Source organism: Pelodiscus sinensis, unplaced genomic scaffold (genome assembly GCF_049634645.1).
Source record: "Pelodiscus sinensis isolate JC-2024 unplaced genomic scaffold, ASM4963464v1 ctg44, whole genome shotgun sequence".
NCBI classification, from domain to species: domain Eukaryota; kingdom Metazoa; phylum Chordata; order Testudines; family Trionychidae; genus Pelodiscus; species Pelodiscus sinensis.
This window is the reverse complement of record NW_027465914.1, coordinates 1130737-1201745: the sequence shown is the minus strand read 5'-3', so window position 1 is coordinate 1201745 and position 71009 is coordinate 1130737. Positions and strand designations below refer to the sequence as shown.

Genomic DNA, 71009 nt, shown 5'->3' with positions numbered 1-71009 from the left:
AAAGAATAAATGGACACAAATCAGATATTAGGAATGGCAAGATACGAAACCCTGTAGGGTTTTTTCAATCTCCCTGAACACACAATTGCAGATCTAAAGGTAGCCATCCTGCAGCAAAAATAATTCAAGACCAGACTTCAAAGAGAAACTTCTGAGCTACAGTTCATCTTCAAGTTGGACACAATCATCTCAGGATTAAACAAAGACTGTGAATGGCTAGCTAACTACAAAAGCAGCTTCTCCTCTCTTGGTATTCACACCTCCAGATAAGCTACTAGAAGTGGGCCTCATACTCCCTGATTGGATCCACCTCGTCATGTCTAGCCTGATTCTGGCCTGCATATTTATACCTCCCTCTGGAAATTTCCACAACATGCATCTGACGAAGTGGGTCTTTGCCCATGAAAGCTTATGCTCCGACACTTCAGTTAGTCTATAAGGTGCCACAGGATTCCTCACCACTTTTGCAGATTCAGACTAACACGGCTACCCCTCTGATACTCATGCACTTTACTAGCAGACAATATTGGAAGGTGGCAAGATGATAGGGAACAGCCAGCGTGGATTTGTAAAGAACAACTCATGTCAAACCAATTTGAAAGCTTTCTTTGATAGGATGAGTCTTGTGGATAAGAGAGAAGTGGTAGATGTGGTATACCTAGACTTTAGTAAGGCATTTGATATGGTCTCGCATGATATTCTTATCAATAAATTAGGCAAATACAACTTAGATGGGGCTACTATAAGGTGGGTACATAACTGGCTGGATAACCGTACTCAGAGAGTAGTTATTAATGGTTCACAATCCTGCTGGAAAGGCATAACAAGTGGGGTTCCACAGGGATCTGTATTGGTGCCGGCTCTCTTCAATACCTTCATCAACGATTTAGATATTGGCATAGAAAGTACGCTTATTAAGTTTGCAGATGATTCCAAGCTGGGAGGGGTTGCGACTGCTCTAGAGGATAGGGTCATAATTCAAAATGATCTGGACAAATTGGAGAAATGGTCTGAGGTAAACAGGATGAAGTTTAATAAAGACAAATGCAAAGTGTTCCACTTAGGAAGGAACAATCAGTTTCACGCATACAGAATGGGAAGCGACTGTCTAGGAAGGAGTACGGCAGAAGGGTATCTAGGGGTTATAGTGGACCACAAGCTGAACATGAGCCAGCAGTGTGATGCTGTTGCAAAGAAAGGAAACATGATTCTGGGATGCATGAACAGATGTGGTGTGAGCAATACACGAGAAGTCATTCTTCCACTCTACTCTGCACTGTTTAGGCCTCAGTTGGAGTATTGTGTCCAGTTCTCGGCACCGCATTTCAAAAAGGATGTGGAGAAATTAGAGAGGGTCCAGAGAAGAGCAACAAGAATGATGAAAGGTCTAGAGAACATGACCTATGAGGGAAGGCTGAAAGAATTGGGTTTGTTTAGTTTGGAAAAGAGAAGATTGAGGGGGGACATGATAGCAGTTTTCAGGTATCTAAAAGGGTGTCCTAAGGAGGAGGAAGAAAACTTGTTCATCTTGGCCTCTGAGGATAAAACAAGAAGCAATGGGCTTAAACTGCAGCAAGGGAGGTTTAGATTGGACATTAGGAAAAAGTTCCTAACTGTCAGGGTAGTCAAACACTGGAATAAATTGCCCAGGGAGGTTGTGGAATCTCCATCTGTGGAGATATTTAAGAGTAGGTTAGATAAATGTGTATCAGGGATGGTCTAGATAGTATTTGGTCCTGCCATGAGGGCAGGGGACTGGACTCGATGACCTCTCGAGGTCCCTTCCAGTCCTAGTAATCTATGATTCTATATAAAGTATGCTGAATGGATGTAATATTATTACAGTTGCTCAAACCAGTGAGCAAACACATTGCTTCATTCTGAACAAACTGCATGTACCAAAGCTGTTCATCTGAAAGCCACGTGAAGATATTAGACTGTGCAGCCAGAAGTACGTGTCTATTTTGCAAGGTCATGAACCATAGATTAAATAAATGCTGCATTGGAAAATCATGCAAGTGAAAAGCAATGACATATAACTGGTGTTTTGGTTGCCATGGTTGAGAATGGTCAAAATTGACACCAAAAACTTCTAGCCTAACTACCCCTCATTGCTGTGAGACTAAAGTATGGATCTGAAGGACACTGATAGTTGTTCCTGACATATTTTTTCCACCAATCCTAATCAATTTTCAGTTGACCTCAAACACACCTGCTAGCTCAGCAGCAAGGCTGTGTTCCCCTGAATATTTGTTGTCCTTCTCAATTTGTTCTTACTAGAAAGCTTGAGCTAAAGGAAGGTGTAAATTTGACTCTGACCCATAGGAGAAAATGTGGTATTAATCAGTTCCTCCTGAGGAGGTCCTTTTACAGGCCTTCTCAGCCCCTTTTGGTCAAGTAGTTTCTTAGCCCTACTTATTATTTTTTCTAGTGTGCCTTTGTTCAAATGTTTCATATGTATAATTATTCTTCACAGTCCATCTCACAGCACTATATGGAACGTTTTACTGCAATCTACATACTGTGATACATTAGCAGCATTCCAGTTCACCACTCAGGGCAAGATTGTACCTACTCCAACACAGCTGCATAGGGGAAAGGTAAAGATTTCTGCACGCTCACTAAGTGTTAGAACAGGAATGGGCAACCAGGAATGAGGGATGGGTCACAGGAGTGGCCCTCCTTCACCTCAGTGGTCTGCAGCAGCCTATGGCCCACTGGGGCTCCACCTCTGGCCCTGTGGACCCCCTGTATTTGTCCATCGCCCCCCCCCCATGCACCTCTCTCAAACACTGGGGTACCAGAGCCCTGCACTTACCTGCTCCTCACCATCCCTCCCAGCACTTTTGGCCTGTGTCTAGACTGGCATGATTTTGCACAAAATCTTGCCGCCTCTCTACACTGGCCACGAGTATTTGCGCAAGAACACTGACTTTGTAATGTACAAAATCAGTGGTTCTTGTGCAAATACTCTGATGCTCCCACTCAGGGATAAGCCCTCTTGTGGAAGTATTCTTGCACAGGAGGGCCAGTGTAGACAGGTAACATCCATTTCTTGCATAAGAAAGCCCGATGGCTAAAATGACCATCTGAGCTTTCTTGTGCAAGAGAGCGTCTACACTGGCATAGATGCTTTTGCACAAAAGCAAATCTTTTGCGCAAAGGCACATGCCAGTATAGATGTTTTCTTGCACAAATACTTTTAATGGAAAAACTTTTCTGTTGAAAGTATTGTGCAAAATCATACCAGTCTAGACGCAGCCTTGGAGTATGCAAACTGCCTGATTCGTGCTTCATCCCCTCGCCTACTCCCCCCCATTTACCAGAACTAGAATGCTGTGAACAGCTGATTCGTGATATTCCATATCTGGGAGAGAGGGGTAGGAGCGGGGATGGAACATGAATCAGATGATTCACATGCTCCAAAAGTGCTGGGAAGGAAGTGCAGGGCTCTGGTGCCCTGGTGCATCAGAGGTGTGTAGAGAAGGGCGGGGGGGGGGAAGGGGGAGGGGCAGCCAGGAGGTTTGTGGGCTGCATGTGGAGCCCAGTAGATCCACTGCGTTAGAGTTACTAGGGTCTTAGTCCCAACTGCTGAGGGAAGCTCAAGAATTGCACTCCAGATGTTTTCCAATAGATACTTCAGTTGGAAAATGGCAGGAACTGGGCAAAGTTTTAGCCCCAAATCTTCCCTTAAACTAGTCTCTGGAGTTGGCTAGCTATAGTGTGTGTGTGTTTGGGAGGGCAGTAAGTAACACCTTGAAAAGGGCTGTTAGCAAGCCCCTTTGTCCCCGTGCACCTTGGATGCCCCCATACTCTAGTTTTTGCATAAAATACACCAGCTAGTTTTCAATCAGTAACTACGCTGAAGAATGATTACTGTTCCAAGGATATTTTTATGTTACAAATAGAGACCTTGGCATAGGCCTATTCATGATAATGTCTTTATTAATTATATGATATTCCAAACTGATAGTCTCTTCTCCCAAAGCTATAGTGAGGAAAAAGAAAGATGGAAAAAGACTTTTCAAAGAGCGCTGGGTGAGGAGTCTGCAGGGATTAGAGGCAAAAGAGATGCAGCAACAGAAGTGAGTAGATAGTATTATACACACACATATGTAACAGTCCTAACACTCATGAACATTCGTGGGAGGAAGGCATGTAAGTAATAGACCCATTGTCATTCTCTATAAACAAATGGGTATTTTTTAAATAATACTGGATGATACCTTCAGCTGGTTTGAATTTACTTAGCTCTGTAGAGAGCTACTACAGTAGATGGGTTGCATGGGACTATTATATTGCCATACTAATTTCAACCCCCAATATTTGATATTAATTTTAACTAGCCTTTTTCATATTTACTTTTTAAATGTTCTGAAATCCTCCAATTTTCTGTTGAAAAAAACCTGCAAAATGCAAGAACTGTGTTCCCAGTTAAGAAAAATTCTTAATTTTCATCATTGTTTATGGTAAATGTTAATCCTCCTTGAACACACAGAGAAAAATAAACTATTCTTCTATCCATAAATGAATTGAAGACCTTCTACATATCACATATATAGTAGGGAAGCTCCAACACCAAAATATCAATTAAGTTCAGCTTAATGTTAGAGTACACGTAATGCAAGCAAGTGACCGGTTCACATTGAGAATAGCCTGATACTGCTCTTAGCCAAAGTACTTGCTCCATCAGCTTAAGTGGTAACGGCCAACATTTTAGAGCAGAAGGTTTTGTGTTTAATAACCATTATAAAGGTCCAATGAATAAGCAACCCCTTGTCAATAGAAGAAACCTAGCCATAAAAGTAACTAAACATTTAAAATGTCTTATCTTCAGAATGTAATTTCCAAATATAAATTTGCTTATGTAAAAATTATGAAACCAAGAGTGCAGAGTTAAAAACATGATAAACAGTATTTATACTAAGACAGATAACAATAACAATGAAAGCGCATCCAATAGGTTTTTACACTTTCAAAATCGGGACTCTCTGGTCCGGCAACATCCATGGTCCGGCAGAGCCGCAGATGTTGCTGGACCAGAGAGTCCCAGAGGCAAAGAGCTGAAGCCAGCCAGGAGAATGCAGGGCTGGGAAGCTCTGGCTGGGCCAGCAGTGGCTGGGCCAGGTGGTGCCTGGGGAGCCCTGGTCCGGCCAGAGAACCCCCGGCCTCAGCAGGACCATGTGGTGAACAGGGAGCCCCCGCCCCGGGCAGGGAACCCCTGGTGTCAGCCAGGCCAAGCAGCAAATAGGGAGTCCCTGCCCCGTCTGGGGAACCCCTTGCAGCAGCAGGGCCAGGCGGCAGCACAGGCAGCCCCAGGGAAGCCAGGTCGGAGCAGGACTGGCCCCCGCAGCGGAGCTGGTGGCAGCCAGGCAGCACCAGCCAGGGAATCCCGGGAAACACCCAGTGGCAGCTGGCTGGGCAGCTGGGTGGCCCCAGCCAGAGAACTCCCCGATGTTCCCAGTGCAGTGAGGTTGGGGTGGCCAGGTAGCCCTGGCCAGAGAACCCCCAGCAGCAGCGAGGCAGGCAGCAGTAGGTGAGCCTTGGTCAGGGAGCCCTGGGGAATCCCAAACGGTAGCGAGGCTGTGGCATCTGAACAGGCTGGTGGTATCTAGGTGGCCCCGGCAGCAGAACCTGGGGAACTCCGGGTAGCAGCAAGAAGGAGCCCCAGTTTTGGAAGCCTGGGAGTGGGACAGCCAACATGGGAACACTGACCTCCCCTGGTCTGGCAAGCCGCCTGGTTTGGGACTGCTCAGGTCCTGACAGTGCCGGACCAAGAAGGTCCAACCTGTAGTTGCATGTTACATTTTCAGGAGTTGTGCGTGTGTTCCAGTCAACACCAAACAAACAGACTGGCAGACCACTGTTTCCATTGGACCAGAACAAATTGTGGCAGTATCAAGAAAATGCATCTGGGAGTTATGTCTACTGACTACTGTGAAATCCTTCTTCACAACTCAATAAGAAAATGAGCTAGTGGTATTGCCGCTGGGCTTTTTAGCCTGAAGATACCAGGAGAGGCATTCTAGGGGCAGAATTGGCAGAGCTCTACTTCATCACAGCAACCCTCAACTGACCATTAAGGCCCTCGTATCAGAGGAATAAATTAAAGCTTCATGAGACGTTGTCTAAGGGTATGGCTACATTAGCAACCCTAGTTCGAACTAGGGTGGCTAGTGCAGCCATACCCTAAGTTACATCAAGGCCCATGCCTGCCCTTAGTAATTGGCTCCCTGGTGCTTCCCATCACAAGAAGAAGGTGATCAGAGAGGGTGTGCAGTCCCTAATGGATGAAGGAGGTAACCTAGTGACAGAGGATGTGGGGAAAACTGAAGTACTCAATTCTTTCTTTGCCTCTGTATTCACGGACAAGGTCGGCTCCTGGACTTCTGTGCTAAGTGACGCAAGATGGGAAGAAGATGGACAGCCCTTGGTGGGTAAAGAACAGGTTAGGAACTATTTAGAAAAGCTAAACGTACACAAATCCATGGGTCCAGACTTAATGCACCCGAGGGTACTGAGGGAGTTGGCAAATGTCATTGAGGAGCCTTTGGCCATTATCTTTGAAAAGTCGTGGAGATCGGGAGAAATCCCAGATGACTGGAAAAAGGCAAATGTAGTGCCCATCTTCAAAAAAGGGAAGAAGGACGATCCAGAGAACTATAGGCCGGTCAGTCTTACCTCGGTTCCCGGAAAAATCATGGAAGGGATCCTAAAGGAATCCATTTTGAGACACTTGGATGAGAGGAAAGTGATCAGGAATAGTCAGCATGGATTCACAAAGGGCAAGTCGTGCCTGACCAATCTGATTAGCTTCTATGATGAGGTAACTGGCTCGGTGGACATGGGAAAGTCAGTGGATGTTATATACCTTGACTTTAGCAAGGCTTTTGATACCGTCTCCCACAATATTCTTGCCAGCAAGTTAAGAGAATGTGGATTGGATAAATGGACGGTAAGATGGATAGAAAGATGGCTAGAAGGCCGGGCCCAGCGGGTAGTGATCAACGGTTCGATGTCAGGATGGCGGTCGGTTTCTAGTGGCGTGCCCCAAGGTTCGGTTCTAGGACCAGTTTTGTTCAATATCTTTATTAATGACCTGGATGAGGGGATAGATTGCACCCTCAGCAAGTTTGCAGATGACACTAAGCTGGGGGGAGAAGTAGATACGCTTAAGGGCAGAGATAGGATCCAGAGTGACTTAGACAAATTGGAGGATTGGGCCACTAGAAATCTCATGAGATTCAACAAAGACAAATGTAGAGTCCTGCACTTGGGACGGAAGAATCCCAAGCATAGTTACAGGCTGGGGACCAGCCAGTTAAGTTGTAGTTCTGCAGAAAAGGACCTGGGGGTTACAGTGGATGAGAAGCTAGATATGAGTCAACAGTGTGCCCTTGTAGCCAAGAAGGCTAATGGCATATTAAGATGCATTAAGAGGAGCATTGCCAGCAGATCCAGAGATGTCATTATTCCCCTTTATTCGGCTTTGGTGAGGCCACATCTGGAGTATTGTGTCCAGTTCTGGGCCCCCCACTACAAAAAGGATGCGGAAGCATTGGAGAGGGTCCAGCGGAGGGCAACCAAAATGATTAGGGGGCCGGAGCATATGACCTCCGAGGAGATGCTGAGGGACTTGGGTCTGTTTAGTCTGCAGAAGCGAAGAGTGAGGGGGGATTTGATAGCAGCCTTCAACTTCCTGAAGGGAGGTTCCAAAGAGGCTGGAGAGAGGCTATTCTCAGTAGTGACAGATGGCAGAACAAGGAGCAATGGTCTCAAGCTGTGGTGGGAGAGGTCCAGATTGGATATTAGGAAAAACTATTTTACTAGAAGGGTAGTGAAGCATTGGAATGGGTTACCTAGGGAAGTAGTGGAGTCTCCATCCCTAGAGGTATTTAAGTCTCGGCTTGACAAAGCCCTGGCCGGGTTGATTTAGATGGGATTGGTCCTGCCTACAGCGGGGGGCTGGACTTGACGACCTTCTGGGGTCTCTTCCAGTTCTATGATTCTATAAGGGGATGGTTGGGTGAAATAACATGATCTTGGTAACTAATTGACCATTCATTATCAGTTGGAAATAGGTCAATGGAGGGATGATAGGAGTTGCTATAGGGAACTTTCTGGGTGTCTGGCTGGTGAGTCTTGCCCACATGCTCAGGGTTTAGCTGATCGCCATATTTGGGGTCGGGAAGGAATTTTCCTCCAGGGTAGATTGGCAGAGGCCCTGGAGGTTTTTCGCCTTCCTCTGTAGCATTGGGCACAGATTACAGCTGAAGGACTCTCTGCATGTTGGGTCCTTCAAAGTATTTGAATGCTTCAATATCTTTGATATAGGTGAGAGGATTATTCTAAGAGGGGTGGTTGAGATTCTGTGGCCTGCACTGTGCAGGGGGTCAGACTAGATGATCATAATGGTCCCTTCTGACCTTAAAGTCTATGAGTCTATGAGAATCCTCACCCCTTTCTTACTCATTGGCAGAGGAGACAATCACACCCTCTATATTTATATAGCCCTTAGTGCAATGGGGACCAAATCCTAAGTAGGAACTCTGGCACTATTATACAGACAAATGGAATACAGCTTGAACTTGACACTCTAAGCTTAGAGGCAGCAAAGGCCAAAGGAATCAGTAGCTGATGGATCATCATTTCATGACTACTGCTATAATTCTTCACTAAAGAAAGAGAAATACTGAATTCAGCTCTAGGGAGATTAAGTCTGTGTAATTTCTTATGCCTATGCTAATATGTAGCTCCAAAATTCTAATGGGCAATAAGAAAGAAAGAAAGAAAGACACAGAATATCTATCTGTTTTCAGCAAGCCAAACATTCTGCAAGCTCTCTGCACATGTAAATACAAAATATTGTGATAGAGCCCTTACAAGAAGTTAGTTTCTGCAATCAGCCTTTCCTCTTTTTATTTTAGGAAGCATTTTTTTCTTTCCTGGCCCTAAAAGCCCATACATTTGACAGGGATGAAAGATGTGGTTAGTGCTGTGACATCAGGTCCTTAGGTTGATTGCTAAAATGAAACTTGTATTAGATCATCAAATGCATCTGGTGAGAACTGAAAACTGGAGCACAAGGCCCAGAATACAGAATATCCCCTTTCTGTCATTTTCCCTTTCACTGGTCATTTTGCAAAGTCATTGTTATCACTCAATTCAGAAAACACAAGACTGTTAAAACACAGTCTCTAATCTGTAGTCAGAAAGAGAGGAGGGGAGAGGACAAACCATGGGCCAGAGCAGACAAACAACCGCATACAAAGGAATCCAATGCATCAGGGAAGGGCAGACAAATAAGCAGTGGCAAATTTTTAAAGTGCTTGTACACAAATGCTTGGAGTCTGATTACTAAGATGGGTGAACTAGAGTATCTCGTATTAAATGAGGAGACTGACATAATAGACATCACTGAAACCTGGTGGAATGAGGAAAATCTGTGGGACACAATCATACTGGGATATAAAATAGATAGAAAGGATAGAGCAGGCCGAGTGGGTGGCGGAGTGGTACTGTATGTGAAAGATAATGTAGAATCAAACGAAATAAAAATATTAAGTGAATCAACATGTTCAATAGAATCGCTATGGATAGTAATTCCATGCTCCAATAATAAGAAATTAGCAGTAGGGATATATTACCGACCGCCTGACCAGGACAGCGATACTGACATTGAAATGCTAAGGGAGATTAGAGAGGCTACCAAAATAAAGAACTCTATAATAATGGGAGATTTTAATTACCCCCATATTGACTGGATACATGTCACCTCAGGAAGAGAGGTGGAGATAAAATTTCTCAATGGCTTAAATGACTGCTTCTTGGAGCAGCTGGTGCAGGAACACACAAGGGGAGAGGCAATTCTCAGTTTAGTCCTGAGTGGAGTGCAGGATCAGGTCCAGGATATAACCGTTACCGGACCGCTTGGGAATAGTGACCATAATATAATAACATTCAACATTCCTGTGGTGGAAAGAACACCTCAGCAGTCCAGCATCCTGGCATTTAATTTCAAAAAGGGGAATTACACAAAAATGAGGAGGTTAGTGAAACAGAAATTAAAAGGCACAGAGACTAGAGCCAAATCCCTGAAAGCTGCATGGAAACTTTTTAAAGACACCATAATAGAGGCCCAACTTAAATGTATACCCCAAATTAAAAAACATAGCAAGAGACCTAAAAAAGAGTCACTGCGGCTTAACCACCATGTAAAAGAAGCAGTGAGGGACAAAAAGGTATCTTTTAAGAAGTGGAAGTCCAGTCCTAGTGAGATAAATAGAAGAGAACATAAACACTGTCAAATCAAGTGTAAAAATGTAATAAGAAAAGCAAAAAAAGATTTTGAGGAACAGCTAGCCAAAAACTCAAAAAGAAATAACAAAATGTTTTTTAAGTACATTAGAAGCAGGAAGCCTGCTAAAAAACCTGAGGGTCCCCTACATGATCGAGCTATAAAAGGATCAATCAAGGACGATAAAGTCATTGCGAAGAAACTAAATGATTTCTTTGCTTCAGTCTTTACAGCTGAGGACGTTGGGGAGATTCCTGAATCTGCACTGTCCTTTGTGGGTGATGAATCTGAGGAACTGTCCCGGATTGCAGTGTCTTTAGAGGAGCTTTTGGAACAAATAGAAAAACTTAATGTTAACAAATCTCCGGGACCGGATGCCATTCATCCAAGGGTTCTAAAAGAACTCAAATGGGAAATTGCTGAGCTATTATCTGTGGTTTGTAACCTATCCTTTAAATCGGCTTCCGTACCTAATGTCTGGAAGGTAGCCAACATGACACCAATATTTAAAAAGGGCTCTAGAGGCGATCCTGACAATTACAGACCGGTAAGTCTAACTTCAGTACCGGGCAAATTAGTAGAAACAATAGTAAAGAATAAAATTGAGAAGCATGTAGAAGAACATAATTTGTTGGACAAAAGTCAACATGGCTTCTGTAAAGGGAAATCCTGTCTTACTAATCTGTTAGGGTACGTCTACACTACAACGTTAATTCAAACTAAGCTAATTCGAACTAACGGATCCAGACTAAAAAACTAGTTCGAATTAGCATTTTGCTAATTTGAACTAGCATGTCCACATTAAGTGGACCCTGAACCGGGCTTAAGGATGGCCAGAAGCAGTGCTGGCAGGGCATCAGAGGAGGAATTAGAGTGTGGAGATGCTTTCTCAGGCTAGCCGAGGGCTGTGCTTAAAGGGTCCCTACCCTCACCCCGGACAGACAGTTCTCAGGAGTGCCCCGCTTGCAGAGCAGTCCTGGCTTGGATTGCGTGGACTACCCACACTGGGCACATCACAGCACTCGGCCATCAGACCGGCTGCACTTGCCGCAGGCTGCCATCTGGGGAGAGGGGGCAATTGGGGGGCTGCAGGAGAGCTTCTACCCCCAGAAGCCCGCAGAGCCAGCCCAGTCCTCCCCATCGGGGGCTCGTGCCCCATTCCTCCCTCACCTCCTTCCACTTACCCCTCCCTAGCCCCTCTTCTTGATGTACAAAATAAAGGACACGTGTCTTCCAAAATGGAATCTGTCTTTATTGAACAAAAGTGGGGGAGACCAGGAAAAGGAGGTGGGAGAGGGGAAGAGAGAGGGTGGGAGAGGGGAGGGCAACTACAATGATGAGGGGTTTGGAACAAGTCCCATATGAAAAGAAGCTAAAGAGACTGGGACTTTTCAGCTTAGAAAAGAGGAGAAGGAGGGGGGACAGGATAGAGGTCTCTAAAAGCAGGAGTGGGGTGGAGAGGGTGCATACAGAAAAGTTCTTCATTAGTTCCCATACTAGAAGGACTAGAGGACACCAAAGGAAAGGAATGGGTAGCAGGCTTCAAACTAGTAACACAAAGTTGTTCTTCACAAAGCAGAGTCAACCTGTGGAACTCCTTGCTCCAGGAGGCTGTGAAGGCTAGAACTAGAACAGAGTTTAAAGAGAAGTGAGATAAGTGTCTTTCTGCCTGTTCTCCAAGGCTACAAAAGTGAGCTCTTGTTTGTATGGATGGATGTTTTTAAGTCAGATGTTTATAACTCAGGGATTGCCTGAACACAGCCTGGTGACATCAGGTAACAGTCTGTCATGGATTACATCCATACACACAGTGATGAAAAATATATTCATTACAAATGTAAAGGAAAATTAATGTATAGGAAAACTAGAGTATTGAAATTTCTCTGGTATTTTGCCATTCATTGATCTTTCTAGTCAAACAGGGCTTGTTCCCTAATAGTTATGGAAGAATGCAAATAATGAAGTCACAGGGAAACAAAATGGGCCATGTTGCAAAGGCTGGGGAAAAGCTGGGGATGATCGGCGAATATCCTGCTTCCTGTATTAAACATTAATGCAGAGATCCAAACATAACTAAAGTGCAGTTGTTCCTGGTTTGTGGTCAGGGAAAAATAATGGTGAATCATCTTCAGAACCAACAGATGACATAAAGATGGCCCATGGTGAGTAGATTACAAGCCAGCACAGCCGCGCAGCGCGGTCTGCACATGCGCAGTGTGCCGAACCGCACAGCTGGCGAGCGGGACTCGCTGCCACTTGGTGAGTCCCTGATTATGGGCCTCACTGTAACATTCATTTTCCTCACAGACACAGTACAGGAGCAGAAGCTCAATAGAATGTGTCATATAGCAACATGCCTTACCTTACCTGGTGCCTTCTATGGGTACGTCTAAACTACATGCCTCCGTCGACGGAGGCATGTAGATTAGCCAGATCGGCAGAGGGAAATGAAGCCGCGATTAAAATAATCGCGGCTTCATTTAAATTTAAATGGCTGCCCCGCTCTGCCGATCAGCTGTTTGTCGGCAGATCGGGGCAGTCTAGACGCGCCGCGCCGACAAAGAAGCCTTTGTTAAGTCCGGTGCGGAGGGTGTCGAATTTTAGCATGAATGCCAGTTCAGAGGATTCCCTTTCAAGTGCAGATTTGAATGTCTTCTGAAGTAGGATGCAGGTTAGCAGGTCATTGAGACTGTGTCCTTTCTGGTTGAAATGACAAGAAACTGTTTTCTCTTTGTGATCTTGTCTGATATCTGTTTTGTGGGCATTAATCCTTTGGCGAAGTGTCTGAGATGTTTGTCCAATGTACATAGCAGACGGACACTTTCGGCACATGATAGCATAGATTATATTTCTGGATGCGCAGGAATATGTGTTCTTGATCTTATAACTCACTTGGTTAGGTCCAATAATGGTATCAGCAGAATGAATATGTGGACAAAGCTGGCAACGGGGTTTGTTGCAAGGGAAGGTACCAGGGTTGGTATTAGTGTGGTATGTCCTGTGGTGATTGGTAAGAATCATCTTGAGGTTAGGTGGTTGTCTATAGGAGACTATGGGTCTGTCTCCCAGAGCCTCTTTGAGTATGGTATCCTGTTCCAATATAGGCTGTAGTTTATTGATAATGTGTTGGACAGGTTTAAGCTGGCATTCAAATCTGCACTTGAAAGGGAATCCTCTGAACTGGCATTCATGCTAAAATTCGACACCCTCCGCACCGGACTTAACAAAGACCCCAACTATCTTACACATTACAAAGATAGCTTCCCCAATTATCACCTCTAATACTATTAACTCACAGACATTTCCCCTTCCCCACCTCTAATATCATTAACTCACTGGCATTCACCTTCCTTCCCCCCCCCCCCCCCCACATCCCCCTTCTGTTCTGTAATGTGATTTGTCCTTTTCATGTGTGTTCATTTTCTTAAATTGTATCCTTTGGTATATATGGTTGTGACTGTTTTCTTCCATTATTTGATCTGAGGAAGTGGGTCTGGCCCACGAAAGCTCATCATCTAATAAACCATCTTGTTAGTCTTTAAAGTGCTACATTGTCCTATAAAGACTAAGAAAATGCTTGCAACTTTTAAAATATGCCAGTTACTTGCTGTTTGATGCACAAAGCTATTTTTTAAAAATTCCAGTATGTAATAGGTACTTTCCAGGCAGAAAAGAAAGAATCATCCCTGCTCCAAACAGCTAACAGTCTAAGCTTAGGTTGGTGGACAAATAGACATTGAATTATAGATTCTTTACCATTCCTGCCAATCCTTTTTTGTGTGGCTATTCTTTCTGCTTCCAAATCAAATTTAATACAACAAAAATTGCTTTCCAGAAAAAAAAAATCTTATATAACGCTGGTATGGGTCTGTCACCATGAAATAAAGAGATTAGATGTCCATGTAGATCAGGGTCTTGCCTTGATCTGGCCCCAAGGCTCAGGGTTCCCATCTTCCTTTTTTTTTTTTTTTTTTTTTTTTTTTTGCTTCTCTCTTGTGTGTAGTTCCCAGCTGGCTTTTCTGTGGGTCTGGGAATGGAGATTATAACTGAAATATTCGTACTACTGAACAAAACAATATGGTTGTTCTTTCCAAAATGTACAACTGAGCACAGACCAGTGTAACTTTGAAAATTTACTAGACAGAAGAAAAATGCTGCTTTTAATCATCTTAATGCACATGAACAAGCACAGAAACAATTTCCTTACCTTCTCATTTTCTTAAATTTTCCCCCTTTATTGTTTTAGTCCTAAACATTTTTCATGGCACTAGACTGTATTTTTTGGGGGGGGGGGGGGTGGTTTTTTGGGGTTTTTTTTTGTCCCTTTTGCTGCCTGATTGGTCAGTTTCAGTTCCAAATGAGGTCTGGGGTTTGACTGGTAAGTTTGTAATTCTGGTGTTTGTAACTCTGAGGTTCTACTGTATTTCTAATTGTTAGATAGCTAGAAATGGGCATATCTGCTGAAAGAATGTGAGTTTGAGAAGATAGCTGTCTGAAAGCAGCAGTCCTTTCCCTCCCTGAGAATCCTTTGGTGTACAGTGAAAGTCAGTGTTAAGTTAATTTTTTTCCCCCAACATTACTATGAGGTGGTTTACACTAGAATATTAGATCAGTTTAACTTCTTCAGACAGAGGTGTGAAGAATCCACACTTCTGAGTGGAGTGAGGTGACAGAACTAGCTACTGCCTCATGGGAGGGAGGATCACCTACTTTGGCACGGTAATCCCTTTGGTTGGCATAAGTAGTATCTACACTTACCTGCTACAACGGGTCTCCTGCAGTGGTGCCACTATAGTTTAAATGTAGACAAACGATTTAAAAGTGCCTCCACACTCATCTGTTCTGTCAATCTGTCCAGTCAAAGCAATATTCACTTCCTTACTTCCCAAAATACATTTTTACCATCTTTAACACCAGTTACCACTGCAAAACCAATGCAGATATGGGAGAGTCTAATGTGGCTGCCCTGGCTCATCCACTTCTAATGGAGCAGTTAATTAAGTTTCCTGTGCATGTGCTTAGCTTTTCCTTCCCAGCTCCAATAAAGACAATGAGCTTCTGTGGGTGTAACTGAACACACATATTGAAAACAATGGTATTGAATAAGTGTAGCAGAGTTATCATCAGACCTGCAAAGTCTTTATTACTGGAGACAATGAGCAAACTAGAAAGAACATAACCTGAGTTCCTATTCCAGGATAGAATTTGTATGGATGGCAATTAGGAAATAATATATGTACTCATAATTGGCATAAAACCGACATGAAAAACTTTTATTATTAACAACAGCATCCCAGTAATGCCTAGAGACCCCAGATAAGATCAGAGACTCATTCAAATAGGAATTGTGCAAGTATGGAAACTACACCTCGCCTGAGGAACTTTCAATCTAAATAGATCAGCGGAAGTGAGGGAGAAAAGAAGCAATCTGATCCCTATTTTACAAATGAGGAACTGAGGCAGAGTCATTTAAGTAACTTAGTCTAGGTCACACAGGAACTTTGTAGCAAACACAGGCATCAAACCCGGAAGGCCAGGAACAATGATTTAACCACATGCTCAGACTTCTTAGGTAGATTCACCATACTGAAAAAATGACCCCTCCCACGTCATTTATTTTAAACATAGATTTTGTTCAGTTCCATAAAATCTATGTGGGTTCTTGAAAGTCATGAGCTTCCAAAGGCTACTTCTACACTGTTCGTTTTTTGCAGAAAAGGAAATGCAAGTGAAGTGCTCATTAGCAAATCTTGCACTCTCATTTGCACATTCTCTTCCGATCCTTTTTGTGGAAGAGGTTTTTGAAAAAAAAACAAAAAACCCCACAGTGAATAGGAATAAGGGTTCTTGCGCAAAAGGTTTTTTTTTTTTTCCAAAAAATGTCCCCATTTACACTGCATTTTTTCCATAAAAACCTCTTCCGCATATGCAAATGAGAGCGTAAGATTTGCTAATGCACACTTCATTTGCATTTCCACTTCTGCAAAAAACGAATAGTGTAGACGTAGCCAAAAGGAAGCTTAAAAACCTGTTAAAAAGGGAAGAATCCTACGCACTGGGGTTATAATAGTGGAGATGTTTGCAACAAAGGGAGACAGTTTACATAGAAGCTGAAGTTAACCTATGGAATTCACTCTTGCAAGAAATAAGTCTGATCACAGACTTCTCCCCACTTGCAGCAAGAAATGCAAACTCATTTATTTGACTGAGCTGCTTGTGACAGATGCAATAATCACAAACAACAAAAAACCCATAAGCCAACTAAACATTTTCTCCTAAAAAAAAGAAAGAAACATTTTGCATACCGTGATAAGGATTAGAAAAACAAACAGAGTAATGAATAAGTGGCACCCAGTGTGAAGTTAATGCATGGGAAATCTTGTGGGGGTTGCCTCTGCTGAAATAAACTTGGTTAAGAATAGTTAGAGAGCACAAAAGCAAAAGTGAGTAAAAAAATTAACAGAATAAGTTCTTCATTTCAGCCTATGGAGGAAGTTCTGAAAATGAAGTAGTGCAGCTTCATTTGGCACCTAGTGTGTATAAGACCTGCTCCAAAGCTTACTGAAGACAATGGAAGTTTTTCTGTTTACTTCAGTGAACTTTGGAGCAGGCCTATAAAATGGATGAGCCTCATTTCAGGAAAGATCATAAGCATTCAATGAGTCTACTCTACCATTACTTAATTGTACGGGGTCCTAACTTACCACTTACCAGGCCCAAATATGGAAGGAAGACCAAACTGAAGGACACAAAAATATTATTCATGTAGAACACTTAAAATGTTGTGAGATTACTGTAATCAGCTCTACATCTAATCTCCCTCTTATGACTCTGCATTTGTAATCTTCGTCATCTCCAGCAATAAAAGTGGAAGGACAGAAAATTTGCCATTTGATGGGTATAAAGGCGAGATTGGAAGGTGAATGACAATTTTGCTCCATGTAAAACTTCCAGCAGGCTCAGAATGTAGGAGCAGACTCTGAATATAATCTTCATAAATGGTCAATTTTTCATAAATAAAAATGTGAACTGTAGCTTTTCCTGGTGAATTTAATAAATGCAGATATGAAAAATATATTTGTCAGACTGAATACTCAGACAGCATAGCAAAAAGGATTGAATGTCTTAGCTATCAAAAGTCTTGTAATAACAGATGTACAGTATAATAAAGTTCACAAGTGGGCTAACAGAAACGTTTCTCATGATTTCATGACTTTTTATGGTAATTCTTTCTTCTGAGCATCAGCCAATACACTCGAGTCACTCTTGAACTCTTCATTAAGGACAGGGTCAAGTGTTGCCTAAAATACATGTATTCAGAACTTGTCTCAGTTCTCTCATCCAACACAATGACCAGTGAATATTCAACAGTGAATCACTAGATTCTACTTCACTTTTTCACATAACTGAAGAAGATTAAAAACACTGAATGACAAAATATAGAATGTATTGTATCAGAAATTATACATAGTTCCTAGTTCAATGGGGAAATGCTGATAGGCACTTTTGCCTACAGCACTAAAATTCCCTGCTCAGTCAGTGGGACTATTCAACAAGCATTGTTTCTCATAGAATGATTACTTACCAGCATAAAGACCCTAGGTATGAAGCTTTAGATGGCAAGGTCATGAGCTTTTTTAATATAGTATTAAGATGCTTCATTGTGTGGAAAATAAATATTACAAAATAAATATCACAGAACAGCTTTTAGTCTAACATGCTATCGCTTTCAATAACTTTCATCTCCGAGGTTGAAATTTCCCAATTTGGGGCCAGACTTTCTACTGCCCTAGGTTTCCATTAAGTACAGCAGAGTGAGGGGTGCTAGTGAGCTGGTTGTGGCTCCCTGATTCTCTGGTTCAGCTTTGGCCCTTGCCCCTGTAAGAGAATCCTAGATGCTGCTCTAATTAGTGTGGGCTAGTCATGGGCTTCATTGACCTTGGAATTTTTCTGATTTGTATGAGGAACAAGATCATTTCCCTGAATGACATTTCCTCAGAATGACAGAGCACAAAGTGGCTTACATCTGTCTTTTAAGTATCACCCATTTTCAGCTGTGCCAAAGCACAGCTCAGCCACAGGCATCTTTGTATTAGCTTCAGTCAGAATACAATGGGGCCCTAGGGGCCCTCTTCTGCAGTTAAATACACGCTTAACTTTATGCATGTGAGTAGTTCCATGGTGAAATACAACAGATACCTCTTACGCAGTCACAGTGCCGGATACTGCTGGGAGGAGGGCTATTTCTCCTTGTGCTGCAGCTTAGCTCCATTGTCACTAAGCTGTGCACCCAAAATGCAACAGTACGCTGATATTCGGCTGAAGTACCCTATGAAATAAATTCATCCATTGCTTGCTGTAGCATTCCATGGAGCGCAAATGAGGCCTGCTGCTCACTGAAATCCACCATAACTGAGTATGGCTCCTTACTCTTCCGTAGAAGCATCTGGGATTTTTTTCCACATAGGATAATTCTAGCTCCTTTATTTTATACTAAATAATCCTTTTTAAAGACTGATTCATCAGAGCTCATCAGATTTGAGGTCAAAAAACTTTAAGGGACTCCATAATCTTTCCACATATAGAAGTGGCCAGATTCAGAGCTTAGTTAAATCTGGACAAACCTTACTAGCATCACTAAATTTCCTCTGGATTTTCAGAATTTGTACTAGAATGCTTAAATAGAAACTTTCACACGGGCAGGTATTACAAAGCATGTAGTTTTCAGTGATTTCGCTCGCACGGCACTTACACTTATGTAGTCACGTCCTCTGCAGTCAATCAACACATGTAGACTAAATATCAAGCCAGAAGTGTGTTGCAATGTGCATTAATGGCACCAAGGTAATGTTGGAAAGCTGAGATTGGTCAGCAAGCAAATGTGTTGCCTGAGGTTAAGAAAACTAACATCCCTCTGCCCCTGTGGTTTTTGCACCTGAATCATATGAAAGGGAGATAAAGAGAGTTGACTGCCTGTTCTGTCAGTGTGACATCAGCTGTGCTGTCATCAAAAAGTTAATGTTTCTTCATTTACATTTTGGAATAAAGACACCTTAAAAGCATTACAGCAAATAACAAAACCACAGAGGAAGCCTAAAAATGACTCATGAAACCTGTTACCACACACACACACCAGTCCAGGCCTATATAAGCTTTATAGCTGTGACCATCAGACACAGAAGACCTCAGATTTTCCTTTTTCAGCAGTGACCATCTGATAACACCATGAAATACATCCTTCTCTGCATTGCACCGTTCTTGCCTGGAATTCTTGGTCTCCCAGGTTCGCTTAAACCAGAGCCATGGAACTCCAACAACCAGAAGCGTATAGAGGTATGTCATGAATGGGCTATCTGTCAGGCTGTTCAACTAACCCGCAAATATACTGCTTTTCCATTGTAAGTCTACATCTTAATAATTATATTTCTTTCCAGAGAGCAGGTGACATTGTATTTTATTTCAGTGGTATGTAGTTGTTACAAGTCAGTTGACAAAAAATAGAAGGTATAAAGTAAAATTTTGAAAGCCCCCTATGTGAAATTGCAAAAGTGAATTAGGACCAGGTATTAAAGATATAAAATTACCCAAAGATGAGAGAGAGAGCGAGAGAGAGAGAGAGATCATGGCTATTTTTAGTAAAAGTCAGGAAAAGCTTCCATCAATTTTTCTTTTTTGCCCATGTCCTCTCTGTGACTTTTACAAAAATGTCCATGAAAAAATCTTATCCTTAATATTATTTATAAATGACAGGGTGGTATGATTCTCATGACCACTAAGGGTCTTTTATAATACCAGATGGGTAATATAAAGGGACTTTACAATGAATGTAAATTTACACCCATTTTAAAATGGTGTACAAAATGGTGTACAAAAGGCACTGGTGTAAATGAGAAGTAGGAGCCTAAGTTCTTAGGCCTGAAAAGGTCCAGGCATAAGCAATTACTCAAATCCAGAACTAACTAACCCTTGCACAACACTCTTTTGTGTATTTCATAAAAGACAGAATAGAGCACTGCAGCATTTTGATATGAAGTAAGATTAAGTACAGAGTTCTCAAAGGAGAAAGGTAGTGACAATTTTAACACAAATCCACATTGTTATTTTAGAATCATAGAATACTACAACTGGAAGGGACCCCGAGAGGTCATTGAGTCCAGTCCCCTGCCCTCACGGCAGGGCCCAGTACCATCTAGACCATCCCTGAGAGATGTCTATCTAACCTGCTCTTAAATATCTCCAGAGATGGAGATTCCACAACCTCCCTAGGCAATTTATTCCAGTGTTTAACCACCCTGACAGTTAGGAAGTTTTCCTAATGTCTAACCTAAACTTTCCTTGCTGCAGTTTAAGCCCATTGTGTCTTCTCCTAGGCTACGTCTACACTGGCCCCTTTTCCGAAAGGGGCATGGTAATTTCAGAGATCGTAATAGGGAAATCCGCGGGGGATTTAAATATCCCCCGCGGCATTTAAATCAAAATGTCTGCCGCTTTTTTCCGGCTTTTAGAAAAGCCGGAAAAGAGCGTCTACACTGGCCCCGATCCTCCGGAAAAAGCGCCCTTTTCCGGAGGATCTTATTCCTACTTCGAAGTAGGAATATTTAAATCCCCCGTGGATTTCCCTATTACGATCTCAAAAATTACCATGCCCCTACCGGAAAAGGGGCCAATGTAGACGAGCCCCTAGTGTTCATTTATATTGGAAAAGTGGTCTCATATCTGTCTGAACTGTTTCCCTTTTATGACAGAGTACTGTGATTTTCTAGGGATCTAGTAATTGAAGTATAGTCAAGGATCTGGATCTTATACTTGCCGACAAATTGATTCTTTAAGGTATAAGAGAACACAACTGGAGATGAACCCTGAATCTAAAGTTTCTTTTTATTTTCAGGATTATCTGCACAGGTTCTTTCCATCTATTAATAAAGTAGGTGGTTGGGACTTAGAAGAGAAAATTAAAGAGATGCAGAAATTTTTCCACCTGACTGTAACAGGAAAATTAAATTCACAAACAGAAGAAATGATGGCACGGCCAAGGTGTGGAGTCCCCGGTGTATTAGATTACAGCACATTTCCAGGAACTCCAAGATGGAGGAAGAATGTATTGACTTACAGCTTGGTTATATGCCACTTTTGTGCATTTTGTTTTGTTTTAATGCTGGCATATTATTCCATGCCTTAAATGACAATAATTTCTTTTCTTTTGCTGCTGAAAGGATTCTGAATTATACACCTGATCTGCCTCGTTCTATGGTGGTGAAAGCGATCAAAAAGGCATTTCAGGTGTGGAGTGATGTGACTCCACTGAGATTTCAAAACGTTGCCAGGGGAGAAGCGGATATCCTAATTCGTTTTGCACATGGTGGTGAGGCTACTGCTATGTTTTTAAGAATCCATGAATTACATTTATTTAAAGTTGAAGCTATACTTTAAAAGCTTACATGTTTTCATACCCAAAGGCTGAAGAGAGAACAATTATTTTCATTCTGAGTTCATCCGATCTTTATCATGTCCTGCAGTTTTATATTTGTGTATCAGTTTAACTAATCAACCATCACAAAATCCCTTGGAAGTTCAAACTGTAAAATGAGGAAAATAGTGTCAACGTATATGTGATTGTAAAAGTACTCCTCTGCTAAGATCATTATTCCTATATATGAGCAAACAAGGAGTCTTCACACTTGTGAACGGTTTAAACACCTTGGTCATATGCCTCAAAACATTTTTTTTGCCTCATTAGAGACAAACACAAATACAACAGAGCTTCTTTCCACTGTAGTCCAACGCAAGGGGGACTATTTTGGATTACAGTTTTATTTTAGGCTTCTAAGAAGTCTGAAAGGGGGAGAATGTGTGTGTATACGCACACATGCACATACTTTAGTTCCTCTCTCACTACAACTACAGGGCACCCCTCTTTCACAAAAGCCTATGCAACTGAAGCACCGATTAGCATATTGTCATGCTTCATTTGCATAATTCATTAGTGGCCATTTTTGCGCAAGAGTCTTTGTGCAAAAAAGAGCCATCTACACAGCTCCTTTTTGCACAAAAACACCCTCTTGCGCAAGAGCTATTCTTTCTGAAAAAATTGAGAAGAATGGCTCTTGTGAAAGAGGGTGTTTTTGCCCAAAAAGGAGCTGTGTAGAGGGCTACTTTTTGTGCAAAAGCCTCTTGTGCAAAAATGTCCCCTGATTAATTATGCAAATGAAGCAGGGAAATATGCTAATCTGCACTTTGTTTGCATAGGCTTTTGTGCTAAAGAGATGCAGTGTAGACATACAAGTGTTAGTCCTCCTCTTAAGTGCTGTTTACACTAGATTTTTATTTTGATAAAGCTATGTCCCTCGGTCGGCCGTGTGAAAAATCCTGACCCTTGAGAGTCATCTATACTAGCCAGTGTAGACTAGTGCTAGGTCAAGAGGAGACTTCTCCCATTGACCTAGCTACCCCTTCTTGGGGAGGTGATGTACCTCCACCAAGGAGAGAACTCCTATTACTGTGGGCGCTACTTATGCTGAAGTGCTACAGTGGTGCAGCTGTAGCATTCTGAGTGTAGCCAAACCCTTAAAGATTCATTCCCAAACATCCAATAGTACAATAATGTTGTAGGCAGAAGAGGAGAGTCAACCTTTTCCATCCAACCTCCACTCCAGCTGAAGATCCAGACACCTCAGCCACTCTTACGGGAGATTCTAACAGAAGACACATTAAATTAGTTTACCAAATGAGAGGCTCAGTTTTTCAAAGCAGTGGTTCCCTAAAATCATTCACTTGAAGTAGCACAGGTAGTGCAGGTAGCATAATCTATCCTTATTATTGCCCAATGCTCTCAATTCTAGGACCTTGCCTTCAGATGCTTATAACTTTGCAAAACTTAAGCCAGACATTTTCTCACTTGGTTTCAGCCTCAGGCTGAAATTTTGGAAAGTTTCAGAGAAGATGATTCAGCCATTACTGAGAAAATGCCCTCCATAAGACAGAAGTCCATGGGAAAAAATAGTTTGCAATCATGGAATTAAAAACCGGACCATAATGTGCACACACATGGGAGCTGAGTTCATTGAACAGGCAATCTTAAGTGTGACATTTCCTACCTTTTGAATGTTTGACTTTGCAACCTTAACATTATTTTAGTCTCATTTTAATATATTATTATCTACAATGAATAAAAGCAAATTCTAAACTTCAAGATATGTAACTGTGTTTAAAATGAATCATTGTGTTAATTGATGACATATTAATTTCCTTTCCTATGCAGCACACGGCGACCAATCTCCCTTTGATGGAAGGGGAGGAGTACTGGCTCATGCCTTTGCACCAAGCCCAGGGATAGGAGGAGATGCTCATTTTGATGAAGCTGAGAAATGGTCACAAAATCATATAGGTAAAGTATTTCCTGTGCCCGTCGCAACAAATTCAGCATTTTCTTCCTATAACTGTTTGTCCCTCTCTCTTATATATAATGTAACATACTTACCTTTGCCTGCCAGAGCATATATATAAGGTCTGTATTCTGTGGAGCTCAAATCACTTTACAAAAGTGGGAGAGCAATATTATCCTGGTGTTTTTGTAAGTTAGACACAACTTTAAGTGATTGTCAAAAGTGATCTCCATTAACAAAAGGAGAGTCAGGAATAGATTGCAGGTTTCCTGACTTCCCATTCATGGCCTCTGAAAAATTCTTACTAAAACATGGGAGAGCAGATAAACTTAAATTAAACCTATAGGATTTCATCACAATGAAAAGATGTGAATTCTTCTGCTTGTGATTCTCCGTTCCATTGTATGTTAACAATTCTTTTCCTCTTTTTATTATATGAAAAATTTAGGAACAAATTTGTTCCTTGTTGCTGCTCATGAATTTGGCCATTCTTTGGGACTGGGTCATTCAAATGTTCAAGGTGCTCTGACGTACCCTATTTATCGCTACTGGGATCCAAACACCTTCGTCCTTCCAGATGACGACAGACAAGGAATTCAGCGATTATATGGTAATTTCAGTGTCAGATGTTAATTTTGATATAAAAAAATACCAAAAAGGGACAGATTTTGTCATACTTTAAGTACCTTACTCAGACAGCCAAACTGATTTGAATGGTCTACTCTCTGAGCAAGGTACTACTCAGTGAGAGTACCTAAACTTAGATCAAGCCAACATGATATACTTTATCCCTTCCGCCTATTCTTTCTGGAGTCTAAGAGCAAGCTGTCCATATCGCAAAACCACCTAATGGAGTTATAGACCGGGACTGACAAAGGGTCCCCTACACACCAGTGCTTTGCAGAAATCAATGATGGCATGCTGCTAACCTAACTGCCAGTGAGTAGTACCTTGCTCTACCAAAGAGGATATTGAAAGCAGTATGGCTGCTTGCTGAATGTGAGATTGTGCAATGTGGCTGTGTCTAGACTGGCCAGTTTTTCCGCAAAAACAGCTGCTTTTGCGGAAAAACTTGCTAGCTGTCTACACTGGCTGCTTGAATTTCTGCAAGAACACTGACGATCTCATGTAAGATTGTCATTGTTCTTGCGGAAATACTATGCTGCTCCAGTTTGGGCAAAAGCCCTCTTGCGCAAATCATTTGCGCAAGAGGGCCAGTGTAGACAGCACAGTACTGTTTTGCACAAAAAAGCCCTGATGGCTAAAATGGCGATCGGGGCTTTTTTGCGCAAAAGCGCGTCTAGATTGGCACAGATGCTTTTCCGCAAAAAGTGCTTTTGCGGAAAAGCGTCCACGCCAATCTAGATGCTCTTTTCTGAAAATGCTTTTAACAGAAAACTTTTCCATTAAAAGCATTTCCGGAAATCATGCCAGTCTAGACGTAGCCTGTAAGTATGGCAGAATCTGGCCCTCACATCACTGTTCTCGGAGTCAGGACCTACTCATTCTAAGTTACAGTGGCAAAACTATGCTCTAAAACTATGGCACTTGTGTGTGAACATTTGCTTCCATCAGACACTTCACAAAGGGACAGCAATCATGGTACATATTTCTCTGAATTTTGTCTCAAACAAATACCTTATTATTTCCGTATTTCTATTCCACAGGCAGAAAAAGAGAAAACTTCTAAAGAACCATGGTGTTTTTAAAGAGAATGAAGAAGTCAGCAAGTGTACTTTTCTTTCACACCAGAAATGTTTCATTTTATTTCTTTAAATGGCAAATGTTTGAAGATCAATTTCTGCTCCTATACATTTAGGCTACGTCTAGACAGCAGTTCTATTTTGGGATATCAAAAGTATCCACAAATAGCTATTTCGCATCTTTAAATGCACCCATTACTTCGGAATATATTCCGGTGTCCCTGTAGCCCTCGTTCCATGAAGGTTAAGGGACTTGCTGGAATAGCGCTTTATTCTGAAATTTCAAAATAATCTATTTCAAAATTAGATTGAAATAAGATATGCAATTTGCGTAGCTCAAATTGCGTAGCTTATTTTGACCTACGGGTGCAGTGGAGATGCACCTTTACTGAGATTTGAAAACCTCTTTAAATGTATTCAGTAGTTTCTATGAAAATAAAAATTCTCCCAGCACTATTCTGCCATCCTACATTCCTGTCTGTCAAACGCTGGTGGTTTGCATTTCACTGGGGGGCTCGGTGACTACTATATGGTCAATGCATGCAGGACAAAAATTGTCAGGTGGGTGCTTGAAGTGCATCTAACATCACGACTTAGGCTCTCTGTTCCCAGCCCATTCCCTTCTCCTCCTTACTGCATATACATACCCAGACTCTGAGTACCCTCCACAAGGCCCAGAGAAAGCATGTAAGGCAGTGAGTGGTTCACAAAGTGTGGTCTGCAACCATCTTGCAGGTAAGCTGCAGGCTCTGGGTTCACACACCCCTATACTGGGGAGCCTACACTGGTGCTCCAGCTCTGCAGCTCCCCTCTTGGGGGAGGATCCTCATGGGCCAGATCTAGCTCATGGGGACAGGAAGCAGCTCCATGCACTCCCACTCCTCCTCCTCTGAGCAGGGGGATTGGCAGTCCAAGAAACTGTTCACCTGAAAGCTTTCCCTGCTGCTTCCATTGGCCAGATTCATGGTGCCTGAGAGCGACAGGAGGTACAGAGCCAGGTAAGTGTCGTCCCCTCCGCCCCACCTTCATATCCAAACTTCACACTCCCATTCCCGTCAGGCACCATTACTTTTTACCCTGCAAGGTAAAGTAAGGGCTGGCAGAGCCTTGAGAAGATTGGATGGGTGGCTCACGGACTGGTGGTGTTATCGAGTTAACATCAAGTCAACTCAGGGATGGTCTAGACAGTATGTGGACTGAAAGTAGGAGAAGTAGCAATCAGCTTAATCTGCAGCAAGGGAGATTTAGGTTCAATATTAGGAGAAACTTTCTAAGTAACTATAAAAACAGTTAAGCTACGGAGTAGGCTTCAAAGGGAGGTTCTGGAATCTCCATCACTGGAGGTTTTTAAGAACCAGTTAGACAAAAGTGTGTAGGAATACTTGGTCCTGCCTCAGCACAGGGAGCTGGACTAGGGGGTCTTTCTAGGTCACTTCCACCCTGCATTTCTATGATTCTCTGTAGAGCTTAACTGGTGATCATCACAGCAAAACTGACCCTCCAGCCTTCACCCAGCTCCCGTCCAACGTGAATTATTAACAAATGAGCTGGTCCCTGATATAGAGAAGTCATAAGACCAGTGAGCCTAGCAGCCCTGTCAGTGATATCTCAGGACAGCCATTCCCTCATAGAACAGTGGGGGAAGCTAGGGGATCCAATCGTTCCTCCCTGATAAAGGTCTGCAAAGCACAAACAGGGACTTAGCTTAAAAAAGCAGAGATGCCTTCCCTCAATCACTATTACAGGCACCTATCCTAAGTCTGTAAGTAAACACATGGGCGATGTCTACATTGGCCCCTTTTCTGGAAGGGGCATGTTAATTTCAGAGGTCGTAATAGGGAAATCCGTGGGGGATTTAAATAAAAATGTCCAACGCTTTTTTCCGGCTTTTAGAAAAGAGCGTCTACACTGGCCCCGATCCTCCGGAAAAAGCACCCTTTTTTGAATAAGTAGGAATAAGATCCTCCGGAAAAGGGTGCTTTTTCCGGAGGATCGGGGCCAGTGTAGACGCTCTTTTCCGGCTTTTCTAAAAGCCGGAAAAAAGCGGCGGACATTTTTATTTAAATGCCGCGGGGGATATTTAAATCCCCCGCGGATTTCCCTATTACGACCTCTGAAATTAACATGCCCCTTCCGGAAAAGGGGCCAATGTAGACGAGCCCATGCAGTTCTCAGATAGCCTTCTGACCCAGAAAGAGGCTAGACAAGAGGGAGGGTAACACACCTGAACAGTCAATGCCACTTACAGCCCAGAATTCATCAGCAACACTGAATTCCCAGAAAGACAAAGTGAAGATGATAAAAAAAACCAGACCCCATATCACTAGCTATAGGGTTTAGATCTAGCTTGGTGTGTATCACAGAAGAGTGGTTAGAGACCCCCAAGAGGCACTGGACTGAGGGTCTTCTACCATCTTAGTGGAGAAAGGGCAAGGGAGAAACCCTGCATACTGGTTACTTACAGTGGATCTTCTGGAAACCTCAACTTCTCTGAGGGTATGTCTTCGCAGCAAAGTTATTTTGAAAAAACAGCCATTATTTCAAAATAACTTCACTAGCATCTACACAGCCAAACTGCTATTTTGAAATTCATTTGAAATAGCGGAGCACTTATTCCAAATTTGGTAAACCTCATTCCATGAGGAATAAAGCCAAATTCAAAATAGCTATTTCATAATAAGTGCTGTGTAGACACATCGAAATAGGGGGCCTCCAGCCTTCCCAGGGTGCCCTGGTGGCCACTCCAGTCTCAACCAAGATCACTCCTCTCCTTCCTCCCTCCCCGGAGCCTTTAGGGGTTGACTCTGGCCACAGTGTCTGTGCCAGTTCCAAGCCTGCCAGGCCAGAGCCAGCAGTCACTACCCCTGACCCAGTGGCCCCAAAACATGAGCCAGCAAAGACTGGCAGCCAGCCCTCCACCACTCGCCAGGAGCAGTCTGCCAGCTCCCAGGAGCCTGACAGGGGCTGGAGAAGGCGGGCGCCTTCCTGGTCCAGGGTGGAGATCATGGACCTTATTCAGGTTTGGGGGGATTGCCCCCAATGTCCATGATCTCTGCACTAGAGAGAGGAATGCGGCCATCAATGGCAGGATAGCTGCCAGCCTGGCCCTAAAGGCCACATGTGAACCCAGGAGCAAGTTTGCATGAAAATCAAGTTGGTCTGGAGAGCACCCCAACCCTGAGCCTTGACCTTCTCCTCCCCTTTCTTCCTCCCCCCAAGTTTTCCCCCTTCCCTCTCCCCCCCTCTCTTCTCCCCTCTCCCGCCTCCTTTCCCCAGTCTCACCAGAGTTTCATTCTCCCCCCTCTCCCCCGGGGTTTTGTTAAATAAAGATAGTTTGTGTTCATGAAAATACGTGTATTTTATTTGACATCAGGAAGGGGGCAGAGGGAGAGGTAAGTGGAAGGACGTGAGGGAGGAATGAGGCACAAGCCCCCAGTGGGGCAGACCAGAGAGGCTCTGAGGGCTCCTCAGGATGGAAGCTCTCCCGCAGGGCCTCCTGGATACTGACAGCCCCCTGATGGACCTCTCAGATGGCAGCCTGCAGAAAGTTCAGACAGGTCCGCAGCAACGCGTCCACGAAAAGCACCAGAGTGCCCAGGGGCAGCTCTGGCTTCATGTCGCAGAGTGCTGTGATGTCCCGAGTGAAGGCAACCAGAGCACACAGAGACAAAATGGTTTCCTGTCCCTCATGGAGGTAGGCAAGCAAGCAGGGAAACCTGAGAACTGGCTGTCCAGGGGGGTGCCTTTAAGCACAGGCCTCAGACAGCCTCAGGCAGCAGCCACACAAAGTAACTCCTGACCTGATGCCCTGCCGGACCTGGTTCTGTCCGGCCTTAAATGCGATTCACCGTACACTCAGTGTGGACGCGCTATTTCGAAATAGCAAAACGCTATTTCAAAATGCATTTTGTGTGTAGACGCGCTATTTCGAAATAAGATAGTTTGAAATAATGCTGTAGTGTAGACATACTCTGAAAGAAGAAATCAGGCCCCTGAGTAATTGAAACAGATACTTCAAAGAGTTTAATTGGAAACATGTGCACAGTAAATACAAACACTATATTATTTACAGGGGAGGGTTATTTACAGGTGACTGTTTGTGAGACACAGCATGGCCAGCACCTGAGAAATAAACTTAAAGAGTCATCAGCATTTGTACAATGCCCCTTAATAAATATAATAATATGGGTTGGGATTAAGCTGCTGGATATGGAATGGAAAACAATCTCCAAAACAGGAAACACCACAAGATTAGGGGAACTCCTATTACCTAATATAGTGAATTATCAGAAAGTGTCAGTTCAACAGGGGGTCTCCATTGATCCCCTTCCCATATTCAGCCATCACAGGAAGAGTCTCTCCCCACTGAGAACCACAGACAATGATATCCCAGACCCCCTCAGCCTTTTACCCTCCTTTGCTAACTGTTGTCTGGTGACTCCTCATAGGCCCAGAACCCAGGAGGGCAAGAGTAAAGTGCTGAGAGAGACTAGAAACCTAACTATTCAGGAAACTTTTTCTATAAGGTGGAGGATCATAGCCTCTAAATTTGGTGGACGAATGATATGTGCACAGTAAATACAAACACTATATTATTTACAGGGGAGGGTTATTTACAGGTGACTGTTTGTGAGACACAGCATGGCCAGCACCTGAGAAATAAACTTAAAGAGTCATCAGCATTTGTACAATGCCCCTTAATAAATATAATAACATGGGTTGGGATTAAGCTGCTGGATATGGAATGGAAAACAATCTCCAAAACAGGAAACACCACAAGATTAGGGGAACTCCTATTACCTAATATAGTGAATTATCAGAAAGTGTCAATTCAACAGGGGAAAACACTGATCCCCTTCCCATATTCAGCCATCACAGGAAGATTCTCTCCCCATTGAGAACCACAGACAATGATATCCCAGACCCCCTCAGCCTTTTACCCTCCTTTGCTAACTGTTGTCTGGTGACTCCTCATAGGCCCAGAACCCAGGAGGGCAAGAGTAAAGTGCTGAGAGAGACTAGAAACCTAACTATTCAGGAAACTTTTTCTATGAGGTGGAGGATCATAGCCTCTAAATTTGGAGGACGAATGATATCTGCTGAGTACCTTCTTTGAAGGGCAGAGTGTTCTGAACTCCCAATAACATCAGAGGGAGTTTGAGGACACTCAGCAACTTATGGGACTGGACAATACAAGCACAGTTAAAGGCCCTGGATATCTAAAGGAAATCACCAAAATCCACAGTTAGATGTTTAAATGCCAATTAAAGCCACCCTTAGTGAATTCCCCCGGCATGTGTAATCCCCTAAGTAGTATAAGGGCCCTACCATCAATCAAACGTTAGCCCTGCCCCCTGACCCCGGAAGTCCCGCCCCCTGACCGCCAGAATTCCCTTCTCCCCTGTCACCGGAAGGCCGGCCACTGGATGGTAGTACATCCGGGTCAAGAGGGACAGCTGACCGGGTGTCATGTGACCCCCGTTAGGCCCGTCCCCTGTCACCGGAAGTCCCGCCCTTTGGGGTAATTCATCCGGGGTCAAGAGGGGCAGGTGACCGGAAGTAAGGAGTGTCATGTGACCCCTCTAAGGACTCGCCCCGCCTCCCTCAACCAATCAGGAAGGGTTTTTCCCCTGTAGGACCGCCCCGCGAACCGCTTTAACCAAGCGGGGGGGCAGTTCTGGGACCCGATGACCCGCCCAGCAGTGGGTCGTGTGACCCCTCTAAGAACTTGTCCCGCCTCCCTCTACCAATCAGGAGGGGGTTTTTCCCTGTAGGACCGCCCCGCGAACCCCTTTGACCAAACGGGGGGCAGTTTTGGGACCGGATGACCCGCCCAGCAGTGGGTTGTGTGACCCCTCTAAGAACTCGCCCCACCTCCCTCTACCAATCAGGAGGGGTTTTTTCCCTGTAGGACCGCCCCACGAATCGCTTTGACCAATCCGGGGAGTGCAGTTCCGGGACCCGTTGACCAGACCTGAGGCGGGTCGTGTGACCCCTCTAAGAGCTTCCCGTGACACCCTTTGCCAATCAGAGCATAGCACTTCCCCGTAAGTTCTAGCGCCACACAAAAGAGGCCATCTTGTTCCAAGAGCGCGTGTTTCAGAGAGCGTGCAAACGCTGAGCGGAAACATGGCTTCTTTCACCAACTTTGTTTTGGTGCCGAGAAGAAAGCGCTACATCAGCGACAGTTCCGAGGAGGAAGGAGAAGTTGAAGGGAGCCCTTTGGCCCAGCCGCTGATGGATACACCAATATCTGACGCCGAAACCCAACCGCTCACGATGCAGCCAGACAAGCTAGATGGCCTGGAGGAAGAAGGTGCCCATGGCTCTCAGGAGTCGGACAAGACGCTTGGAAAAGAAGCCAAATAGGTAAATGAAAGATCGAAGTTGGGGCATCATGGGGTTAGGAAACCGGGATTTTGTAAACTTTAAAAAAAAAATGACCAGAGCGTCTTACATTATTTCTTTCTGGCAATCTTTTGACAGCTTGACGATGCCTTTCTAGCTGACCGTCAGACCCGGGACAGCATTGCATCGGACGAGGAAGACGAACCGGGCCCACCTTGTTTTTGCTCAACACTGATACAAAGCATTGAAGAGAACGCCAAGGATGACGGCCATGAAGAATTCAGGAGGTGGCTGTGCATTGACCTAGTTGAGCCAGTGCCACATCATAAGCGTAAAAAAGTTATGCGCTCTATTGTACGCGTTGGTGTTTATACCGTCCTTAGTCACTGTCTTAGGGAAAAGCTTTTTGAGGATTGTGAGGGTTGTGTCATAAATGCGCCAGCCCAGCAGTACCATGACTGTTTGACTTGGACTCCAGAGGGTATAAACTGCAAGCTCCGGGGCCTATGTGCTGAACTGTGTTTGGAAAGCTTATTAAATACTGTTATTGCCGTAGGTCCGTGGTCCCCAACACGGTGCCCGCGGGCGCCATGGCGCCCGCAGGGGCATTTGCATGCACCTGCCAGGTGCTTGGGGTTGACCTGGCCCTGGGTACATAGCGTGTGGCGCTTGCGCGGGGGGGGGCGCGCTGGCCCCGGGCGCGCGGTGCTTGAGGGTGGGGGTGCCGGCCCCGGGCGCGCGGTGCTTGGCGGAGATGAGCATTATTATGGGGTTCTGGATGTGAAAAAGTTGTTCGGAGCGAAAAATTATTGTGAGTTTTGCCACACAGTGTACAGTCATGACCACTCTTGCAGGTATTGTTGCCGCCTCTGCTTGAGCGGAACGTGCTCAGACAGCGTGGGCGTGCCGCTGCGGTGTCCTAGCTGTAGACTATTTTGTCGAGCCAAAGAGTGCTTAGTCAGACACATAGACTGCGCATCGAAAAAACAAGTTGAATGCCTGTCTAAAACTTTGTGTGATGTGTGTCAGTCTTACATGGACAAGCGGCACCGCTGTAAAGGGCGACGCTGTAAGCAGTGTAAGGGCTTGCTTGTTGGCAACATTGACAATCATTTCTGTTTTATGGACAGCCTTAGAAAGCCCGAAGCCTCAGAAAAGTATATTTTTTATGATTTCGAATGCACGCAGGAGACGGGGTTGCACACTCCCAATTACATTTTTGCTCTGGCCCTAAAGCCAGAAAAATCCTGGGAATTTAAGGGTAGCAAGTGTCTTTCTATGTTCATTAAGACCTTTATTGGCAAAGAGTTCCGTGACTACACATTCATAGCGCACAATTCCAAAGGTTACGATGCGTACTTTGTCGTGAGACAGCTACTGAAGGAAAAGATGTGCCTAGAGCTGATCACTCAGGGTAGTAAACTAATGTGTGTGAAAGTTAAGGCCCTGGACATTCGTTTTATAGACTCTTTAAACTTCTTGCCCATGAAGCTTAGCAAGCTACTGCAGGCGATGGGGTTTGAAGGGTGCAAAGGGTATTTTCCACATTTTTTTCACACCAAAATTACGTGGGGCCTATGCCTGGTGTGGGACACTATGGTGTAGACAGTATGATGCCCAGGGAAAAAGCAGAGTTTCTCGACTGGTATCGGGACCACAGCTATGAGACGTTTGACTTGCAGAAAGAGCTCGCGTATTACTGTCAACAGGATGTTAACATTTTGAGACAGGCTTGTATTCTATATAGAAAAGAGATTATGAACATGACAGAGATGGGGGATGTAGCAGAGAGAGGCCCTGGTAAATTCACTGAGATAAACCTGTATATCGATCCTTTCCAGTACATCACGCTGGCCTCCATCTGCATGGCGATGTACAGGTTTATGCTTTTGGAGCCTAACACGGTAGCTCTTCTCCCTCCAGACAATTACCACCGGCAGAAAAAGAGATATTCGACCCCATCTATTCAGTGGCTGCTGTATACCTCTTACAAAGAAAATATACAAATACGGCATGCTTTACAGGGTGGGGCACTACAGGTAGGCCCCTACTTTTTAGACGGTTATGCCAATGTTGACGGGGTACGCACGGCCTTTGAGTTTAACGGGTGTTTTTTCCATGGCTGTGTCACCTGTTATTGTGAAAAAGCACAAAACCCTATGACAGGGACAACTTTTGGGTTTCTTTATTACAAGACGCAGCTTAAGACTGACTATCTAAAACGACTTGGTTTTGTAGTGAGGACTCTCTGGGAGCACGAGTGGGAGGTGATGAAAGAAACAGACAGGGAGCTTGCAGGCTTTTTAAACCGAGCCCAGTTACCCCAGCCTCTCAGGCCTAGGGATGCTCTTTTCGGGGGGAGGACAAACACTATCCGCCTATATTACAAGCCTAACCCCGGGGAAGAAATCCACTATTATGATTTTACCCTTTCGTAAACAAAACCAAAGAATACCCTATTGGACACCCCGATATAGTTTATGACAACTTTGGACCCCTTGCAAATTATTTTGGAATTGCAAAAGTTAAGGTGTACCCCCCGCGAGGCCTCTTTTTCCCATTGTTACCTGTCAGAGTGGGTGGCAAGCTTATGTTCCCGCTATGCCAAACATGTGCGGAAACCGAGCAGCGGGAGACGTGCACCCATACTGATGAGGAGAGAGCTATCCTGGGGACATGGTGCACGGTGGAATTGACTGTGGCCATAGCAAAGGGGTATACAGTGGCTAAAATCTGTGAAATCTGGCATTTCAGTGACAAATCTGACAAACTCTTGTCAGAGTATATCAAATTACACCTCCGTCAGGAACAAGAGGCTTCAGGGTATCCCGGCTGGTGCACAGACGAACAAAAACAAAATAAGTACGTTAACGATTTTTACCAAAAAGAAGGCGTGCGTTTACGCCAACACGAGATCAGGTCGAACCCAGCTAAACGCCAAATTGCTAAACTGTTTTTAAATTCTCTGTGGGGTAAATTCGGCCAAAGAACAAACCTACCCAACACCAGCATCGTAAGAGACCCTGATGAACTCTTTCGGTACCTGTTTTCCCCCAATTACGAGGTTTCATCCTGCGAGTTTATCGACAATGAAACAGCATGCGTGTCTTGGAAGCACGCAAAAGACCGGTACTCTGTCTCTGGCAATACCAATGTTTTCATAGCCTGTTTCACCACCGCTTATGCCCACTTAGAATTATACAGTCTCCTAGATGGGTTGCAAGAGCGGTGCCTATACCATGACACTGACTCAGTGATATTTGTGAAAAGGGAAGGTGACTGGAATCCCCCTCTGGGGGATTATTTAGGGGACCTCACGAGCGAGATCCCGTCAGATCAACACATCACTGAGTTTGTGTCAGCAGGCCCGAAAACCTACGGGTATAAGCTGTCGGGAGGAAAGGCCTGTATGAAAGTCAAAGGAATTACCCTAAACGTAGCAAACTGTGAAAAGATCAACTTTGACAGTTTGAAAGATCTAGTCCTGGACTATTGCACGGGTCTGCAAGAAAACACCTCAAAAAAGATAGAGGTGCAACAGCCCTCGATTGTAAGAAACAAAAATCAGTGGCAAATAGAGACAAAAACCCTTAAAAAACACAAAGGTGTTTATAACAAGAGGGTCCTAGGAGAAGGGTTTAAAACCCGGCCCTTCGGCTTTTGAAAAATGGATACGAGGTGGATCCATGGATACCACCCCTTTTCTGCAATTCTCGCAGGGCCTAGCAACTGTGGGAAAAGTTACTTTATAAAAAACGTATTGGATAATGCCAAACACACACTGTCTGTTATGCCTGAGAATATTTTGTGGTGTTACAGTTGTTGGCAACCTCTGTATAAAGAACTGCTCTGTAAATATCCCTTTACTAATTTTGTGGAGGGTCTGCCTAATGCTTTTGACGATGACCATTTGTTTCCTACTAATAAAGTGAATCTGATTATCGTGGATGATCTGATGAACTCTGCTTGTGAAAGCGATGAAATTGAGAAAGCCTTTACCAAGTACGTGCACCACAGGAAATTGAGCATTATGTATATCGTTCAGAACGTATTTTGTCAGGGGAAAAAGAGCCGTACGATTAACCTAAACACTAAGTACATGGTTCTGTTCAAAAACCCCAGGGATAAACTGCAAATCGCTACGCTTGCTCGGCAAATTTACCCCGGCAAGGCTCAATTCTTTCTAGAAGCTTTTGAGGATGCTACCAAAAGACCTTATGGCTACCTGGTGGTGGATTTAAATGCGTCCACGCCAGAAGCTTATAGACTAAGAACTGGTCTTTTCCCTCCAGACTGGCCGGTGGCTTCTACTTTGAAAAGAACAACCGCCGGGTATAAAAAGAGATGATTTATCGGCAGACCCTTTTTAACAGCTGGGGGTTGCCGACCGAAAACATGTCTAGCTGCGTGAAGAGAAACCTGGCTCTTTTAAAATTACTTAGCAAATCACCCCCGCAGCAAAGGAAGGCTATACTGTGTTCGGCCTCTGACGATTTAGTAGCGGCCATCTCAGAACTAGCACTCAATACCTTAAAAGGAAACGTGCCTTTGACGCAGAATCAAGTGAGCGTGCTGAAAAAGAAACGCACGCTTATAAAAACATTGTCTAATAAAAGGGTCTCGCTTAAAAGAAAGAAGCATCTGGTGAAGCAGTCTGGGGGGTTTATCGGCCCTTTGTTAAGTTTTGCTGTCCCTCTGATAACGGGGCTTTTGAATAACCGATAATGGAGTATGCAGAAAAAATGTACCTGGTGCCCAGCCATCAGCTGGAGCAATTAAGGGCTCCCCCTCCAGTGGAGGAAAATATCAGAACAACTGCAACTCGCTTACTGGATGCTGAAATGAAGTCTGTTCTTCAAAGGACTGACTTAGCCGAATACGAAAAGGCTAAACTCTACAGCGCTGTGCTTCAGAGATACCTAACGTACGTGAAGCAAAGTGATGCAGATAAAAGGAAAATAAGTCTGTTTCTACCAGAACAGAGTGACACCGCCAAACCTCCAGAAACAGAAAACACCTCAGACTCTGTGGTTCAGGAGGTGTTGGATAACGTGAATAAGCGTTATAAGAAAAACGCCTCAGTGTTGCTAAATAAGCTGGGCCAGGATAAAACTATCGCTTCCTGGAATGATAAAGGTGCATTTGTGTACAAAGGCTCGGTGGTGAATGGTTCTAACATGCTTGACTTAGTCAGAGCCGTCACCCAGACGCGTTCTGTCCCTAGCAGACATGTACCTAAAGGATGGGATGTGTTTATCAATGCCATGGCAGAACTAAACGTTCCATCTTCCATCATGGGCAGTGCAGACAACAGAGTTCTTTTGGAACGCCTGAAGGCCTCAGCCACTGACGCTGGGATGGATCGAGAAACACCAACTCCTTTTTTGCCTTCTAAAAAACAAAAATTGGCTAAACTGTCTGACTGGCTCAGTGTGTGAAGTTTGTCATGTTCTAAAAATAATTTTTGAACTTGATCACATTTTGCTTTAAATAAAACACTTCTCTATATATAGAATATCTATTTAATATATATATATTATGTCTAGGTATTTTTTCTGAATTGTTCATTGTTTTTAAGAAGAAAAATTAAGAAAAACAACCATCAGTTGCCTTTAAACACCTCACCTGGGGTGCTTTACTGCGTGTCAATTTAATTTTCACATCCACCCCGTTCAACAAAAGTTTTTCTTGAAAAAACAGGTCGCTGTGTAGATGACCCAACAACTCCATTGTCCTGCTCTGGGACGTCAGCCTTGCACACCTCACAAATCCTAGATTCTCACCATCCAGCTGTTTTTTCGTGTTGTCCAGGAGTGTCTTTGTAAAACAGTCAGGCGGAAAATTGCTTACTAGGCGGTCTCCCAATGTAACATCCAATTGACTGAAAATAGAGGCCACTGGGTAATTCACCAGGCCTACCGCGGCATCCCTGGGGAGTGCAGTCCCATCGCCTTTTACTATCTTGCAACAAAGGTAGAGTAGGATGTTGTTTAAATCCATATAATCTATGCCATTCCCTGCTATAAAAAAGTCGATGGGGGCAGTTTCTGTCACGGCTGACAGAGGCGGCACCTCGATGTAGATGCTTTTCTCAATGCTGGTCTGAGTAGGGGCTATCTGAAACAAGTCTAGTTCAGATTTGGTGCACTCTTCCGACCCGCAGTGAACGAAAGCCATGTTGACTAAAATATATCTCTTTTACCAGGTACAGAGCGTGTCCTCTTTCTCCCTGGCTTCCTCTTGGACTTTTGCTTATGGCCTGTCCTGCGTGTCAAGGCTCTTCTTTTAAAGGGTTTCGGGGGTCCTGTGCGTCGCGGATATGACGCATTTCTCTTTCTCTTCCTCCTTTTAATATACATCAGCCCTGACCCTTCCTGTTTAGCCGGATTCCCCACCTTCTCCAAGACAGCCTGGGAAACGTGGCCTACCACATCTCTGGCTATGTTTTGAGCGGCTGTTTTTATGTGGGGTTTAATAATCTCTAGCCCTCTTCGCAAAAGCGGTACAGCTTTTCAAAAAAGGCTACGGAATATACCGCCCACGCCGGCCCCGTACATCACAGGGGCTCCATGATATCCAGGAAGGGCATATCCAGCCTGGGCTTTGTAATAGTTGCTGTAGACTTTGGAGTCACCGTAATTTTTTACGATCGCCATAATAGTGTTTTGCTTTTTAGAAACCTCGCTCTTTCCGGGAACGCAGGTGCAGCTTCACAATCACCTTGCCAAAGCAAAATGAAACGCATCTGTTTTGATCCGTCTTTATTTCAGTGGTGATGGTGTCGATGTGGTGTTGACTGATGGGTACGTAATGAGGCTTATCGTAGGTGATGGTAACAAACTCATTGTTATTTCCTCTGACAGGGACGCAGCGTAACAGGGGGACAGAAAAGTCCCCCACAAACTGGTGTTCTACAATATCCGTGTATAGATACAAGGAGTTGAAACCCCCTGTGATGTCTGCTGAGAAGGGACTCTTCTGGACACTGTGCCCGGGGGCCAAACCCAGAATGTTAGCTAGCTCCCCGAGGGTAGAAAACGTAGCAGTAGCATCGGTGGATTTAAGTCTACATTTTCTACTCACAGGGTCATAATTCATGATAACATCAGGCGGTCCAGAATGACGTGCCACAATGCTATTCATATGTTCCAATAATTCGGGTATAGTTGAGTAATAACCTCGCCGTAGGATATAACTCCATGGTTTATCTCCAAAGGTGATTTGGAAAGGGGTGTCCTCAGTAATGTTGTTCCAGCTGTTTGGATATTGTATTTCCGCTAACCCCACTTCCTAGGCCCCCGGGAGATCCAACGACTTTATTAGCTGTATTGTAAAGGCCGAGCTGGTGTTTTGGGGAAAAACCCCAGAGCTGGCGTTGCTGGGCAGAGTGATGTAGAAGCCCCCGTCCTCCATTTCTCTCCTTGCAGGTGGGATTGTTTTTATTCTCGCTTAAACGTTACAGAGTTGAGAAGCTTCTACCCAACTGTTAAATTTGTTGGGCCACCCCAGCCATTTCACCAATAGCTGCTTTTTTCTTCCTTTCCCTTTCTCTGCTAGAACTTTTTCAATCCTGTAAATCCTGTCTTGTTTGGGGTTCACCTTTTGTAATTCTTCAGGGTAAAACGACCCCGTCACTGTCTCACCCTCGTAATCTTTTAATCGGTAGACAGGTCTCTCACCCCTGGTTAAGGCTTCATCCACTATGAATATCTCATCGGTAAATGTTTGTTCATAACCATTTTTAAAGGCACCTTTGGTTTTAGAGAGTCTCACGTGGTCCCCTTTTCTAAAAGGAACAACAGCCTGTTTTATTTTAACATCATCTCCATAAACAGTTTTCCAGACCTTCAGAGAATTTGCGGGGTTCACATCAGCAGGTCTGGTCCGTATAGTTCTGTGAAAGCTCCAGCTGTAACTCTTTATAAACTCAGATAATATGTCAATGTAGCGAAAGGTATTGTGGGCTGTAAAATATCTCCACATCCTAGATTTTAAAGTTCTGTTAAATCGCTCCACAACCCCCGCTTTGACTTCATTGTTAGGAACAAAATGGTGGACACCATGCCGCTTTAACAATCCACTTAAAGGTTTGTTTAAAAATTCTTTTCCCCGATCCGTTTGTAATTTTTGAGGCACGCGACCTTCGCTGAAAATAGCTTTAAAGGCCTTGGCTACCTCCTTGCCCGTCTTGTCCTTTAGGCCTAAGGCCCAGGCATATTTTGATAAAATGTCTATCACTGTTAAAATATACTTAAAACTGCTGTTGCGTTTGGAGAACCCGTTCATATCCACCAAATCTGCTTGCCATTGTGCATCCATGTCTGAGACAATGGTCTTGTCTCTTTTAAAATGTATTTGAGCAGGCTTGTGCAAAGAGTAAGCGTCTTGGTCCGAAAGCCATGATGTTACCTGTCTTCTGTTCAAAGTTTTACTGTGCTTTTTGACTGCTTGAAACAGAGGGTTCACCCCACCAAAGCTGCCAGCTTCCCTGGGGGTGTAATATATTTTCTCTAACAGAGCAATCTGCGTAGACATGACTGTTATTTGTGTTAGTAAAAGATGCTGTAAGTATGGAAGGAACACATTCACACCAGCACATTTCATACAAGTTTTATTAAGCATCTGGATTAACACACCCTTTTACAGCCATCTGCAAATGGGCACCATGACACCCCCACCACTATCGCTATTAGGGAGTCCGAGTTAATTCATTCTTGCACGTTTGTTCTCGAGATCCATGTGTCAGATATGAGCAAAAAAAGCGGGCACAAGATAGATTTACTCCCACAGGATTACCGATGTGCAATTTCTCAAAGGTTTCTAGAAAGTCATCGTCGACCTGGCAAGAGATTGTCAAAAAAGAGAATAAGCTACAGCTGCTGGTTTTTAGATTCACAAAACACCCATGATGCCCCCCACCTCGATTTTTTCATTTACCTGTTTGACTTCTTTTCCGTTCACCTTGTCCGACTCCTGGGAGAGATGGGCAGCATCCTCCACAGGGACAGATAACGAGAGGCCGTCTAGCTCGTCAGGCTGCCGTGGGAGGAGTTGGGTTTCGGGATCAGATTCTGGTGTATCCAATAGCAGAGGGGGCAAAGGGCCCCTTTTCGCCTCTCCCTCGTCCTCAGAACTGTTGCTGATGTGGCACTTTCTTCTCATGTGGTGGAAGGCCCTCGTCACCAAAACAAACTCCAAACTTCTGGTGGGGGTGGTGAAGGAGTCCATGTTTCCGCTCAGCGTTTGCACACTCTCTGAAACATGCGCTCTTGGAACAAGATGGCCTCTTTTGTGTGGCGCTAGAACTTATGGGGAAGTGCTATGCTCTGATTGACAGAGGGTGTCACGGGAAGCTCTTAGAGGGGTCACACGACCAGCTTCTGGTCTGGTCAACGGGTCCCGGAACTGCACCCCCCGAATGGTCAAAGCGATTTGTGGGGCGGTCCTACAGGGAAAAAAAACCCTCCTGATTGGTAGAGGGAGGCAGGGTGAGTTCTTAGAGGGGTCACACAACCCACTGCTGGGCGGGTCATCCGGTCCCAGAACTGCCCCCTGATTGGTCAAAGCAGTTCACGAGGCGGTCCTACAGGGAAAAACCCCCTCCTGATTGGTGGAGGGAGGCGGGGCGAGTTCTTAGAGGGATCACACGACCCACTTCTGGGCGGGTCATCCGGTCCCGGAACTTCCCCCCGATTGGTCAAAGCGGTTCGCGGGGCGGTCCTACGGGGAAAGCCCTTCCTGATTGGTAGAGGGAGGCGGGGCAAGTCCTTAGAGGGGTCACATGACACCCCTTACTTCCGGTCACCTGCCCCTCTTGACCCCGGATGTATTACCCCCAAGGGCGGGACTTCCGGTGACAGGGGACGGGCCTAACGGGGGTCACATGACATCCTTTTTTTGCTTCCGGTCACCTGTCCCTCTCGACCCGGATGTACTACCCTCCAGGGGCGGGACTGCCGGTGACAAGGGAGAAGGAACTTCCGGGGAGTCGGGGGGGGGGGGGGACTTCCAGGGTCAGGTGGCGGGGCTAATGTTTGATTGATGGTAGGGCCCTTATACTACTCTCCTACCCCATAGCAGAGCTGGCCGCATACCACCAATGTCTAGCTTCCCACCGAAGTATATGAGGTGCAAGCTGGAAACAAGCTGGCACAGACAGAGCACATTGTCCTCCAGCAATCCCTCTCTTGTTCCCATTCAAGGTAGCAGGAGCTCTTTGATCTAGTTGTCTGTGCTTCATTCCCCGAGCACTCATCCAGGTCAGATGTCTCTTAGGACCTGAGTTGCCACCAGCTGGACAATGGGACTTGGGTCATTCTGTAGGACCTGGAGAGCTGGAATTACAGAGAATATGACTCACTTTTCATATAGTCACCTATGCCTGCAGTAGCTGGAGATTTAGTACCAGTGAGTACCAAGCTACAGAAGCTCTCTGTCCAAACAAAGCTTTAGGTTCCTCCATTGGGATCCTTCCAAGCTCCAAACTGAGATGGAGGAGGGGGGAGAGGGGAGACCCTGACCCTACCAGAAACTCATCCAATTGGAAGGTGCTCCATTGACTCAATAGCTTCTGCTTTTAAGTTATTTTACATCTCCTGACAGAAATAAATCTGATGGTGTGGAGTTTGGGGTAGCAAAAAGTGGCTCCCAGGGAGCCGATGGAGCCCAAAGAGTGGATCACACAGGTTGGGAAGAGGCATTGCCAGGATAGCCAGGAGATGCACTGACTTATATCACACTGGCTGCAGTTTCCTCCAGGTACGTCTACACCGCAAAGTTAATTCAAAATAACAGCTGTTATTTTGAATTAACTTTAATAGCATCTATACATGCAAACCGCTATTTCGAAATTAATTCGAAATAGCAGAGCGCTTAATTCAAATTTGGTAAACCTCATTCTACGAGGAGTAACACCAAATTTGAAATAGCTATTTCAAATTAAGTGCTGTGTAGACAATTAATTCAAAATAGGGGGCCTCCAGCCCTTCCCAGGGAGCCCTGGTGGCCACTCTGGGCACAACCAGGAAAACTTGCTCTCCTCTCCCTCTGGCCCCAGAGCCATTAAAGGGATAGACCCTGGCCCGTGCCAGATCCAAGCCTACCAGCCAAGAGCCAGCAGTGGCCACCGGGGCCCCTGAGCCAGTAGCCACAAAACGTGAGCCAGCAAGGCACTGGCAGCCAACCCTCCACTGCTCCTCAGGAGCAGTCTGCCAGCACCCAGGAGCCTGACAGGGGCTGGAGAAGGCGGGTGCCTTCCTGGTCCAGGGTGGAGATCATGGACCTTATTCAGGTTTGGGAGGGATGCCCCAGCATCCATGATCTCCGCACTAGACAGAGGAACACGGCCGTCAATGGCAGGATAGCTGCCAGCCTGGCCACCAAAGGCCACATGCGAACCCAGGAGCAGGTTTGCATGACAATCAAGTTGGTGCGGTGAGACCCCCAACCTTGGGCCCTGATCTTCCCTTCTCCTTTCTTCCCTTTGCTTCTCCCTTCCAACTTCCTCCTCCCAGGTTTCACCCTCCCCTCTCCCACCCACTCTATTCCTCTCTCCCACCTCCTTTTCCCAGTCTCCCCAGAGGTTCACCCTGTTGTTCAATAAACCCAGTTTCTATTTTTGAACATACATGTCTTTTATTTGACATCAGGAAGGGAGGCTAGGGAGGAGTAAGTAGATGGACGTGAGGGAGGAATGGGGCACGAGCCCCCGGTGGGGAGGACCGGGGTGGTTCTGAGGGCTCCTCGGGGTGGACACTCTCCTGCAGGGCCTCCTGGATCCTGACAGCCCCCCGATGGACTCCCCGGACGGTAGCCTGCAGCAAGTGCAGCTGGGCTGATGGCAACAACCCTACGAGACGCACCGGTGTGCCCAGGGGCAGCTCTGGCTCCATGTGGCCGAGTGCTGTGGTGTCCCGAGTGCAGGCACTCAGGGCACTCCAAGACAGGACTGCTTTGTTGTCCCTCATCGGGGTAGACAAGCGAGCGGGGAACCCTGAGAACTGTCTGTTCGGGGTGGGGGTAGGGTCCCGTGAAGCACGGAGCTCAGTTAGCCTGAGGCAGCAGCCCCACACACTATGTCCTAACCTGATGCCCTGCCAGCACTGGTTCCGGCCAGCCTGAACTTCGGTTCAGGGTCCACTCAGTGTGGACGCGCTATTTCAAAATAACAAAATGCTATTTTGAAATAGGTTTTGTGTATAGATGCATAATTCGAATTAGCTTAATTCAAATGAACAATTTCGAATTAAGTTAACTTGAATTAACGCTGTAGTGTAGACGTACCTCTTTCAGAGCAGACTAAAGCTGAATCTGTCCTTTGATGTGTGGCTGATGCACTTCACACCTGTGGTATCAGTTACTGCTTGCTTGTCAGCTAAATTTCTTTATAACTCACTAATGAATAGGATTTCACCTGTATTTGTTACTTACAGGTCAACAGATGTTCCATGTCCAGCCATTTCATATTTTTGGTGTCCGTATGTTCCAGGATGATGCCTAAATAAGCAGTGTAAAATAAACATCAATAAAAAACCTTCTCTTGTTAAGTGCAAGGTGATAACATTGGCCCTTTGGCTTCTATTGTGGGTCTAAGGTGAGCTGTAGGCAAGAAAATACTAGAAAAGTTTAGCGTCCACACTGAAGAGAATAAGAGAAAAAAATTAAGAATGTTTACATAAAACCTCATTTGCTTTAAACAATCTATGTTCCTCTTGCCACTGCTGTCAGTTATTGGAGATATACTAGAATAGTGTATTAATCTAGTGGTGTGAACAAAGGGGCTGGGGCCAGGAATAAGTGCGTACTAAGCAAGGATCTCACATGGATAAATTAATTAGGCCACAATGCTTGCCTGGCTTGCATGGGTGTGCTAAGGAACGGATGGCACAGGGCCAAAGGGGAGGAATCTAGTGCTTCCTGGGCAAGGCAATCAGGAACCTGCAACAGCAGGCACTGTGTGGCGGTGGCCTGCCTACCTCCCAGTGATGAAGCACCAGTCAGGAACAGTGAACAACACTGAGCTTAGGTCTATAGTTTGAGTCCACACTAACTCTGACTACTAAAAATAGAGTGCAGGTAAGATGACAGAAGCAGTCGGAGGAGCTAGCCACCTTGAGAACAGACTTTTGGGTTTGGATGGGATCATCCTTGGAATAGTTAACCCCTCCTGCTACTCCTGCCACAGCTACTCTATTTTTAGCACACTAGTTTGATCGGAGAATAAACATACCCTACGTGACAGTGTGCCAGCCTCTGCTACTAAATGACTGCGCCATCTCAAAGCATTCTATTGCAAATTACAAATTCCTCCTAACACCACACTGGAGAAGTAGGAGAACATTAACATCTCCATTTATGCATGAGAAGTCACAGCACGGAGAGATTAATAGTAGCTCAGTGCTGCACACAGGGACTTTTTCTGTCTACCTCAAAGGGAATACCAAAAGGGACACGGCACACTTTCTCTCACCAGCTAACTTGGCTGCAACATTGGCATGATTTTGCGCAAAAGCAGCTGCCTGTCTACACTGGCGGGGAGTTCTTGCGCAAGAACACTGACATTCTAATGTATAAAATCAGTGCTTCTTGCTCAAAAACTATGATGCTCCCGCTCAGGAAAAAGCCCTCCTGTGCAACTGTTCTTGCGCAAGAGGGCAGTGTAGACAGGCCACATTAATTTCTTGTGCAAGAAAGCCCAATGGCTAAAATGGCCATCGGAGCTTTCTTGCGCAAGAGAGCGTCTACACTGGCACGGATGATTTTGCACAAAAGCGCCTCTTAGCGCAACAGCACATGCCAGTGTAGACGCTCTCTTGTGCAAATATTCTAACGCAAAAACTCTTGCGTTAAAAGTATGGGTATGTCTACACTACAAAGTTAATTCGAACTAACAGCCGTTAGTTCAAATTAACTTTAATAGCGGCTATACATATAAACTGCTAGTTCGAATTTCAATCGAACTAGCGTAGCGCTTAATTCGAACTAGGTAAACCTCATTCTACGAGGACTAACGCCTCGTTCGAATTAGGTAGTTCAAATTAAGGGCTGTGTAGCCACTAAATTCAAACTAGTGGGAGGCTAACCTTAATCGGGTTGCCCTGATGGCCACTCTGGGCCAAGCCAGGGAAACTTTTCTGCCCCTCTCCTAGCCCCAGAGCCCTTAAAGGGGCACGGTCTGGCTACAGTGCCTGTGCCAGTTGCAAGCCTGCCAGCACCCAGCCAGCAGACCCTGCACCTGGCATGGCATGAGCCAGCCACCCGCTGCCACCCAGCCCTCCGCCTCTTCCCAGGACCAGGCTGGCGGCTCCTAGGAGCCTGCCCAGGGCCACAAGAGGCAGGTGCCCACCTGGTCTAGTGCGGAGATCGTGGACATTATCGAGGTTTGGGGGGGAGGCCTCCAGCGTCCATGACCTCCACACTAGGCACAGGAATGCAGCCGTCTAGGGCAGGATAGCTGCAGCCTGGCCACCAAAGGCCACATCCAAAACCAGGAGCAGGTTTGCATGAAAATCAAGTTGTTCCAGTGAGACCCCCGACCCTGAGCCCTGCGCTTAGAACATAAGAACATAAGAATGGCCGTACTGAGTCAGACCAAAGGTCCATCTAGTCCAGTAGCCTGTCTGCCGACAGCGGCCAACACCAGGTACCCCAGAGGGGATGGACCGAAGACAATGACCAAGCGATTTGTCTCGTGCCATCCATCTTCAGCCTTCCACAAACAGAGTCCAGGGACACCATTCCTACCCCCTGGCTAATAGCACTCCACGGAACCAACCTCCATGAATTTATCTAACTTCTCTTTAAACTCTGTTATAGTTCTAGGCTTCACAGCCTCCTGTGGCAAGGAGTTCCACAGGTTGACTATAAGAAGAACTTTGTGTGAAGAAGAACTTTCTTTTATTAGTTTTAAACCTGATGTCCATTCATTTCATTTGGTGTCCTCTAGTCCTTATATTATGGGAACTAATGAAGAACTTTTCTTTATGCACCCTCTCCATACCACTCATGATTTTATAGACCTCTATCATATCACCCCTCAGTCTCCTCTTTTCTAAGCTGAAAAGTCCCAGTCTCTTTAGCCTCTCTTCATATGGGACCTGTTCCAAACCCCTAATCATTGTACTTGCCCTTTTCTGAACCCTTTCCAAGGCCATATCTTTTTTGAGGTGAGAAGACCACATCTGTACACAGTTCTGAAGATATGGCGTACCATAGTTTTATACTTCCCCTCCTCCTTCTTCCCCTGGCTTCCCCCTTCCAGCTCCCTCCTCCCAGGTTTCCACCTCCCCTCTCCCACCCTCTTTCTTCCCCTCTCCCACCTCCTTTTCCCAGTCCCCCAGAGGTTAACTCACCCCTCCCGCGTCCCCAGTTTTGTTAAATAAAGAGAGTTTCTATTTTTGAACACGTGTCCTTTATTTTTTACATCAGGAAGAGGGGGCTCGGGAAGGGTAAGTGGAAGGAGGTGAGGGAGGAATGGGGCACGAGCCCCCGATGGGGAGGACTGGGGTGGCTCTGCGGGCTCCTCGGGGTGGAAGCTTTCCTGTAGGGCCTCCTGGATCCTGACAGCCCCCTGATTGACCTCCCCCGGATGGCAGCCTGCGGCAAGTGCAGCCGGGCTGATGGTCGAGTGCTGTAATGTGCCGAGTGTGGGCATTCAGGGCACTCCAAGACAGGACTGCTTTGTTGTCCCCATCGAGTTAGACAAGCAAGCGGGGAATCCTGAGAACTGTCTGTCCGGGGTGGGGGTCGGGTCCTTTTAAGCACAGCCCTCGGCTAGCCTGAGGAAGCAGCTCCAAACCTTAAGTCCTAACCTGATGCCCTGACGGCACTGGTTCTGGCCAGCCTTAACTTCGGTTCAGGGTCCACTCAATGTGGACATGCTATTTCGAATTAGCAAAATGCTAATTCGAATTAGTTTTTAGGTCTAGATGCACTCATTCAAATTAGCTTATTTTGAATTAACTAATTCGAATTAAGTTAATTTGAATTAGTGCTGTAGGTTAGACATACCTTATTTGCGCAAAATCTTGCCAATGTAGACGTAGCCTATCTATATCTTTCTCACTCTCTCTTAACCAGCAATTAGAATAGGCAGCTAGGCCAGGCTAGTATAGGCCCCAAAAATAACAAAGAGAAAATGATTAAGAAAGGTGTAATGAAGTTCCTTGTGAGATTTCCTTACAAAGGACACATTCTACTATCTAAAATGAATTCCTATGAACTGAACTGTACAACTCCTCAGAGAAAGGTAAACAACAGATAACAGCCTAATGGTGGAACTGCTCATACCTGAGGCTCTGTATGATCTCCACTGTTATTAGTCCAGATCTTTGCAGAACACTGGAAGACAAAAGGAACCACTTATGGGGCAGACTGTGCACTTCAAAAGCTTAGCTGCTATGACCATACAACTATAAAACGTACGCATGGAAGCTCTGTGTTTCTCACCCAGGACACCCCGCACAAAGCTATACCTGAAAGTTCCCTGTCAGTCACTCTATTTGTTGCCGATCCCTGAGGATGAAATGCTGTCTCCTAGATCTCTTACCTCACCAGCAAACACACCCCCTCGTGGTGAGTCTGCGGATTTTCAAGAAGCATCCAAGTTCTCTGCTTCCAGAGTGTTCTTATCAGCTTCTCATTCACAGCCTTGAAAAGCACAGCCTCTAATGCTTCAATAGAAAGCCTGGGGGAAAAGAGGCACAGAACTGTAGTAACCAATAGAAAGGCACAGCCTAAGCAGTCAGGAAACCCCAGTTACTTGTCAGGGCTGTTGTTCATTGACAGTTCATCCATTGACAGTATCCTGGGGACCACTGTTTTTGGAAGGACTTAATCCCAGGAGGTATTTCAGTCTCATACATCTCATATTACTAGTGTTGCTATGGACAACATTTTGCAGTCACTTTCTCCTATCTGCAAGGCGTATGGGCACTAGCACAGTACAGTAATATGGAAAAAATTCACAATCAGACCCCAAAAGCTGGGACACAGAGAGATTAGTGATCACTAATGGATATTTTGGGGCCCTATCTCCAGCGAGATGTGACAGGGTGCTGAGAGCTTGTACTTGGGGTCAGCACTCTGGTAACTACTACTACTAATTAGCTTCCCCAGAGAAAGCCTAATTGGATAGAAATGTACCTGATTGCCTGGCTAGAGTGGGGCTATAGAATCAACAAACCTATTATCCCATTAATAAGGAATCTGCCTAAAGGGACACACAGAGGAGTGTTTGAGGGAAACAGAGAGCAAAATGCTAGGAGAGCCTTTCAAAGGGAGTTCTCTGAATGGAAACACTTTCCCTCCATCTGGAGGAGGGACTAGAAAGCTGAGATATAATGTAACGGTGCTATGCATGGACAGGTGGATTAAAACACTGGAAATAGTCTACACATCGGTAGGTACAGACAAGAAAGTCTCAACACGGGCTGTGTTCACGGAACACCTGTGTTTGTGGAAGACCTTCCCACCCTGTCCCAGCTGGGGGGGCTCATCCAGGATTTCCTTTTATCTATGCAAACTGAGAACGTGGCTGAGAAGATGTAGAAGTCTGGGTACTGGAGAGAACACTGCAAAAGGGTTCTAGAGCAGCAAAGAGAGGTGTAGGACATGGGTTCTCAACCTCTCTTTCTGAGGTCCCCTCCAATATGGTCCCTTCCAGTTCTAGGAGATAGGCAATCTCCATTAATTTAATTTAATACTCCACAGCCCGGTTCCAAGCCTCTGTCATGCTAGGCACTGGGGCTTAGGACTTCCAGCTCCAGTCTGTAACCCCACAGGACATTGGGGCTCAGGATTTACTGCAAGGTGCTGGGCCTCAATGCTCCAGCCCATCTGGGCTCAGAGCTTCAGCTTTCTGCCCTGAGATGCCGCTAGTCTAATGCCAGCCCTGCTTCTTAGCCCTTGAAATAAACCCAGTTGAAAATTGCAGGAGTAGAAGGCCCTGCAGACCTTCCAACAATCCCACCATGCAGAAAACCAGTCCTTGTTTGCCTGCTAGGCTTAGCAGCAAAAGAACCAGCAGGAATTTATATGGGAACAAGCCCAGGGATGGCAACGACTCCTCCGAAGTTTGGAGAGTTTATGACAGGAAATGGAAACCAGCCACAGAAGGTAGCGTTCTGCAAAGTGGGGCCTGAAAATAACCCTGATGTAGTTTTGGCTACCCTTAAAAGAGCAGCAGGTGGACCTGCGAGACACAGAGCAATGTGTGCCCTTCAACTGACACCACACAGCAGTGCGGATGGGAGGAGCTGCTGGTGCAGGACACTGGTTCCCAGGCATGACAGGGCCATGCGCCTCTCTGTTGGTCACAATGGCTCTTGGGAGCAGAGCCCTGTGGATGTGCAGAACCCAATGTCTATCTGCAGATCTCCGTGTCCAGGGGTAGATGTTTGTATTCGCGCAGGGCTCTAACCATTTTTTGCCTGTATTCTAACTCATTATCACTGACATCTCTGTTCTTTGATAATATACCAGTTCTTGTTTTCCCTATAAATACATCTAAGTGTTGTATGTTTTCCAGAGCTGAGTTCTAAAGTATAAGTGTAAGCAGGGGCTGAACTACTGCTTGCAATCAGCCAGCGAAAAGGAGAGACTACACCACATTTTGGGGGTGGGCATGCTCACTCAAATTGTTTAGCCCTGTAAGATAATTAACTGTTGATATGTAAATACAGGCCTGTATGATAATTAACTGCTTCATGCTGGGATGGGGAAGGAATCTGGGGTGTGGTTATATAAATCCAATTCAGCCAGGGCTCATGGAGGACTGGTTGTCAGAATGGAATGTGATGTATTGTAACTAATTTGGCTGTTGTGGGGTCACAAACCATGCTACCCCTAAATGTAGGAACTGTAAAATATGACACCAGTGCTTGCAGGAGAGACACCATCATTGTAAGGGGTCTCAGATAAACAAGCCTCCCCCTTCCAGAGCTGAGTGAACTGAGTTGGGGACAAAGGGCTTGAGCCAGCCTGCTTCATGCCTGCCAGGTGTCAGCTGTAAGGCTGGTTCAACCTGTCTCTCCCCCCCCCGCCCCCCGCCTTCTAAGGGTAGACCTAAAGCAGACTCCATTAGGAGTCTTTTTGTTATTCCAGTGGAAGCTAGAAACTTTTTGCCAGCCTAGGTGGTAGCTAAAGAGTTGAAATCACTAAGAGGTGAAGTCACTGGTTTGGCCTGGAGCCAGACCCATTGCGGTCAGCAGAGGGGCTGGTGGGAGAGACCAGAGGGTGGCCAGCAGGGCAGCTGGAGAGGAGCAGTGGCAGGCAGCCAGCAGAGCGGCTGGTGGAGCAGCAGACCACAAGAGCAGCACGAAGGTGGCATGGCCTCAGGCTCAATGGGTGGAGTCATCAGGGTGATGTGTCTGGGACTGTACTGACAGAGCTGTAAGTGGGGCATTTGAAGTGGGGTATGGAGAAAGTTTGGGTAAGTGAATGGGACCCTTAAATTGTTGGACTAGTGAGCCTGAGGGGCAAAGGACATTGCTCAATCCATTTGAGCTGGGATGGTTACTCGTGGGTTGGTTATGAACTCTGGCTGTGGTATTTTCCCAAGCTAATGCCATGTGACCTCTCTCTCTCTCTTTCATTAAAAGTTTCTTTTCTACACTCAGACTCTGTGCTTGCAAGTGGGGAAGCATTGCCTCTCAGAGGCATCCAGAGGTGTGTGAATTTCCCAAGCTACTGAGTGGGGGCTCAAGACTGTTGTGTGTGAGATGGATGAAAAGGGAGTGTGTTTGTGTGTGGGGGGGGGGGGTTATTTGTTGTGTGCTGAGCTTGTGTTTCTCTGTTTGGTTTAGTTTGGTGTCTGTCTGTGTCTGTCTGTCTGTCTGTCTGTCTGTCTGTCTGTTTGTTTGTTTGTTTGTTTGAAGGAGCTTCTAAAAGGTTTGAAATCTAGAAGCCTATGTTAATTGGCTGAGCCTCAGTCGGGGGAGGGGCTACCAGAGCTATATAAGCCTGTGAGTCCGCGAACAGGGAGCTTGGAGAGGGACTTTGGAGTGGGAGTTTAGAGGGCACTAGTGACTTCTGATCTTCTTTAAACCTAACTTTTATAATAATCTATATTCCAGAGATTTAATAAGCCCAGTTTTTACTTAAATTTATTCATAAAAAAATGGAGACAGAAGCCCAGCAGCAGAGTGGAGGCTATCCTGTTTATTACGTCGAGTGTAACATGTATGATTACCTGCCCTGTGGGCGAATGGCGTATGTGTGCACCTGTTGCAAGGAGCTCCTGGCCCTCAGAGACCGAGTTCGGGCTTTGGAGGCCAGGGTGGCTGAACTGGAGGAGCTAACAGAGGTAGAGAGCTATGTTGATGAGACTTTCCAGGACACTGTAGTACTGTCCCACCTCCAGTCTGAGAGTCCCAGTGCTCTTAAGGAGGATGAAAGTCTCAAGGGAACAGAGAATTTAATGGGAGCAGAGGGAAACCATCCCGTAGTTGGGACCCTCCTTCCCGAGGATGTTGCGGTATCCTCTCGCACCAACGATACCTCTGAGGGGGAGGGAATGCCAGATGTTAGGAAGAGGCAGGTGTTAGTAGTGAGTGATTCGATCGTTAGAAACATAGATAGTTGGGTTTGTGATGACCGGGAGAACTGTATGGTCACTTGACTGCCTGGTGCAAAGGTTGTGGATCTCTCGAGGTATCTAGATAGACTTATGTCTAGTGCTGGGGAGGAGCCGGTGGTTGTGGTACATGTAGGTATCAATGACATAGGGAAGGGTAGGAGAGATGTCCTGGAGGCCAAATTTAGGTTGCTAGGAAAGAGACTGAAATCCAGGACCTCTATGGTGGCATTCTTGGAAATGCTTCCAGTTCCACGCGCAGGACCAGGTAGGCAGGCAAAGCTTCAGAGTCTCAATGCGTGGATGAGACGATGGTGTAGGGAAGAGGGGTTTGGATTTATCAGGAACTGGGGACACTTTTGGGAGAGGGGGAGCCTATACAGGAAGGATGGGCTCCACCTAAACCAGGGTGGAACCAGACTACTGGCACTAAACATTAAAAGGCCGTAGAGCAGTTTTTAAACTAAGAGATGGGGGAACGCTGATTGGTGCGGAGATGCACGTACATCGCAGGGAGACTTCTCTTAGAGGAGAATCCATTGATAGAGATTCTCTAAGCTGTAGTCAGAAAGAGAGGACAAAGAGACTGAGGCCTGAGGAGGCCTAGATAGTAGTGTTTGTGTTGCCAGAGGTTGGTGGTTTCAGGGAACTGACCTATAGCAAGCACAAACAAGACTTTCTCATATTAAAAGCAGGTGATGGTAAGGTGCCTCATAACCCTGAGAACTCCTGGGGAGTGTCACACAAATGGACTGAGATTCTCTTTGTTTTGCTCCCTTTCTTCTAATTACCTGCAAGGGTTGCCCTCACATAGTTGTTGTCCTTTTCTGAATAACCTCCTTCGGCTGCTCATCCTGGGCAAAGGCATCTTTTGTCCTAGAGTTTGGCTGATCTGCTGCAGGAGAACAGTAAACAACTCCGGGAACAGCTCCTGCACAGTTTTGCTCAGCTGCAATGCTGACACCACTTCAAAGATGGCACATGTTGCCTGAAAGGAGAGCATGGTAAAAGAAGAGGTCTCTTCCTAACACTATCACACTCTCTCCCCTTCTGATACCTGCTGGACTAAATTCTCACTCCTGTCACTAACTTGATGAATGACCGAGAGCAATTCACTCCATGTGTGCCTTAGCGTCCCATAGCTGTAAAAATGTGTACGACCTATCAAAGCATGTTGTGAGTTGTACAAAACATCTGCAAAGCACTGTAAGAAATCTGATTCAAAGACTTTCTAATTGCCAGATAGTATTAAGTGAATCAGCCACATGCTCTAAATCTGTCATCTGTTGTTCCACAGAAAGCACAGCTGGAATCCAGGAAACAGTACTTCAGAAAAGAAGTGCCCATATGACAATATTATACCACTCATCTAGCTTTCCATCAGCATGTTTGTCACAAGGCAGAGAAATACATGTCTGTCGTCTAACTTACTATGAGAGGTTCAGCAGCTGCTAAATGCAGGTCGGTTTCTGTCTCTGAGGTCATCCTTCCTTCTTGACTTGTTGGAGTCTTTATTTTTTCTATTAGGACCTTCAGGACTTGAGGGGCGAGCAAGGGATCTGTCCCCAGAGATCTCCACAGCTCAGTGGTGTCACTGCAATTTAACATAAGTTATATGTGACCCCTGGAGACTTTTGTGGCTCTGACTATATGCATCATATTCAAGTAAAGAACAAATTTTCTCCTTGACTATGATCAGGGCTCACCAACCGCGCTGTCCGGCGATCTGTGCATGCACAGATCGTTCTGCGCATGCACAGGTCGCCCGAACCTGGCTCTTCCAGGTTACAATCTACACGCCATGGGTGAGTAGATTGTATTATTTGTCAAGCCCTCCCTATGATGAGCAAGTTCAGAGTGCTGTCCTCCTTATATGGTCCTCATGTTTTACATATTGAGTTTCTAGTTACAGAACTAAGTTAAGTTACATTTCAGGTTACATTTCTACAGTGCATGACTGTTTTGGGATCCTGGAGGTATCCCGAAATAGCTACCCCACATTTACACAAGCAGCCCGTTATTTTGAAATAGTTTTCAAAATAATGGGCACACTATTTTGCCATCCCAATAAACTTTGGTGCATGAGGGATAAGGGATGGCTTGAAATAGCACATTATTTCGACATTTGGTGCTGTGTAGAAGCGCCACATTTCAAAATAGGCTATGCAAAATATGATACGCAATTTGCGGAGTGCAAATTGTGCATCTTATTTCAAGTTTAGGGTGCTGTATAGACACAACCCTAGTCTTACTGCACCATAACCATTAATGCTAGACTTCAGAAGGAAAGGACACAGAGCTCTAATCACAGTTCCTGTTTTCCTACTTCTCAGTAGATATGGAATCATGAGCATATGATGCCCAAAGATCAGGGCCTGGGAGACAAGTTGAAGAAAGAAAAATGATCTTCCTACTAACTGGATGTACAACTATGAGAACAAATATTTGTGGCTAGCCCATGACCTCTTCACAAATGGCATTCCCTGGCCTCTATTTGCCAGAATGGGCATGTTCTGTTCACTCCCTATGGGGCACCTGGCATTGGCCACTGTCTGAAGACAGGATCCTGGGCTAGATGGACATTTGGTCTGACCCACTACAGCCGTTCTTATGTTCTTAGATTCCAGCACTGATGACTGATAATTCAGCTAGGGATGTTTGAATGAAATGATAGATATGCTTACCGCCCTGTCTTTAAGTACCAAGAATGACAACTCCATTCCAGCAGCCATGCCCTTGCTGATACCAAAAGCCTGGTGCCCTATCCTTGCTAATCAGCCAGGAATTTGGATTTGAAGCTTTCATGCTACCAGAAAATGAACAGTCACTGGCAATTTCCAGGGTGTTAGTTCAGGGGTCTGGAGAGGCAAAAATCCACTCCAGTGATGCCAGTAAAGGGAAGTCTTTAGGATGCCAAAGCAACTATTAATTAATGGAAACAGAATGACACTTAATTTCTCCCTGCACCCACCTTGACATGGTCTTGGACCTTTCTGCAGAAAGACCCAAGCTATTAACCTTTAGGAATTATCTCAAACTGTCTGTGGCTTAAATGAAGCCTTACATCTTCCAGTGAAGCCGTGGGATCCATGGTTACCAAAATGAACACTGTAAGGAGCAGTATATACCTGTCCATCGGCAGATGTTTGATGAGGAGGCTGAAGATCACTGCCTCTAGGTGATGGTGAGCAAGAATGGACACTGACTCCACCAGGAACTGCCTCAAGCTACCCTGCTCGATGGTAGGCATATGTATATATATTATACTCAGGATATCTGGCACCTGGACAGAATAAAACCAGAAAAAATGTCCTTTTTCCATTCTCTCCATTCATTCTGCAGAACCAAAACGTTTATTTAGTCGTTTAGCAATTTGCTGTTCTTGTAGAAAATCCTCCCTTCAAAAAACAAGTATTTAGACATGGCTGCATAGATTTAACCCACAAAAATTATACATATCACTGCCCATACCTGGCTGTAACACCGGGTTAAAACATGCTGAGGCCCTAAGCTATGTCAAGTTAAAGAGGCCTCACTGCATTTCCAAAACAACATGTATTATTCTAACAGAAATGACAATGAAAATAGAAATAATAAAGTTATCTATCTATCTATCTATCTATCTATCTATCTATCTATCTATCTATCTATCTATCTATCTATCTATCTATCTATCTATCTATCTATCTATCTATCTATCTATCTGTACATAGGCAAAGAGGCAAGTAAAAACTAGCAATTTTGGGGTATTTTTAGAGACCCCTCATTATCTGAGGCCCTAAGATGTAGTTCACTTAGCTTGTCTCTTGGGGCCGGATATTCTCTTTTTGCATTTTACTCGGAGTCTAATTTTTCCAAGCCTTTCATGGCTGGAAACTGTGACAACAAGATAGACAAATAATCAAGCATCTTCCTTTTCACTTGGGGTACGGCTACACTAGCTTGTTAGTTCGAGCTAGGTAGGGTAATGAGGGCAAGCAGAGTTGCAAATGAAGCCCAGGATTTAAATATCCCGGGCTTCATTTGCATGTTCCCGGGTGCTGCCATTTTAAAATCCCCCTTAATCCGAACACAGTGCCTGCGGCTACACAAGGCATGGAGTAGGTAGTTCTAATTAAAGATCCTAATTCCATGAGGGGTAACGGTAGTTCGAATTAGGATCTTTAATTTGAACTACCTAGTCCATGCCGCATGTAGCCGCGGGCACGGAGTTCGGACTAAGGGGGATTTAAAAATGGTGGCGCCAGGGAACATGCAAAGGAAGCCCGGGATATTTAAATCTCGGGCTTCATTTGCAACTCCGCTTGCCCTCATTACCCTACCCAGCTCGAACTAACGAGCTAGTGCAGATGTATCGTTAGATTATCTCTGTCTTCTGCTGTTGATTCCCTCATTGCCTGACTCAGGATAGGAACACAGATGGAATTACCTTCCAATCCCAGGGGGAGAAACAGCAAGACTTGTATTCACTGCAAATGATGGCAAAGACCTGAAAGCCTGCAGGTTAGCCAGAAAAACCTCTCCAGCTTCTATTTTACCTCATCCAGCATGGCACTTCCACACTCCTTCAGGATGATTTTCATCCACAGACCGGCTGCTGTGGCACAGGAGGGGCTAGCAGACAGCATACCATCCAGTATGGCCTCAATAAAATCTGTGGCTTGGTCAGAGGGAAAGTACTTACTAACCACCTGTGGACAGATCAAAAACAGGAAAGATTGCAATGATAGTCGGCTCCAGTACTTTTAAGAAAGGAGGCCTAAGAGCTGTATAGGAAAATAATGTATTCATCAGCAAATTGCTAATTGGGCTCATATCTGGCAAGGCAGTTGCAATTAAAATTTTCTCTGTAATCTTTCTAGCTACCACATCTCTATTCTACACTAATAATATCAGGTTAGATCTTAGGTTATACAGTTAGCACAACATTGTATGGGACAAACAGGATGTAAATTTCCAGTTTATATTCTATGATGTACATGACATCTTTTCACAAAATATAAAAATATGCAAAGAGATGCATGCACACAAATATAGGTTCAGGTAAACACACAAGGTGACAAGACTGGTTTCTCAGCTTGATGTCCCGCTCACATATTTTCCCCCTGGATGGATGGATGGATGGATGGATGTGTGCGCGCACATGCATGGGCATGTTCATGCAACTGTCTGGAATCTGTTTTTTACATGGCATTCATAGCATATATCTATGAAAAGCATGTTACTGATTACCCACGAATGCCTCACTCCCATAGCTCGCTCCAAGTGTGGAAAGACATCACAAAAGCATAAAACAATCATAGAATCATAGAATACTAGGACTGGAAGGGACCTTGAGAGGTCATCGAGTCCAATCCCCTGCCCTCATGGCAGGACCAAATACTGTCTAGACCATCCCTGATAGACATTTATCTAACCTACTCCTAAATATCTCCAGAGATGGAGATTCCACAACCTCCCTGGGCAATTTATTCCAGTGTTTGACTACCCTGACAATTAGGAACTTTTTCCTAATGTCCAATCTAAATCTCCCTTGCTGCAGTTTAAGCCCATTGCTTCTTGTTCTATCCCCATAGGCCAAGATGAACAAGTTTTCTCCCTCCTCCTTATGGCACCCTTTTAGATATCTGAAAACTGCTATCCCCCTCGATCTTCTCTTTTCTAAACTAAACAAACCTAATTCCTTCAGCCTTCCCTCATAGGTCATGTTCTCTAGACCTTTAATCATTCTCGTTGCTCTTCTCTGGACCCTCTCCAATTTCTCCACATCTTTCTTGAAATGCGGTGCTCAGAACTGAACACAATACTCCAATTGAGGCCTAACCAGTGCAGAGTAGAGCGGAAGAATGACTTCTCATGTCTTGCTCACAACACCCCTGTTAATGCATCCCAGAATCATGTTTGCTTTCTTTGCAATGGCATCACACTGCTGACTCATATTCAACTTGTGGTCCACTATAACCCCTAGATCTCTTTCTGCCGTACTCCTTCCCAGACAGTCGCTTCCCATTCTGTATTTATGAAACTGATTGTTCCTTCCTAAGTGGAGAACTTGGCATTTGTCTTAAACTTCATCCTATTTACCTCAGACCATTTCTCCAATTTGTCCAAGTCATTTTGAATTATGACCCTATCCTGCAGATTAGTCGCAACCCCTCCCAGCTTGGTATCGTCTGCAAACTTAATAAGCGTACTTTCTATACCAATATCTAAATCGTTGATGAAGATATTGAACAAAGCCAGTCCCAAAACAGACCCCTGTGGAACCCCACTTGTTATGCCTTTCCAGCAGGATTGTGAACCATTAATAACTACTCTCTGAGTATGGTTATCCAGCCAGTTATGCACCCACCTTATAGTAGCCCCATCTAAGTTGTATTTACCTAGTTTATTGATAAGAATATCATGCGAGACTGTATCAAATGCCTTACTAAAGTCTAGGTATACCACATCCACCACTTCTCCCTTATCCACAAGACTCGTTATCCTATCAAAGAAAACTATCAGATTGGTTTGACATGATTTGTTCTTTACAAATCCAGGCTGGCTGTTCCCTATCACCTTGCCACTTTCCAAGTGTTTACAGACGATTTCCTTAATTACTTGCTCCATTATCTTCCCAGGCACAGAAGTTAAACTAACTGGTCTGTAGTTTCGTGGGTTGTTCTTATTTCCCTTTTTATAGATGGGCACTATATTTGCCCTTTTCCAGTCCTCTGGACAAGGGAAAATGAATGGTGCACAACCATTAGGACAGTCACCTAGTGTCTGTTACCTTAGCCATTTTGCAAGAGGTTTGAAACAGAGCCTCAGGGTCTGGAGTTGTTAGTGCCTCACGGAGACATCTCAGCTCCTCGTCTGCTGATCCCAGGTTTGTGCACTGACCTAGGATAGAGAAAAGGAGAAAAAGTATGGCAACATTTAATAAAACTGAACCTCTGATCCATAGATAATCATACAGGAGGATCTATGGGGTATGTTATTACCAGCTGTGTGTGAAATTTTGGCCCCACTAAAGCCAATGACGAAATTCTTGTTGACTTTAATGGAGTCAGAATTTTACCGTCAGGCTATGTCTAGACTACATCCCTTTTTCGGAAAAGGGATGTAAATTAGATGTATCGCAATTCCTAATGAAGCGGGGATTTAAATCTCCCCCGCTTCATTAGCATAAAAATGGCTGCAGCTTTTTTCGGCACGGAGCTTTGCCGGAGAAAAGCGCCAGTCTAGATGCTGATCTTGCGGAAAATTAAGCCTTTTCCGAAAGATCCCTTATCCCTCCGTAAAAGGGATGTAGTCTAGACGTAGCCCCTATGTCTGAAAGTTAACAGTAATGGCATGTGATTCATTCTGATTCATACAGGGTTAAACAGGCACTGTATTCTGTGTGGAGCCTTTTTCTCTGTATATCTGGTTTCAGTAGCCACTCTGCTCTCAGTATTTAAATCTAATCTCATAGTCAAGCAGAACTCATGTAGATTGATCTGAGGTTCTGATTTGGAGGAGAATTCCTCCACTGAACTCTCATTGTAAAAGAGATGGGGCTGACCAAAAGCTTAGGTAGGAAACCCAGGCTCTTCGCTCACTTCTAAATCATGAACTGTCTCTTTAAAGGAAAGCTGTCCTGCTCTGTCATCTCCCTCTCCCCACCCTACTCTGCAGAGGGGGGGCATATGGGCATATGGCGGGGGAGAGAGTGTGTGTGAGACAATGTGTGTGTGTGTGTGTGTGTATGTGAGAGAGAGAGAGAGAGAGAGAGGGACATGCTGGCTGCCAGAGAAATCTTAGAAACAGTGCACTGCCTCTTTAGATAGGCACTCCGTTACTCACCTGGAGCAGCACTATTGTATGTGTCCCTCTCCCCAAACTCTGCTCTGCAGAGATGATGACAGGGGCAAAGGGGTCACCCTGACTTCTGCACGCCTCCCTGCTCACCTCCCCTCCACACACCACTAGCAGCAGATAGGATGGAGCAAGTCGGAGAGGGGCAGCTGAACACATGCTGCTGGCATGCTTGCTAATCAGCTGAGCGCTCCAGACAGAAATTCTGGGGAGAAGGGCAGATCTGGCCTGTGTGCTATATTTTGCCCACCCTCTAATATTTGCAGATTATTTATTATTTGTGCAGTTCTCTTCCAGCAATGTACTTACAAGGCCCCAATTATTCTGTTATATAAGTGTCGCTAACAAGACAGAAAGAATTACAGATGGAAAAAAGGGTCATTACAACAATGAAAGAAAGTGAAGGGTTACTTACACCTGCTCATGGTCTCCTCACCTTGTATATTGAGAAGACAGTTGATACAGTCAACCACCAACTGACGCGATGTTGTTACTGAAGCACAGGTATATGGTGCTAATAGCCCAATCAGATATCCAAACTGATGAAAAGTTTCCTGAGGCTAATTTAAAAAGAATGAAGAATGAAAGTTCTCCGGCTATACTGGACATTATTTGCCTTCCTTATTGTGAACTCCATTACTGTACCTGGGTACGGCACATTGGAAAACATAATCCTTGTTGTACATGCAAATTGATGGGGTCTAAATTAGCTGTAGCACTCAAGAAAAATCTCAGAGTCATTGTGGATAGTCCTCTAAAAACATCTGTTCAACACGCAGCTGCACTTAAAAATGCTAATGGTATGTTAGGAACCACTAGGAAAAGGGATGAATAATAATATGATAAATAATAAGAAATTAGCAGTAGGGATATATTACCGACCACCTGACCAGGACAGCGATACTGACATTGAAATGCTGAGGGAGATTAGAGAGGCTACCAAAATAAAGAACTCTATAATAATGGGGGATTTTAATTACCGCCATATTGACTGGATACATGTCACCTCAGGAAGAGAAGCAGAGATAAAATTTCTCAATGGCTTAAATGACTGCTTCTTGGAACCCACAAGGGGAGAGGCAATTCTCGATTTAGTCCTGAGTGGAGTGCAGGATCAGGTCCAGGATATAACCGTTACCGGACCGCTTGGGAATAGTGACCATAATATAATAACATTCAACATTCCTGTGGTGGGAAGAACACCTCAGCAGTCCAGCACCCTGGCATTTAATTTCAAAAAGGGGAATTACACAAAAATGAGGAGGTTAGTGAAACAGAAATTAAAAGGCACAGTGACTAGAGCAAAGTCCCTGAAAGCTGCATGAAAACTTTTTAAAGACACCATAACAGGGGCCCAACTTAAATGTATACCCCAAATTAAAAAACATAGCAAGAGACCTAAAAAAGAGTCACCGCGGCTTAACCACCATGTAAAAGAAGCAGTGAGGGACAAAAAGGTATCTTTTCAGAAGTGGAAGTCCAGTCCTAGTGAGATAAATAGAAAGGAACATAAACACTGTCAAATCAAGTGTAAAAATGTAATAAGAAAAGCAAAAAAAGATTTTGAGGAACAGCTAGCCAAAAACTCAAAAAGAAATAACAAAATGTTTTTTAAGTACATTAGAAGCAGGAAGCCTGCTAAAAAAACTGAGGGTCCTCTAGATGATTGAGCTATAAAAGAAGCAATCAAGGACGATAAAGCCATTGCGAAGAAACTAAATGATTTCTTTGCTTCAGTCTTCACGGCTGAGGACGTTGGGGAGATTCCTGAATCTGCACCGTCCTTTGTGGGTGATGAATCTGAGGAACTGTCCCGGATTGAAGTGTCTTTAGAGGAGGTTTTGGAACAAATAGAAAAACTTAATGTTAACAAATCTCCGGGACCAGATGGCATTCATCCAAGGGTTCTAAAAGAACTCAAATGGGAAATTGGTGAGCTATTATCTGTAGTTTGTAACCTATCCTTTAAATCGGCTTCCGTACCTAATGACTGGAAGGTAGCTAACGTGACACCAATATTTAAAAAGGGCTCTAGAGGCGATCCTGGAAATTACACACCGGTAAGTCTAACTTCAGTACCGGGCAAATTAGTAGAAACAATAGTAAAGAATAAAATTGTGAAGCATGTAGAAGAGCATAATTTATTGGACAAAAGTCAACATGGTTTCTGTAAAAGGAAATCCTGTCTTACTAATCTGTTAGAGTTCTTTGAAGGGGTCAACAAACATGCAGACAAGGGGGATCCAGTAGATATAGTATACTTGGATTTTCAGAAAACCTTTGACAAGGTCCCTCACCAAAGGCTCTTGTGTAAATTACATGGCCAAGGGATAAGAGGGAAGGTCCTTTCTTGGATTGCGAACTGGTTAAATGACAGGAAACAAAGGGTAGGAATAAATGGTAAATTTTCAGATTGGAGAGGGGTAACTAGTGGTGTACCCCAAGGGTCAGTCCTGGGACCAATCCTTTTCAACTTATTTATAAATGATCTGGAGAAAGGGGTAAGCAGTGAGGTGGTAAAGTTTGCAGATGATACAAAACTGTTTAGGATAGTCAAGACAGAAGCAGACTGTGAGGGACTCCAAAAAGATCTCACCAAACTGAGTGATTGGGCAACAAAATGGCAAATGAAATTTAATGTGGATAAATGTAAAGTAATGCACATCGGGAAAAATAACCCCAACTATACATACAGTATGATGGGGGCTAATTTGGCTACGACAAATCAGGAAAGGGATCTTGGAGTTATTGTGGACAGTTCTCTGAAAACTTCCACGCAGTGTGCAGCAGCGGTCAAAAAGGAAAATAGAATGCTGGGAATTATTAAGAAAGGGATAGAAAATAAGACCCAGAATATCTTACTACCCCTGTATAAAACTATGGTACGCCCACATCTTGAATACTGTGTACAGATGTGGTCTCCTCACCTCAAAAAAGATATTTTGGCCTTGGAAAGGGTTCAGAAAAGGGCAACTAAAATGATTAGGGGTTTGGAACGGGTCCCATATGAGGAGAGGTTAAAGCGACTGGGACTTTTCAGTTTAGAAAAGAGGAGACTGAGGGGGGATATGATAGAGGTCTATAAAATCATGAGTGGTGTGGAGAGGGCCGATAAAGAAAAGTTATTTATTAGTTCCCTAAATAGAAGAACTAGAGGACACCAAATGAAATTAATGGGTAGCAGGTTTAAAACTAATAAAAGAAGTTCTTCTTCACACAGCGTGTAGTCAACCTGTGGAACTCCTTGCCAGATCAGGCTGTGAAGGCTAGGACTATAATAGAGTTTAAAGAGAAGCTAGATAATTTCATGGAGGCTAGGTGCATGAAAGGCTATTAGCCAAGGGATAAAATGGTGTCCTTGGCCTCTGTTTGTCAGAGGCTGGAGAGGGATGGCAGGAGACAAATCGCTTGATCACTGTCTTCGGTCCACCCTCTCTGGGGCACCTGGTGCTGGCCACTGTCGGTAGTCAGGATACTGGGCTAGATGGACCTTTGGTCTGACCCAGTACGGCCGTTTTTATGTTCTTATGTTCTTATGTTCTTATCATGCCACTGTTTCAAATCCATGGTACACCCACACCTTGAATACTGCAAGCAATTGTAGTCCTCCAACTTATATAAAGTTAGGTTATAATTGGAAAAAGTTCAGAGAAAAGCAACAAAAATGATATGGGATATGGGATAACTCGTACAAGGAGAAGTTAAAAGGACTGGGACCATTCATCTTAGAAAAGAGATGCTTACAGGGGGGTATGATAGAGCCATATAAGATGATCAGAGATGCATGATATGGGTGTCCCTATATCTCTGACTGCCTGGGGCTGGGACTGGACAACAGGGGAGAGATCACTCAACAATTGCCTTGTTCTGTTTGTTCCCTCTGATGCATATAACACCCACCACTGCCAGAAGACAGGATACATGAACCATTTGTCTGGGGGATCCAGAATGGCCATTCATGTTTTATGTTCTTATCTGATTAAATAGAAATAGAAATTCAACTTTAACAGCCTGAGAGTATAAGAAGGCATCTATGACACTGACACAGCCAACCTATGTGTGACCCACAATAACTTAACAAGCGGCACTGCAATTGTATCAAGACAAGTCACTTATATGTTATTTCAAAGGGTGTGTCTAGACTACTGAGTTTTGTCGACAAAACTATACCTGCGTCTACACTACCGCTGAGTTCTGTCGACATAACGTCGACAGAACTCAGCAGTTTTGTCGACGCTGGTAAACCTCATTTTACGAGGCATAACACCTTCTGTCGACAGATTTCTGTCGACAGAAGGTGTTATTGCATGTAGGGTTGTGTCTAGACTACAGGGTTTTGTTGACAAAGCAGATGGTATCACCCATTTACCAGTGTATGCATAGGAAATAGAAAATTAACTTCAAAACAAAGCACGACAGGAGATCTGCATGACCTATTCTTTCTCAGGGAGAGATCCTGCTTCGACAATTTCTGTGAGGAGGCTTGCCAACCGGCTAGAATAACTATAAAAGACAAGTTATGGGACTGATCTTCTCTCTCCAGTCTGCTTAAACTTTGAACAGGGGACGTGTAAGCCATAGGACATAGATCTTCCAAATAATTATTTGGAATAGTCTGGGAAATGCATGGAAAAACTAACAGCCTTTGCATCTAAACTGACTCTGGATGTTGACCGGTTAGCATGATTCCAGAGAGACTTTTACAAGCCAGCCGTTTATTCCACCATGGTTGTGATCCTGAACTATGAAAAGTGAAAGTCATTTTAACAAATATCTATCACTTAACCATTTGTAACTCTCTTCTTTTTCCTTTTAACAACAAATCTGATATTCGGTTATTAAGGATTGGCTGATATTTAGGGAAGACCTGTGATTCATATTAACCTAAGGATAAGTGTCTAGTCCTTTGTGATTGGTGATTATATTAGACTTAGTTGTCTAGATGGGAACCAAGGTCTGGAATGCCTAAAGGGTACTATTGTTTGGTATTTTGTTAACCAGAGTAGAAGCTCTTTTCTTACTGGTTTGGTGAATCTAATTATAAAATCACTCGTCTGGGGAACTGCCTGCCCTGTTTCTTACAGTCTGGCCTGAGTGCTGTCACAGCACTCTTATGGAAACCTTTCTCTTATGGAAGCAGAGGGATCTTAGTCACTTTGAGGCCCCAGCTGCAGGCCTAGTAGAATTTCTCATGCATTCACGTTGAATATCAGATTTGATTTAAGTGGGGAAGTCAGCTCAAGGAAGAGTAGAACTATACTCACTGTGCTATTAACTATCTCCTGATAGGCAGTTAGCAGCCAGACACTGGCCTGCAAGGCCCTTCCTCTCTCCCACTCCTTCTCTGAACTGAGCCAGGTCTCTAGTAGCTGTTGGCAAAGCAGGAGAATGGACAAAGTTAGTACCAGAAAATCCCTCCCAAACATTTCTTTTAAATAGGTTTGATTGTCACTAAAATCCCTCTCCAAAGCATTTAACTTCCATATAGCAAAAGATTTATATGTCTCCAAAAAGAGACCCTTGTATATACAAGTCCCAGGGACCAGATTCACCTCTGGTGTACGTAACTCCATCAAAGCCAAAGGAGTTACATGAGAGATGAGTCTGGCTCTGTGTATGTGAGGGCTTCTGTAGACTGTCTGATGGCAGCTGTCTAGCACATTGCATGCAGTTTGGGGTCCGGTGCTGTGTTCTCTTTCCTGGACAGCTTCTCCCATGCTGAGTGGCAAATGACAGAGAGGAGCAGAGAAGTCTCCCCAGCCCAGCTCCTTTTATAACTTTATTTTCATACCAACGTTGCACCTAAGTCCCCTCCCCTCAGCTCTTCAAACTATTCTGTTTATGTCTGAAGAGCAGGAAGTCTTTGGTGAATGAGTTTCCATACACAGAGCTTAACTCAATACTAATTCATTCCTTTTACAAGAGGTGATCAGTTCTCACTGGTCCTCTTGAATTTGGTTACTGCACTGATGATTTTCTTTCCTGTCCATGTAGTGTTAACTATACTGGAAAAACTAGATCTCAGTCCACCACTGGCATAAAATGGAACAGCTCCCATGGATTTCAATGGGACACATTCCCACTTACTTCAGGAAAAAATTGATGCTTTCTCCCTAAAATTCACCCGCTGCGGAAAATTCCTCCACAACAGAAGCTTGAGCATCATCCCTGCTATAACACAAGAAACAATTATCACCCTGGTCCTATGGGCTACTCACATGAAACATTTCCTGGAACCAGTCTGGGGTTGGTTCTTCCTCAAGCAGGATCTTCATTAGCTCACTAAGGGCTTCTAAGGAGCACTCATACATCAACTGAAACCAGAAGAGAAGGAGTGAGGTGGAGGTGAAGTTAGCCATGACTTTGCAGGGAGGCCATGTGAGGCTGCTATCACCCAGTGCTTGCTGGGCAGAGATCTCAGTGGAGTCTGCCAGAGGGGAATTGGTGTCATATACCTCTATGTGCAGAGTATCCTCTAGTTTCTTGCCTTCCTCTTTCATCTTCTCCAAGGGAGGAAGGGGAAATACACTTTTAAAACACAGATCAAGGATCTCACGGTTTTCCTCCAGGGTCAGAGATGGTTTGAGTTTGCTGTCAGAAGACAGAAAGAGAAGTCACGTGTTAGATTCAATACCATAGCCAAGTAAAACATGGGTTAAATGAATAAAGATTATCCCAATCTAGAACCCCAAATGCAAACAGCCCTTCACTTTGCAGCTGTGCACCTCTTTGTACCTCTGTTAATTATTTGCTCATCTAGAAGTAAAGCTAAAACTTCAATTCCCTTTTTAGAGAAATCCACCAGCTTCCTTCCCCCTGCCAGCTAGCCAGACACCTCCATCCCCACCTGAACTCTTCTCCGTAGTATGGCATGCCCCACAACCTCCACTCTTGTGCCTTTCAAGCACAAATCTCCAAACAGACATGACGCATTCAAACCCTCAAAACAAAAACACCATGTGAGCATCAGCCTGCTCCCAACCTGACACTCATGAATTAACAAATGAGAAGACATCACAGTGCCAAGAAATATGGCATAGAATATCCTACCACAGTTGTCCAATCGCAAACATTGCCTCGTAACGAACTGGAGACACCAGGGAATCCAATGGTTCCTTTTTAATGAAGTCCTGAAATGCATGAACAGAGACATAAAAATAGGAAGTGGGTTTGAAAGGCAGAGAAGCCTCCCCCTCACCTTCTGAAACAGGCCTTTATACCAGACCTGTAAGAAACAGACACTGTTTCAGTGGCTCTCTGCCTCAGAAATGGACCGTAGAGACATCTGCTATACACAGGTCAGCAAGCTGTATCCTGGTAACTCATCAGACACTATCCATTCCTTCCAGTTACAGCCCACAATATGCCAGCATCCCGGCCAAGCACAGTGGACCCAGCATTCTGGGTGCCAGGCAGGTAAATCATGACACTGCAGTAGTATAGCTACAGCCAATGGAAAGAATAACATCTACCCGGACAATCAGTCTCATTACATAATAACAAAATCCCTTGTAGCTCAGGCTTCAAAGTTCCTAATCACTCACCATCATGTAATCAAGGAGCTCCAGTTTGTAAGAGAATTCAAATGCCTGGGAGTCTCCAGTCTTCAAAACTGCACAGCTAATCTCTGTTGCATTCTGGATGAGGGTTGATTTCAGGTCCATGTCCTACATTTCCAGGAAAAACAAGAGGATGTGGGTGAGAAACTGAGAGAATCAGATTCCAGAAGAGTAGAAATTAGATCTAGTCTCAGGAGAAGTGTCTGCAGACCCCAGAAGACAGAGAACCTCAGCTCTACACCCATCTCAGAAAAAGAAAAGGCCCAGGTTGATCAAGTAAACCCAGGTCCATTTACACAGAGTAGTCATGACTCCTGCTTGATGTGGGAGGGAAAACAAATTTTATGCAATTTAAACAAGAAACTTGTGCCTAGTAAATGCACAAGATACGAGGGCAGATTATTTAGAATTTAACTTGTTCGCAACATTGATCCCCAACACCTGAAAAACAAAATGTAAAACCGCTACTAGCAATTTCTATTGTGCCACATTATGCACATTCTACAAATATCCTGGTTAATGAACATGAAGTAGAGAGAAATCACTATTACTGACTCTTCCAAAAAAGTAGGAAATGTGCCCAGTCTGGGTGTGTTGCAGTGGACAATATCAGGGGCCATAGTTCTTAATATTTGTATTTGTGAACTACTGGAAAATGTCAACTTGGTTCATTTGTGATCAACTTTTTTTGACAATGAGAGTCTCAGTTAGGCTAAGTCTAGACTGCAAAGTCTGAAAAAGATACGCAAAGTATAAATCTTTCTCTGCTTTTCTTTCAAAAAAGGCTTTTTCGAAATTTGGAAAAACCTGCTCTTTCAAGCCATCCCTTCCTTCCTCATAAATCAAGGTTTACAGGGATGGTGAAAGAACGCATCCACTTTTCCAAAAAGTGGATGCGGTATTGCTTTTCTGGGATACCTCTGGGATCCCGGAAAAGTACTGCAGCCTAGACATAGCCTTAGACAGAGTAGAATGGAATGGCAAAGTGATGTGGAGAGATTAGAACTATGCACTGAGACCAGAATCAGGGCTGGCAAGTGGACAGCCATATATCTAAGGAGCAGAAATAATGAGCAGGCAGACAAATAGGAAGACAGATATGGGGAAAGGGAAGTAGATAGTCCAAGAAACAGTGATAGCAAATAAACTAAATACAAGCACTATTCCAAAAAGTCCCTTAACCCTCGTGGAACAAGGTTCACAGGGATGTTGGGATAGTGAGCCCGTTAGATTTCAAAATAACGGGCGCACTCAAAAGATGCGGAATAGCTATTTCAGGATACTTCTGATACCCTGAAATAGGTTCACAGTGTAAACATAGCCTTAGAGTGTTATACTGCACAGCCTGAGTGTGACTGCATCTGAAATACTATGTAACTGTGACCTAGAGAATTTCAGAAGAACACAGAAAAACTAGAGAAAATACAAACAACAGCAACAAATAAGATATTTGTTACAGCTCACACTCCATCCATGAAGGTTTTAGATTTGATGCACATGACAAACGGTTGTTCAAAGGAGATTTTTAGAAAAATAAGCCCTCTCTTAGTAAACTCAGGTCCAGTGGAGGCACTGATCTAACTTCAGAGTAATATCCCCAACACTTATGCAAAAACTCTTACTTGGCAACCGGTTCTATAATGGTGTAGGATGTTCTCTGTGATGTCTGCCTCCACCCGAGACAGAAGTTGCTCTTTTGGAGCATGCATAGCCACTTTGCTGTATGTCAGCATCAGCGTGCTGCGGGTCTTGGCTCTTTTCCCATGATGGTAGTCCTGGACAATTGGAAATGTCACAAGAGACAATTACTTCTGATTCATTTTGCCTTGACATTCTGATCTGTTGCTGACTGAGGAATTGCTTTTGGCAGCGATAATAGCTTGTACTTGAAAAATGTATTTAAGCCAAACCATAACTGCGTGAGGCACAGAGGTATTGGTGTCTCAAACATACTGATTGGATAATTCTGACACAGAGAGCCCAAAGTTTTGACCCTACCCCAGTGAAATAAATGGGAGATTTGTCATTGACACTGATAGGCACAGAATTAGGTGCTAAATGATATGCCTAGATCTGCACAGTGAGTAAACAGCAAATCTGGCAATGGTGGCCAAGAGACCTAATATGCTGTTTTATCCTCTGGATAAATGGTTCTCAACCAAAGGTACGCAGAAGTTTTCGAGGGGGACAGATCAGATCATTTCGATATTTGCCTAGTTTTAGAGCAGGCTACCTAAAAAGCACTAGCAAAGTTACAAACTAAAATTTCATACACACAATGACCTATTTACACTGCTCTATATACTGCACATTGAAATGTAAGGAACATATTTATATTTAAATTAATTTATTTATGAAATGGCGTATGGCATATGAAAATGGGAAATTAAGCAATTTTTCAGTAATAGTGTGTTGTGACACTTTTTTGTATTTTTATGCCTGATTTTCTAAGAAAGAAGGTTTAAAATGAGGTGAAACTTGGGGCACACTAGACAAATCAGATTTCTAAAATGGGTATATTAGTGCGGAAAGTTTTAGAACCGCTGCTCTAGAGCACAGGGTCCATAACAGTTGTCCAGAGAGCAGGTTGGTTAGTCACATGTTGCTTGCAACACCTCCTCCTTTACAGCTACTAACCTGGATTTAAAAAACAGCTACAAATACATTCAACACTTTTCCATATAATTAACTGGTATAGTTCCTACACACTGTGCATAGGAGAGGCATTCAAGCCATGAAACATCAGATGCTAAAAATCAGTTGAGAGAGCCACGGATCCAGACTGTGCTCCTCTCTGCTTAAATGTAAGCATCACACAGAGCACATCCATTGGGGGACAGGGTTAGCTGACCAATGAGACTCTACCGGGGGCAGGAGATACTGTCTCTAGTTTAGAGGGAGAGGAAGTTTGAGAGAACCCCCTGGCTCCTTTACCTTCAGGCAACCAATAAACCCAGAAATCGTAAGTTTGTCCATTGCTGCCCCAAACTCCTGAAGTGTGTTCAAGATGAGGTCCAAGTGGCTCTCGGCAGAGAATGAAAGGATGGAAATGACTCCCTGTTACTCAAGAAAAATATTGGTTAGTGAATCTGACCAGGTGCCCAATAGACCCCACAAGTCAATTCCTTTCACCCAAAGTAGTGTAAAGTGCCAATTAGGCCTGAGACCCATGGGAGGGGGAGCAAAGGGTGAGTGAAATAGCAACAAAGAGGACATGAAGCAAAATGGCATCTGTCCCGGGAAAACTGAGAGCTGAGTTGCCCAGGGGACATTCAGAGGGTACATGATAAGGTAGGGAGAGGGGCA

The 71009-nt window shown here is 44.5% G+C and overlaps 3 protein-coding genes and 1 long non-coding RNA gene across 4 annotated transcripts; 1 reads left to right on the top strand and 3 right to left on the bottom strand.

The window, feature by feature from the left end:
* The first annotated feature begins 20959 nt into the window (after positions 1-20959).
* LOC142824869 (macrophage metalloelastase-like) lies at positions 20960-25904 on the top strand. The gene is made up of 5 exons (XM_075916659.1): positions 20960-21407; positions 21509-21659; positions 23556-23681; positions 24128-24289; positions 25347-25904. The coding sequence occupies exons 1-5, from the start codon at positions 21150-21152 to the stop codon at positions 25367-25369; spliced, it is 720 nt and encodes a 239-aa protein (XP_075772774.1). The 5' UTR covers positions 20960-21149; the 3' UTR covers positions 25370-25904.
* Positions 25905-40013: 14109 nt separating this feature from the next.
* Positions 40014-48466, bottom strand: LOC142824855 (uncharacterized). Its single transcript, XR_012899411.1, has 4 exons — positions 48277-48466; positions 48018-48068; positions 44160-44225; positions 40014-42064 (listed from the first exon to the last, which is right to left on the bottom strand). It is a non-coding gene; the product is annotated as an uncharacterized LOC142824855 (long non-coding RNA).
* A 3945-nt stretch (positions 48467-52411) lies between these two features.
* On the bottom strand, positions 52412-66730 carry LOC142824859 (maestro heat-like repeat-containing protein family member 2B). The gene is made up of 9 exons (XM_075916648.1): positions 66600-66730; positions 66363-66458; positions 65409-65513; positions 60581-60704; positions 59078-59187; positions 56841-56993; positions 55431-55585; positions 53734-53896; positions 52412-53290 (listed from the first exon to the last, which is right to left on the bottom strand). The coding sequence occupies exons 1-9, from the start codon at positions 66642-66644 to the stop codon at positions 53090-53092; spliced, it is 1152 nt and encodes a 383-aa protein (XP_075772763.1). The 5' UTR covers positions 66645-66730; the 3' UTR covers positions 52412-53089.
* A 144-nt stretch (positions 66731-66874) lies between these two features.
* Positions 66875-70679, bottom strand: LOC142824870 (maestro heat-like repeat-containing protein family member 2B). Its single transcript, XM_075916660.1, has 4 exons — positions 70638-70679; positions 69326-69478; positions 67689-67811; positions 66875-67274 (listed from the first exon to the last, which is right to left on the bottom strand). Exons 1-4 carry the CDS (start codon positions 70677-70679, stop codon positions 67191-67193), a joined length of 402 nt encoding a protein of 133 aa, XP_075772775.1. The 3' UTR covers positions 66875-67190.
* Between the last annotated feature and the right edge of the window lie 330 nt (positions 70680-71009).

Excerpts from the sequence above, each read along its gene's own strand:
- LOC142824869 (XM_075916659.1), top strand. The coding sequence starts at position 21,150 with ATGAACCCTGAATCTAAAGTTTCTTTTTATTTTCAGGATTATCTGCAC. Across the intron at positions 21,408-21,508 it reads GGAAGAATGTATTGACTTAC|AGGATTCTGAATTATACACC; the intron begins AGCTTGGTTATA and ends TTTGCTGCTGAA. Across the intron at positions 23,682-24,127 it reads ATGGTCACAAAATCATATAG|GAACAAATTTGTTCCTTGTT; the intron begins GTAAAGTATTTC and ends TGAAAAATTTAG.
- LOC142824859 (XM_075916648.1), bottom strand. The coding sequence starts at position 66,644 with ATGAAAGAGGAAGGCAAGAAACTAGAGGATACTCTGCACATAGAG. Across the intron at positions 65,514-66,362 it reads GGTTCCAGGAAATGTTTCAT|CTACTAGAGACCTGGCTCAG; the intron begins GTGAGTAGCCCA and ends CTTTGCCAACAG. Across the intron at positions 55,586-56,840 it reads GAAGTGCCATGCTGGATGAG|GTGCCAGATATCCTGAGTAT; the intron begins GTAAAATAGAAG and ends TATTCTGTCCAG.
- LOC142824870 (XM_075916660.1), bottom strand. The coding sequence starts at position 70,679 with ATGGACAAACTTACGATTTCTGGGTTTATTGGTTGCCTGAAG. Across the intron at positions 69,479-70,637 it reads GGTTTATTGGTTGCCTGAAG|GACTACCATCATGGGAAAAG; the intron begins GTAAAGGAGCCA and ends CCAATTGTCCAG. Across the intron at positions 67,812-69,325 it reads ATTATAGAACCGGTTGCCAA|GACATGGACCTGAAATCAAC; the intron begins GTAAGAGTTTTT and ends CTGGAAATGTAG.